The sequence below is a fragment of the Phragmites australis genome, chromosome 2, assembly GCF_958298935.1.
Source record: "Phragmites australis chromosome 2, lpPhrAust1.1, whole genome shotgun sequence".
Lineage (NCBI taxonomy): Eukaryota > Viridiplantae > Streptophyta > Magnoliopsida > Poales > Poaceae > Phragmites > Phragmites australis.
In genome coordinates, this window is record NC_084922.1 from 43,598,570 (window position 1) to 43,666,913 (window position 68,344).

At 41.6% G+C, this 68,344-nt stretch overlaps 8 protein-coding genes and 1 pseudogene across 18 annotated transcripts; 4 read left to right on the forward strand and 5 right to left on the reverse strand.

Annotated features, from left to right (window-relative positions):
- The first annotated feature begins 3,422 nt into the window (after positions 1–3,422).
- LOC133907654 (putative cyclic nucleotide-gated ion channel 8) lies at positions 3,423–5,433 on the forward strand. Its single transcript, XM_062349728.1, has 2 exons — positions 3,423–3,497; positions 5,068–5,433. The coding sequence occupies exons 1-2, from the start codon at positions 3,423–3,425 to the stop codon at positions 5,431–5,433; spliced, it is 441 nt and encodes a 146-aa protein (XP_062205712.1).
- A 6,759-nt stretch (positions 5,434–12,192) lies between these two features.
- Positions 12,193–17,177, forward strand: LOC133909071 (DYRK-family kinase pom1-like). 2 transcript variants are annotated; one of them, XM_062351346.1, is made up of 8 exons: positions 12,193–12,684; positions 13,011–13,619; positions 14,315–14,615; positions 14,711–14,990; positions 15,273–15,380; positions 15,572–15,850; positions 16,130–16,273; positions 16,600–17,177. In XM_062351346.1, exons 1-8 carry the CDS (start codon positions 12,417–12,419, stop codon positions 16,771–16,773), a joined length of 2,163 nt encoding a protein of 720 aa, XP_062207330.1. In that variant the 5' UTR covers positions 12,193–12,416; the 3' UTR covers positions 16,774–17,177. The 2 variants fall into 2 exon arrangements, with proteins under 2 accessions (XP_062207330.1, XP_062207332.1); XM_062351348.1 differs by having other exon boundaries at positions 12,197–12,684; positions 14,339–14,615.
- Positions 17,178–17,490: 313 nt separating this feature from the next.
- On the reverse strand, positions 17,491–21,792 carry LOC133909072 (uncharacterized). Of its 3 annotated transcripts, none has more exons than XM_062351349.1 (7): positions 21,317–21,792; positions 20,356–20,484; positions 20,147–20,267; positions 19,975–20,056; positions 19,162–19,315; positions 18,943–19,073; positions 17,491–17,895 (listed from the first exon to the last, which is right to left on the reverse strand). In XM_062351349.1, the coding sequence occupies exons 1-7, from the start codon at positions 21,638–21,640 to the stop codon at positions 17,796–17,798; spliced, it is 1,041 nt and encodes a 346-aa protein (XP_062207333.1). In that variant the 5' UTR covers positions 21,641–21,792; the 3' UTR covers positions 17,491–17,795. The 3 variants fall into 3 exon arrangements, with proteins under 3 accessions (XP_062207333.1, XP_062207334.1, XP_062207335.1); XM_062351350.1 differs by having other exon boundaries at positions 17,491–18,074; positions 21,317–21,791; XM_062351351.1 differs by lacking the exon at positions 17,491–17,895 and adding an exon at positions 18,099–18,668 and having other exon boundaries at positions 21,317–21,791.
- A 14,006-nt stretch (positions 21,793–35,798) lies between these two features.
- On the forward strand, positions 35,799–38,419 carry LOC133909073 (uncharacterized). The gene is made up of 3 exons (XM_062351352.1): positions 35,799–36,180; positions 36,285–36,630; positions 38,201–38,419. Exons 1-3 carry the CDS (start codon positions 35,855–35,857, stop codon positions 38,264–38,266), a joined length of 738 nt encoding a protein of 245 aa, XP_062207336.1. The 5' UTR covers positions 35,799–35,854; the 3' UTR covers positions 38,267–38,419.
- A 1,749-nt stretch (positions 38,420–40,168) lies between these two features.
- LOC133909074 (uncharacterized protein At4g08330, chloroplastic-like) lies at positions 40,169–41,989 on the forward strand. 2 transcript variants are annotated; one of them, XM_062351353.1, is made up of 2 exons: positions 40,169–40,433; positions 41,031–41,989. In XM_062351353.1, exons 1-2 carry the CDS (start codon positions 40,384–40,386, stop codon positions 41,458–41,460), a joined length of 480 nt encoding a protein of 159 aa, XP_062207337.1. In that variant the 5' UTR covers positions 40,169–40,383; the 3' UTR covers positions 41,461–41,989. The 2 variants fall into 2 exon arrangements, with proteins under 2 accessions (XP_062207337.1, XP_062207338.1); XM_062351354.1 differs by lacking the exon at positions 40,169–40,433 and adding an exon at positions 40,440–40,764.
- A 141-nt stretch (positions 41,990–42,130) lies between these two features.
- Positions 42,131–46,148, reverse strand: LOC133909077 (serine carboxypeptidase-like 27). Its single transcript, XM_062351359.1, has 9 exons — positions 45,089–46,148; positions 44,895–44,990; positions 44,706–44,798; positions 44,528–44,613; positions 44,179–44,439; positions 43,302–43,429; positions 43,119–43,214; positions 42,606–42,711; positions 42,131–42,523 (listed from the first exon to the last, which is right to left on the reverse strand). The coding sequence occupies exons 1-9, from the start codon at positions 45,453–45,455 to the stop codon at positions 42,380–42,382; spliced, it is 1,377 nt and encodes a 458-aa protein (XP_062207343.1). The 5' UTR covers positions 45,456–46,148; the 3' UTR covers positions 42,131–42,379.
- A 1,140-nt stretch (positions 46,149–47,288) lies between these two features.
- On the reverse strand, positions 47,289–49,404 carry LOC133909078 (ATP-dependent Clp protease adapter protein CLPS2, chloroplastic-like; annotated as a pseudogene).
- Positions 49,405–52,677: 3,273 nt separating this feature from the next.
- On the reverse strand, positions 52,678–58,884 carry LOC133909075 (coatomer subunit delta-3). Of its 4 annotated transcripts, none has more exons than XM_062351355.1 (12): positions 58,786–58,884; positions 58,163–58,228; positions 57,942–57,981; positions 57,357–57,580; positions 56,783–57,025; positions 55,601–55,733; positions 54,985–55,292; positions 54,256–54,442; positions 54,031–54,184; positions 53,776–53,838; positions 53,593–53,689; positions 52,678–52,997 (listed from the first exon to the last, which is right to left on the reverse strand). In XM_062351355.1, the coding sequence occupies exons 2-12, from the start codon at positions 58,163–58,165 to the stop codon at positions 52,908–52,910; spliced, it is 1,542 nt and encodes a 513-aa protein (XP_062207339.1). In that variant the 5' UTR covers positions 58,166–58,228; positions 58,786–58,884; the 3' UTR covers positions 52,678–52,907. The 4 variants fall into 4 exon arrangements, with proteins under 4 accessions (XP_062207339.1, XP_062207342.1, XP_062207340.1 ...); XM_062351358.1 differs by lacking the exon at positions 58,786–58,884 and adding an exon at positions 58,674–58,773; XM_062351356.1 differs by lacking the exon at positions 58,786–58,884 and adding an exon at positions 58,591–58,637.
- Positions 58,885–63,072: 4,188 nt separating this feature from the next.
- Positions 63,073–67,166, reverse strand: LOC133909080 (protein IQ-DOMAIN 3-like). Of its 4 annotated transcripts, none has more exons than XM_062351363.1 (7): positions 66,914–67,166; positions 66,710–66,798; positions 65,743–65,851; positions 65,271–65,651; positions 64,558–64,779; positions 64,204–64,323; positions 63,073–64,035 (listed from the first exon to the last, which is right to left on the reverse strand). In XM_062351363.1, exons 3-7 carry the CDS (start codon positions 65,818–65,820, stop codon positions 63,343–63,345), a joined length of 1,494 nt encoding a protein of 497 aa, XP_062207347.1. In that variant the 5' UTR covers positions 65,821–65,851; positions 66,710–66,798; positions 66,914–67,166; the 3' UTR covers positions 63,073–63,342. The 4 variants fall into 4 exon arrangements, with proteins under 4 accessions (XP_062207347.1, XP_062207348.1, XP_062207345.1 ...); XM_062351364.1 differs by having other exon boundaries at positions 66,894–67,166; XM_062351361.1 differs by having other exon boundaries at positions 65,743–65,842; positions 66,914–67,165.
- Between the last annotated feature and the right edge of the window lie 1,178 nt (positions 67,167–68,344).

Genomic DNA, 68,344 nt, shown 5'->3' on the forward strand with positions numbered 1-68,344 from the left:
ATACTGCCGTGATGCATGCATCCGGGGAGATAAGCTAGAGTTGACACTGAGCTAGGCTGGATTTGTTTTTTTATAAAAAAGTGTTCCAATAGTTATTTCTTCAATCTGGTAGTACGAGATAAGGCCTCGAAATACATTTATTCGTTGGTCTTTTTTCCTTGGAGAGAATTTGTTCGTTGGAGACAGACAGAGATGTGATCATCCAACTCAACGCCTCCTCTGAAAATATTCTTTATTTTTATTTTTTGGAGAAAGGGAAATTTTGTTACCCCAATTTCTGAAAGACCAGCATAGTCCATCCTTCGAGAAGTTTCCTAGCTTAAATCTTTAATTAACCTGGCTTCAATATATTATTTTTTACAATTAAAGAAAACACAATGGACGGATGACCGCCGATCACCTCGAGTCAAGCTAGGCCTTCACTGTCATCGTCCTTCAGCCTCCTCCTTCCAGAGGAAGGGGATCACCCCTCTTCCACTCTTTCAAATCTACTATTATTAGTGTAGTTGCTAGTGTTCTTTTCTACACCATAGGTCTCAGGGATTCTAGGTGGTGTCATTGGCGATGACTTGAAGTTGGATTTTGTCTCCTCCTAGCGATTCTATGGTGGAGTGGTTTTCTTCTTCGTGCCCACCTATGGATCACCGGTGAGGTACGCTTCCTTCGACCTGATGAAATCGAGTTGATGGATTACATCCCTTTTTGGGTTTGCCTTCCGCGGTGACGGATCTTGGTCTAGGGGCGGCGGATCGACCTTTCAGGCTTCCTGTCTTGGTTCAAACTGAAATTTTGGCATCGGATCTACCCTCCTTTTTCTTCAGCAAAGTAGCGGTCGATGGTCGTTCATCGACACAGTGGGTTCAAGGTGCCGACTCTTGCAACTTTCTATTTATTGGCATCTCTTTGTCGGATTAGGAAGAAGTTCTCATCTTCATCTATGATATTCTTCATTGCCAAGCTTCGGTACGACGGTCGATGGGCAATCCAATCAATCGAAGACAAAGACAATGCTTAGGAAAATCTATTGCGGGGTTCAATGTATTTTGGATGTTTTTTTAAGAATATGAACCTACCTTCAGTAATAATTCGAGATAAAAAGTCATATTTGACCTTTCCCATCTTGTGACCCTTTTTTTTTTAAATCAGTTCATTTTACTTATTTGAACTGTCAGGTTTGTCCAGATAATTTTTTGAACTTTTAAACCGTCCATTTTATTCACTCGAACTATCAGTACCATCCATTTACCCCTCGAAGTGATTTTTCTCGGTAGTTTTGATGACGGGGTGGCAGTTTCGCCACATGGCAGTCCTAGTCAGCGTGTTGACATCAGTGTTGCGCAGTAATTCAATTTTTCTATAGAAAAATAATTCATGAAAATAGATTATTCCGAAAAATAGGTTTAATGTTTAGAAAAAATATCCACAAAATATAAAATGATTTAGATAAATGTTTTCATAAGTTTTTAGCTCTATTTTTATTTCTATAAATAATATTTAATGTTTATATAGTGTAAAAATTATTCCAAAAATGTTAGAATAAATGTTTTAATTTGGAAAATAGTTTTAGAAAATATAGATTAATTCTGAAAAAGTTTAAAAATATTTTCTTTCATAAAATAAATGCTTTTATTATGTTTTTTAATATAAAATTAGTTTTAATTCTATAAAAATCAGGATTCCAGAAAAATAGTTTTCGTCATTTTTAGATGTAGTTTTTTGTCGTTTCTAGCCATTTGAAATTAGTTTAGCCGTGCTTTTTGAACACATTTTGGGCACATTTTGGCATATTTGACACATTTGGCCATATTTTAGCCACATTTGGGGCACATTTGGTCATATTTTGACATATTTTAGCCATATTTAGGTCACATTTGGGTACATTTTGGGCAAATTTGGACACATTTTAAACATATTTTGAGCACATTTTTTTATACATTTTTGGCATATTTTGGGCACATTTGGCCATATTTTGGACATATTTAGCACATTTGGGTATATTTGCACATATTTGACCATATTTTGTCCAAATGTGCTCAAAATGTGCCCAAAATATACCCAAATATGCCAAAATATATCCAAATATGCTCAAATATGTCCAAAATAGGGTCAAATGTGCCCAAATGTGACCACATGTGCCAAAAATGTATCAAAGATGTGCTCAAAATGTGTTTAAAATGGGTCCAAATGTGTCCAATATGTACCCAAATGTGACAAAAAAGTGTCAAAATGTGGCCAAATTTGCCCCAAATGTGCTTAAAATATGCTCAAATTTGCCCAAAATGTGTTAAAAAGTATAGCTAAACTAATTTTAAACGGCTAGAAACGATGCGAATACTACGGCTGAAAATGACGAAAACTATTTTTTTGGAATTAAACATAATTTTTCTAGAATTAAAACTAATTTTATATAAAAAATATATCAAAAGCATTTATTTTATCAAATAAAATATTTTAAACCGTATCAAAATTAATCTATATTTTCTAAAACTATTTTCCAAATTAAAACATTTATTTTAACATTTTTGGAATAATTTTTATATTAGAAAAATATTAAATATTATTTACAGAAATAAAACTAGAGCTAAAAACATATTAAAACATTTATCTAAATCATTTTATATTTTTTGGATTTTTTCTAAACATAAAACCTATTTTTTGGAATAATCTATTTTGATGAATCATTTTTCAAAAAAAAGAATTATTGCGTAACGCTGATGTCAGCATGTTAACTAGGACTGTCACTTGCGAAACCGCCATCATGTCATCGAAACCACCGAGAAAAACCACTTCGGAGGTAAGATGGACGGTATTGATAGTTCGGATGAGTAAAATGTACAGTTTAAAAGTTCAGAGGGTTATCCGCAAAAACGTGATAGTTCGAGGGAGTAAAATAGACTTTTTTTTTTTGAAAAAAGTGTATTGGACCCCTTAACAATCATATTTGTCCAAATAATGCTAAACAAAATCTTAACTCAATTTACTGTCCCAACAATTCAATATCAGACATTTTACCCTTGACCTATTTTATATAGTTGTTTTGCTAATGTGTACATTTTTTCTATAATCAGAAGTGGTCTTGTCACCTATGCAGGCCACATGTGCAGGCCACGTCATCCTGTCTTCTTCCTCTCTGCGACGTGCGAACAGCAACCCAGTCCATCTCCATCCTTTCTTCTTTCTCTCACCCCAATTTGGTCTCTCTCTGTAGTCTGTACCAAGGCTACAACAGACCACTCAAAAAAATGTGCGGCGGCGGTGGCCGGGTGGGCGTGCTCGGCGTGGAGACTGCGGAGTAGCAACCTCCGGCGGCAGCGTCCTGACAATCTGTCGGCAGGCGGTGGATCCTGGCAGCGGGCGGCAAATCCCAGCGGCGGCCCCGTAGCGGTGAAGAGGGTGGCGTGGAGTTGGCGAAGAGGATTCCGATGGGTTGCAATGCCACGGACGCCTCGCAACCAGGATTTACAAAACCTGTTGGGCACGAAAATCGAGACTCAACGGTAGTAAAAAAAATCGTGGTTATCGAGAACTCACTTAAAATTTGCTCGAAATTTACTTGATCAAACTTGAAATTCAATAAAAATTCGAACTGAATCGATCAAACAGTAACCACTCGGTTTGCATCGGTTACCGAGCGGTTTCACTGATTTAGTAAAGTTAATTACAATGTTGTTTCTTAACATATTCACTTTATGCTATTGAACTTTTCGCATTATTGTTAATCGATCGGTTTTAGTGATTTATTGGGCGGTTTTTTTGAATTTCAGTGGAGTTGAAAAAAAATAAAAAAGCTCAACCTTGTAAAATCAATAACTAATTCATCTAATATTCAAATCAAATGAAACAAATTTTATTGGTTTTCTTATAAAATGATCTACATAATAAAAGTATTTATACTCATAAAAAATTGAATATTTTCTGTGAGAAAATGTATTTACTAAACCAAGTTAAATACATATTTTACTCTTTGCTAATTCAAAAAATCATGAAACCAATTTTATTGGTCTTCTTACATGATCTATGTCTTTTAAAAATACATGAATTCATGAATTAATTATTTTAATATGTATGATTGTGTAAATGTGGTGCGACTAGATTAATTCATAACCCATCACATCTCCAAAATTAGTGAAATCACTTTTATTAGTTTAATTATACTATGCTTTATGTAGGAAAAATAATGGTAAATATCAAAAAGTTAATTACAATGTTGTTTCTTAACATTTTCACTTTATGTTTATGAACTTTGTAAAAAATATGAAGAAATTAATAAAACTCTAAATAAAATGAAACAAATTTTAAAGATCCTCTTAAAATACGCTCTATATAAGAAAAATATGTGTTTATATGTTAAGCTTTTCTTTAACATGAATTAATAAATGAGCTGCATGCTTCATTTTTTTTCCTTTTTTTTAAACTTCCTCACTATAGAATATGATGAAACGATATTATTTTTGAATTTTTTTCACATAAGATCTTAGAATTGTCTCTAGTTTTTTTAGATTTTTTTAATTTTTTAATTCAAATTTGAAAACCGTTTGCATTCTGAAACTGGAGCGTAGTAATAAGGTCGGTAACCGCAACTTTTGAGCAAAAACCGTCGCATTTTAAACCCTGCTCGCAATTACAAAACTAACTATATATGCTGGCCCATCACTGATAGTTCATTAGGAACCGGTAGTGATAGTGTTTTACTATCATTCCATATGGTTTGTGAAAAAAATCAGCTAATATGGAACAGTAACAACGGGAATCACTGCCGCCTGATAAATTGAGCCGGCAGTGATGCCCTTCGCTGCCGGTTTATAGTACCAACCGGTAATGAAGGGGTGACCGGACCCGAATTTCTATTCTAATCGACTTTTGCTCGTAAAAGCTCACTTCCAGCCCCCTTCTCTCTCTTACCTCTCATGTCCGGCTACCTTATCCTCCCCACCGGCCACATCCAGCTCTCTCTCTCTCTCTCTCTCTCTCTCTCTCTCTCTCTCTCTCTCTCTCTCTCTCTCTCTCTCTCTCTCTCTCTCTCTCTCTCCCTTATCCTCTCCAACCGGCCTCACAATCCAATCCAAGGAGTCCACCGACCTTGACGCTATCTGCAAGCACCTCAAGCTCAGCCTCTACATGAAGTTCACCTACATCGTCCGCGAGGGGGACCCCATTGATGCGATGCTTCTCATCATCCGGGGTCACCTCGAGAGCTTTGCCACCGACGACGGCCACATGGGGTTCTACAACTGGGGCCTGCTCAAGGAAAGGGACTTTTGCGGTGAGGAACTGCTTACGTGGGCGCTCGACCCTAAGGCTGGCGCCAACTTCCCGCTCTCCACGCGCACCGTTTGGGCCATCTCCGAGGTCGAGGCCTTCGCGCTGCGTGTCGAGGAGCTCAAGTTCGTCGCTGGCCAGTTCCGGTGGCTGCACAGCAAGCAGGTGCAGTAGACGGTAGTGGGCGACCGAGCAGTTATGATTGTTTTTCTTGATTTTGGTGAATGTTTGTGATTACCAAATATGTGTGAGTGATAATGTTTGTGATTGTTATATGAATTTGTGACTTTCAGTGATTTTTATAAATATTCTGTGAATTTATGAATATTCTGTGATTGTTTGTGAGCAATACAGTGAGGTTTGGTGACGGCGACCATAAGCACGACGGCGAGCATAGAGAGATCTGGCGATGGCACGGTGAATAGATTTATTTTCTTTTCTTAAAAAAAAAACTTCACTGTCGGTCCGAAAGCACCAACAATAATAACGTTCTAGTCTATTCCGTAGTAGTGCATTTGGCAGCTATTAAATCGGCGACGATCTAGAGGATCCTGATGAGCAGAAGCATGCGGCGGGCGATGAGAGGAATCGACGGGGTGGAGAGCCGACGAGTGACGCGGCTTCGTCTGCTACTGCTTCTGCTCGAGACAAAGAGCTCGGCTGATGGGTGGGCGAGCTCGGCTGCGGATGCTGTGGGGACCGGCGACGGGTGGGCAAGCCTGGCCTGGGAGCAGCGGCGGCCGGTGGGTGGGCGAGCTGCCCTGGGTACCCTGGCGTCCACGCTGCTCTCCCGTTTACCCTACGGACAGGGTCAATCCCACATGCTACTTCATCGGGACGATGGCGATATTTACCTCGATCCATCAGGAGTTCAGGACTGCCTCGATTCGGTGGACGCGGGGCAGACCCTGGGAGAGAAAGGAGTAAGGAAGAAGTTCCGGAAATGCTTCACGTACGACCGGTCCTTCCGACAGGCGTACGACCCATGCACACCCGCGCGGGTATTGTAGCGATGCCTGGTCGTACGTATAGCATTGCCCATGCCGTAATTAATTTGCTGACTCACTTCCATGTGAGCAAAACATATGGTACTAAATAATTGATGGTATTAATTTACGAGATTAATCGGGCAAACGTGGTTGTTGAGAGAGTAAAATGGATTGGTTTTCTTTTTCTTTTTTGAGGCTACCGTCTGATGGCCCTTTATTTTGAGGCCTTCGCTATCGACAAACGTGATTGTTGAGGAGAGTAAAATGAATCTTGCTTCCTCTGATTATCATACTTGCGCTCATTTCTTATCTTTTGCTGCCCTTTCTAAATACGCTTACGCGTAACCTTCCTTCTTTTGTCGGCTTCTATCTCATAAAAGTATCTTTAAAAGGCACGGTGCTTAGTGTGAAGGAGAAACACATCTGCTTTGGACTGCTCAGTATCTAGTCACTGCAAGAAGTCATATAATGGTGGCGGTCACTGCAAAGAAGAACAAAATATTAAATAGTAAATATTAGTTGTTTCGGAAGTAGTTTAGTTAGAAGTTATTATTTGGTGATGGGAGCCAATATTTGTGCTCTGGGTGGATCATGTTCGTAGTTGTGGCACATGAAGAACCTCTTTCTGTAGGTGTAGAAGAACTCAGAGTACTTTATCACTCTATAAAGGTCTCCACATCAGCACATGGGTACTTGGATCCTATCAGGTGTAGTATCGAGCATGTATTTCTTGGGGAATGGATCAGACGCTATTTTTGACCAAATTATGGAGGTTGATGCTGCTGGTTTGATTGTACATATGGGTAGAAGATCATCTATTTATACAACGTATTTATAATGGTGCATAGACTAAGTCTACAAAAATTGGCCTTGAAAAACAGTTGATTTTGCAGTAAGGTGTGATCACATCAACTGAAAAGGCTAATTTTGAAAAACCTAATCTGAAAAGGCTACTTCTGAAAAGATTACATCTGAAAAAGTTAGTTCTGAAAAGTCTAATTCTGAAAAATATTACTCAGAAAAGACTACTGATGAGAAGGCTCTATCAGAAAATGATTTGACTGGAAATGGAGTTCATGTTTACTAATTTGAAAAGTTATAGTAGAAGACATTAATTTGTGATTTCACGGTTTGATGTGTGCGTGTAACACAAATTTGATGATAATATTACGTCGTGGTAAAAGAACTGGTACAATGTATCTATAAAAGACTTATATATATAGAAACTTAAGCCACAACATCAATGGAGGGTAGGGGCAAGATGAGACGAGAAAGAAGGGGGCGGAGAGGCCGGCGGTGAGATAAGAGGGTTCGTTTGATCTAACTGTGTACGAGAGCCTCTGTACAACTTCCTTTTTGCAGAATATGAGTGATTTTTGTTCTCCAAGTTATCTACATCTATGTCTAAATCCTATATCTAATACCTAAAAAATATCTAAATACTATATCTAATTACTAAAATATTATACAAACATGATCTAGCTGTTAAACTATATCTAATCCCAATTCTAAACTTAGATCTGCATTTTAACCTACGTCTAGTGGCTATCATACCGGATTTATAAAAAATTCCTAAATCTAACATTTAAACTATGTTAAAACCTATCACTTGTGACTATCCTATCGAGTTTATAAAAAACTAGAGAAAAAAATATCTGTTTACTCCGACAGTGCTTCATCGTAAATTTTTCACTCTCCTCCCCTCTCCTCCTCTCCCTTTCCTCCCTCTCTCGGCTGAGTTTGAAGCAAATGGGGACGTTGACGTCTGCACGACCGCGCCACAGAATTATATACCAAAAAATCTCACCCACTGAACAGAAGAAACCTTTTAGATAGGCATGTAGATGTCGCAGCGTCGAAGAACTTGCCCGTTCGACGAGCGAGATCAAATTCTCACCCGTTAAATGAGTTAGACCTTAGGAACTGTCGGACCCCGTAAGATCTCACCTGATAAATGAGATATGCTAGTCCATCTCTGCTATTTTTCAAACGAGTGTACAGTCTTACAAATATTAAAAAAAAATTCTAAACAAGTCTAGCAGTTGGGCCAGTCAGAACATCTGAACATAGCAAGCCCATCAAATTATTTGCACAAACAACACGACATTTCCAATAAAGAACCCCGACACTTGCATGCATCGGGACAGAAACAACACCGAACCTTCAGTTCAATCTTCTAGACACTGAAACTCATCTGGCAGCCACTAATCTCGCCGAAAGGGATTCATCTGCTGCTAAAAATGATCGCACGAATTACTGTGTTCTCTCCGTGAGAGTGCTCAAGATTGTTAATCGTTACTATGATCTCTTCAGAAAGACCAGCACTGCCTACTGTTATTTGCAGCAGGAAGTCTGTAATGGATTTGCCGCTCGAGGGTCGTCGTCAGTGGACGTCAGTCACCAAAATGTTCTAGACCCGCTAGTGCTTATTTGTAATTCACGTGAGAGGGATGCGATCTCTTTTCCTAACATTTTGACCTAGATAATTTTCGGAAATCTGACCTCAATACAAGTTGAGTATCCATCCCGTTTGGGACAGGACCAGTCTGCTCTGCATCGCCCCACATTTGTCTTGAAGCCCAAAGTAATGTTCTCTTCAGGAGAAAATGACCCAGTGACTTTTGTAGATTTACTCATCAAAAACCAAAGAGAGAAACAACAAAACACAGCAAAAGTATATCATAAATAAAACAACTAAACAAAGTAAAAAGGAGAGCCTATAAACATCAAGGGCGAAATGTAAAAGCCAGCGTTTTCGGTGTAACTCACGGGCATTTCATTTTCTTTGCCCTCTCAAAGTAAACCGGCTCTAAAGAGATCGAGCCGTGCAAGCAAAGGTGGACTACAACGTCGCACGCGACAATTTGACGCCGTCCATGATTTCCCTCCAAACCTCACCGAATCAATTGAAGCCTGGTTCGTGCTGCGACCCCGTGAGGGAGGGCGTTGTTTCGGCGTTACATCTCGCGGATCTCTACGCCGTTCTCTGAACGCGACCGTCGACATCCGGAGTTGCAGTTCGAGCGCAATGCAGTCTTGAGCTGCAGTTGAACTGAAACGATTATGTGTTGACGAAGTTACCGTTTCTTCTCTCTGTTTCAGAACTTGTAAGAGCTACCAGTGTCCACGCCTTGCTCTCTGTCAGTTATTTTGGTTCGGCTTCTAGTTTAAAAAAACAGAAGCAAATAGGCCTTAGTGAGCTGACGTTTGAGTCCTCCCTTTCCCCAACAAAATGCAGGATGCCATATGCATAGCAGGCTATGACGACTACACTACGTGGTCCAATTGCAAAGAGATCGATGGATCCACGATGTAGCTTGGATTGGTTCACATTTTGATGCACTCGAGAATAGATTCTCGTTTGTCTCCAAAAGGTACTTGGATCACAAAAAGCAGAACGCAGTGATCAAGCAAAGTGCCTGGCCACATTACTACACTAAGTACGTATTCACATAGAGCTTTCTAGCAAAGCTATTAATACGTCCTCATTTCATCACTTTTCGCTTTTACTACCACGAGTACTTGCGACCTGAAAATGTGATGAATTAGCTCTAAATCACGTAGAATAACGAATTAGATTGATAATCCTACTCATCAGCCATCGTTCGTCACCAACCACTGGACCAAAAGTAGAGTGGGTTTTCTTCAGTTGGTCAGTGCAGTGCCGGCATACTCATATTCTTCTGGCGCGAAAAATTCGTTCCTTGGTTGAGATCATTATTGTAGGAGTTGTTTCTCTTAAGCATTCATGTGAGGTGAGCGGACATGAGCTAGCTATTATCTAATTATTATTCTGATCAAAGCTAATAAAGGGACTTCTTTTCCACAACTACCGTGACCACGGGTCCTCACTTTCTGATGTCCTGTCTGAGAGGAAGGTGCGCCTAACACCTTCCAGATGGTTAACTGACGACCATCCTGGATCTTTGCTGAGTGGCATGTTTTGTAGTCTTCTTAATGTGTTTTTTGTGCCCCCTGACTGTCTGCAGCTCTTTCTTTTACTGTACCTTATTTCTAAGAAGTGTTCCCAAACTTCACCAGTAGCCCAAACCTCTGAAATTGTTTATCACCAAGAACTTCTGGAGTTCAGACATCAAGCGTCATTAGTCACTACACTTGCTGCTCCTGCTCCACTTGCACAGCCAGTCATTGCTTCACTATCCAGCAATGAGAATGTATGGTATGTACGGCCGTCATTAGGCGGACGTGTCGGCATCAATTAACCAAGCTGGTTTCTTAAAAATTCCATGGCAATTCCTAGGAAATTAAAACCACCTCGCCAGTACGGAGTAGTTGCTACTGTGTACATACAATTATACCTCCATCAATGACACCATGCATGTACTAATCAATTCCAGCTGCTACTTAATGACAACACCAACTGTTTGTCCGTTAACTGAAAAGCAAAGGAGAGCAGGCCTGTAGAGTAAGTACTACACTAAAGTTCGCTTTACGTTTAAGAACTGTGGCACGGCAAAGAGAACTAGCTGCCTGCTTAATCAAAGACTACCTCGAATGATGATGGGTTTGTTTAACCTGCACGATACTTTCTCAAGCCTGGCCACATGCTACGGTACAATAGCTAGTCAAATACAAAAACTGGATCGAAGTACTGAAGCTTTTTTTTTGTGTGGATTTGTAGCGACTGTCTGCACTCCCCATTTAGTCCTGGCCACTGCAAGTATGATCAGAAATCATCATTGCTACTGTTATTATTCGATCCCTACCAATACCAAGGAAGTACCAGCAGCACAGGTACGCAAGCAACAGATCAGTGGAAGAAAGCGAGGAGCAGGCAACGCGCTAAAGCCGGCAAGACCGCAACATCCCCGTGGCCCGCAGGCCGCCTCGGCGCGTCTGGAATCTGGATCCGGCGCGATTGACGTGCCGGCCGGTCGGCCCGCGCACCGAACCCGGCGGATCACGGAAAAGTGGCGTGACATCAGGGGCGCGCTGCAGAGACCGTGACACGGGGCCCACAGGCTGGGCAGCGGTGAGTAGAGGTGCGGTGGAATGGAAAATAATAAAACGAGATCTTCTCATTCATTGGATTGGACCTAACTAGTCTGATTGGCGTGCGTACGTCACGCCCATTTTTATTTTGCTGTGTAGAGCACCATAAAAGAAGACTAAAAAATTAATTTCATAAATTTTGTACATTTCAATATTTATTTATAAAATTATTAATGTTAAACACATTAAATTAATTATAGATAAAACAATAGTACTTTTATGCATGTATATAGTTTTAACATGTAGGTGAAAGTAATACTAACTAAAAAAATTTGTTTCATATTTTTTTGAGTTTTTGATATTTTTCTTTGCATTTTAGATTTTTTCAGCTGATTTATTAATGTAACTAATATTCATTTCGATATTTTTCTATTTTTTGAAAAAAATTACTATGTATGTATATATACATATATATGTGTACATATACCTATATACATACATACGTATAGATATACATGTATACATATATATACATGTATATACGTATATATATGTATGTACCTGAGGCCTACTGCTACAGTAGCAGGTCCCGAGAGGGCACCCTTCCTTCCCCGTTAGGATATAAATATTGATTCATAATACTATTACATATATAATTTTTACATTTTTAAACTAATTATTTTAGAAAATATTAGCGGTTAAAGTTTTAAATGCTGATCAGATATTGGTTAAAACGACAGGTATTTATAATTAAAGGAAGTATGACAAATAACATAAGTGCTATAAAAAATATGGATGAGTCTAAAAAATCATAGATTGAAAAATAAAAAAGAAAATAAATACCTTGTGTCACAATATAAATTAGGTCTAGATCTTTAAATGTATGGGATTAGGTCTTATAGATTATCTTCCGGTGAAATTGGGATCGAACTGAAGACATGATGACTTCAAAATATTATTAGTCGTTTGATCTTAAATGGACGGAAGATTAGAGGAGCAACCTTTTGTGATCCCGTGCGCCCTCTCTCTTTCCTCTGACTTCTTGGCCTCCTCCTCGTCCGTCTCGCCCGCTCCTCTCACTCGAAGACTCTCGCTCGCTTCGCTTCGCTTCCAAGTCCCTTCCAATGGCGACGCAACCGCTTACCTCACGGCGGGCGACACGCGTTTGAGCGAGCACCCGACCGCGGCCCTGCCTCGCACCAGCGCTCGCGGCGTATGGCAGCGCCGGGACTGGACGAGGCCATGGCGTTCCTCACTGACCGCGGCTTTTCGGGCGCCGCCTCCGCCCTCCGCGACGACGTCCTCGCCCGCACCGCCGCCGGGGACGCCGGCTGCGCCGGCGCATTAGATCCCCAGCTCCCGCCGCTCCGGATGCCAGGCTCCGACTGCGGCGGCGGCGGCCTGCCGGCGCCCGCGAGCCCCTGCTCCAGCTCCGGTTCGGCGTCCTCCTCCGCCTTCGTCAGCATGCGCTCCACATCGTCAGGTACCCACGGCACAAGGCATTTTTCTCGCTAGTCTTAAACCTTTCTCTTCTCGGTTTCCGTGGGAAACGGTTGTCTCGCGCAATCTCGATCTGGTCGCCGATATTTCCGCGGCTGTGGTTGGCTTCGGGCCTAGTCCAGAGTTTGTTTCAGCGAAGATGATTTTGATAAGGCAAATTGACCTTTTCGATCTAGTAGAGGAGTGGTTAAACCCCTCCCCTGCGACAAATTCCCGTCTCTGCGCCTGGTTCAGTGTTTAAACCTCCGAATTTATCGACATTTTATCAGTTTTGATCCAAATTTTTATCCCTTTTGTTTCGGAGATTAGGGCTGCTGAATCCATATGGGATATGGTCGCCGCGGCAGTCGCAGTCGGACGCGTCGTCATCGGAGATGGAGTTCGGTACAGCACGCCAGTACGACACCACCGACCTCTTCTTCCAAGAGGGCTGGCTCTACGACGATCACCTCTTCCCTAGCAAACTGGACGACCAGGGTGACGAGGACAAGGAGGAAGACAAGTTTGTACTCGGTGCTCACGGTGGCTCAGAGCGGGCAGAGATGGGCAAGCTTGGCGCCGGTCACTACCACCGTCATGAACACGTCGGCAATGACAGCTGTGAAGGGTGCGCCGAGGTTTACACCTGCTCATCGCCGCTCTGTGGTTGCTGTGGTGGCGGACTGAAGAATGAGGACGAGCTCGTGGTGGTGAGGAGTTCTAGCTCCACTGTGTATGGGAGGTACCAGATCATGGATGACCAGACAGAGATACTAGATGACTGTGCCCAGGATGGGTTTCAGTTGAAGCGGAGTGGGGATGTTGTGCTTGAGTGCGATTTGCCGAGGGTTCCTGGGCAAGGAGATGACCATTTGGAGCTGTGTGTTGTGGAGAAGGAGCTTCAAATGCTCACTTCGTTTGATACTGATGCTGTTGCGAGTAAGTACTTCTGAAGTCTTGCACTAGAGTTCATTTTTCCCTATTAGTTCTCCATTTCTTAGGGGGTTCCAACCTAATTTTGGTACCGGTACAGTTTAAAGTGTGTCCACTTTAACCCACTTTATGGGCGAAGATGATGTGAATTTATTTATTGAAGTTAATGTAGGTGGAAAGGGGGAGTAAATAACAACATTGAAGAGGTTAGATACTGCTGAGATTTTCGGGTTGTCTTGTGAAAGTGAAGTCTTTGTTGCAATTTTGTTAATATGCTGTTTAATACACGGAGGAAAAGGTGTTATACTAGAGACGAGCAGCCTTTTTATGTGACATTGCAGATCCTCAGTATTTGTACTGTTATGTAATTATGCTTCACATGGATTTTCTCTGGAATTTGAAAGAAACAGGGTTTGCCCTATACTTGTAACTGATGTTGTTCATTGGAACCTAACTTTGGTTAGACAGTAGGTATATAGGAGTATGGCTTCAAAAATACACATTTCAAATGGGCCAGACTTTTTTTTTTTGGTAATATAGCAAGGTTTAACCTATTTTTTGGGATCAATCATGTTAACATACTGTTTGTCCATTAGCTATATGTGCGTGTGTGTATTTTAGTGCCAATTATCCATTTATCCTGAATAAAGGTTTACTTTTGCTTGTGTGCTGGTCAGTTAAATTCTTGATGTATTTCATAGATCATGGTGTACATTATGTCGCAGACAATGGTGAGCTCAGTGATGGCATCGGCAAAAATCTGGAAAGTAGTAGTGTCAAAGAATATCTGAAAGAAGGCAATAGGATACAGCCTTTCCTTGACAGTGGCGACCCTGATGATGCCTATGAGTTTGGAGATGTTGGGTCATTCAATGCAGATGTGCAACATTCTACTGCTCTTAAAGCTGAGGAAGATCCAGAGACAAATATTGATCTTGCTCTCTCTAATTTTCAACGAGAATATGAGGTATTTGAATTGAGAATTATCCACCGCAAGAACAGGTTCACAATCAGATCTTTTTTATTTGATTTTTCGTTCCTAAATGGTAACACTGGTAAATGAATTCTTGTGCTCATATAGTAGGCATCCACTGCAGGACTGGCTTTGAAGAAAACAAAGATTTTCCCATTGTCTTGCATTCAGTTATTGCTGGAAGGTATTATGTCACTGAATATCTAGGTTCAGCTGCATTCAGCAAGGTCGTGCAAGCACATGATCTTCAGACAGGGATGGATGTTTGCCTAAAAATAATTAAAAATGATAAGGATTTCTTTGATCAGAGCTTGGATGAGATAAAACTCCTGAAGTTCGTGAACAAATATGATCCACTAGATGAGCACCATGTGTTGCGCCTCTATGACTACTTCTATCATCAGGTATATATCATCACTTAAGAGATACACTTGGTTAACATAATCCGTCTGACTTAACACCAAACTGTATGCTGAGAACCTAAGAAGGCATCTCAAGGGATATGCTCCAGGTGACTAGGTCTCTAGCATTATTGCAATATCTCGAAAGGATCTACAATAGCAATTTGCCATTTTACTTTGACTAGTGTACTTGAATTTCTTGCATGCATGTTTGGTGGCAGATTTTGGTGGAATTTCTTGATTCTCATATCTTGCAAAATCCTGACAGCAAACAAATATTGACAGGAACACCTTTTTATTGTCACTGAATTATTGCGAGCAAATCTATATGAGTTTCAGAAATATAATCAGGAGTCTGGTGGTGAGGTGTATTATACATTGCCTAGGTTACAGGTATGTTTATTGTCCTTCACTGAGATGTTCTTCATGATTGTTACTCATAGAGTGATCATGCCCATACATGTTAAACATTTGCATTTTACACTGTAGTCAGCTCCTCACTCAAAATCATTTGTTTCAGTATGGTTAAGTTTCATTCTCAAGTTACAAAGTCCTGGCAACTTGAAAGTTTCCCTTTCTTGTAGGCAATAGCTCGACAATGTTTAGAGGCTTTGGTTTACTTGCACCGTTTGAGGATCATTCATTGTGACCTGAAGCCAGAGAATATTCTTATCAAGAGCTACAGCAGATGTGAAATTAAAGTCATCGATCTGGGAAGTAGTTGCTTCTTGACCGACAACTTATGCCTCTATGTCCAATCACGCTCTTATCGAGCTCCTGAGGTCATACTGGGTCTGCCATATGATCAGAGGATTGATGTTTGGTCTCTTGGTTGCATTCTAGCTGAACTGTACACTGGTGAAGTATGTTTTGTTTACTTGATGAAAAATATAATATCATTTTTTAACAGACTGACGTATACAGAGTTAAGCTCATAGTGGTCGGCATGTTTAGAATCTTCTTTCTTGTCTGAATGGTATACTAACATATAGCTCCAACCTTAGAGAAATTGATCTTCTGAATTTCGGCACATGAATAAATTTGAATCTTGTACATGTTGTGAGCTGGGGAGTTGTGGAGTTGGGTGTTCGAGCGCTCTTTTCCATGGATAACTAATGATTGCTGTCTCTTACATATAACAGGTACTATTTCCTAACGAACCAGTGTCCATGATGCTTGCTCAAATGATCGGGATAATCGGCCCCATCGACATGGAAATGCTAGAACTGGGACAGGAGACACATACGTATTTCACTGATGACTATGACCTTTTTACCAAGAATGAGGTAAACTTCCTTTTCTATTTGCTCACCTGGAGAATCCAAGGCTATACGAGTATCCAGAACCATGAATCTAAATCCCATTAATTGCTTCCGAGATTCCTCCTTTTGCCTTCGCAATTTTAGTTGCACCTTTAACCAGCATAACCAAATATTAAATGTGCCGGATAATTATATTTATTGGGCATATTACTTGCTTAATACGCTGACCTGAAAGAACTTGCTTTAACTTTTGATTTGGGTTTCATTATGTGCTTATCCATCATTATTGGTTGTAGCACAGTAAACGCTAACGCTCCCCTTTGTTGCCTTATTTGTATAACTGTATCCAGGAGACAGGTCAGTTAGAGTATTTGATCCCAGAGAAGTCCTCCTTGCGACGCCACTTACAATGTGCTGATTCCAAATTTGTTGATTTTCTATCTTATCTGCTGCAAATAAATCCCAGGAAAAGACCAACAGCTGATGAAGCACTACAGCATCCATGGCTTTCTTTTGCATACTGATGAGAAGCCAATCAGTATTTCTTCTGTTTTGCGACAGCTTTCTTCACATATGAGATGAGGTTTTGTTTCTCCTAATTTGGAGCCTTATAAAGTTCTTTAAAAGAAGATTGGTTTTCTGGGAGTTTCTCTTAACATGGAACATTACATTTTCCTCGAGTTGTAGAGGAATGCCCCTTAGTGGTTGCAGATGCCCCATTGTACGTGTTAGTTTTTTTGGTGTCTTCAGGGCTATTCTTGGTGTGTAACCCCTGCACTGTGAGTTAAGATTCATGAGTGATGAGTTATTGTAAATATCTGAAAATTTCCCATGTATCTGTACAGTTGAAACCCACTCTTGTACTCGATACGGTTCATTAGTAATAACATAAGAAATAATGTCGGAAGTTTCGCCAGTGTTAGCTCTATCTTCGCTGTGTCAATGCTCGTTCTGTGCTTGGATTAGTCTTTTTCAGTGGACGTGAACAATTTGTTGACAAAAAATGTCCTCTGATAGATGCTAGTCAAGTTATGGCGGGTTCTCAGTGAAAGGATAAGAACATGTCTAGTGGTAGCGGCAGTGCTCAATATCTTAAGATTTCAGGGGGAATCAAATCAACTGTCCCAAATTGCAATTTGTTCAATGTTCAGTACCTTTAAGCTTGTTAAACTCGGGAGTTCTTTAAACTGGAAGCACCACCATTAAAAAAATGAAGCTGAAAAACACAGATAACTTGGAACTGCATGTACTGTGACTGAACTTATCATTGCTGATCGTCCATGAATTTTCTTCAAACTGGATTTTTCATGTAGCAATTGAACATTGCTTGTGTATTGTTGAATTCCTGCGTCCTGAACGCAAATACAGTACTAACCAGTAGTGTAACCAAGCAAAAACATCCAGCTCGCGCAACCGTCGGCCGTCCGATCCCCGCCATGCTCTCACCGGACGAGTTGCCTTCCCTGACAATACTTCCCCACCAACAGCAAAAATCTCCTATCCATTTCCTCCCTGCCGCGCGGCGCCACTCGCCCACTCCAGATGATCAGCCTCTTTGGTGCTCAGGACTTCTAGGCGCTGGAAGCGCTGGCTGGGAAGCTAAGCCATGACCCAAAGCATTGACAAGAGGGAACTTCATCTTGTGGCTGCCGGCGTTTACGAGAGAGCATACAAGTTAGATAAGGCATCCCAAGTTATTAGCCAGATAAGAAGCTCTAACGGCCTTGATGTTCAGAAAACCAGATGAGCTCCATATCCCAATCCCGTTGATGTCTAGAACATCAGTTACTACCCGAAGTTCCAATACTTCTCATGTCCGGAGAATCTGACGACAATATGTCAGATAAAGTTACAGTTCAAAAAGACCAGATAAAAGAATAAAGGTCACTGACAAAAAGTAAATGTAATTGGTGTGCATAGGCGACTGTTTGGCGGAGCTTCCAGAACAGCTCCCCAAGTGGAATCAGAGGGAACTCTGCTAAACAGCAGTTTTCAGTTTTAGCTTCTAAAGTGAAATCTATGGAAGTGATTCACTAAAATAAACTAGATGCTATGAACTGAAAAAATAGCTTTCCATGATTCATTTCTCATACAGAATCATTTTTTCCATAGAATTTATCTTAGATAATCACTTTCAGCAACAGAATCACTTTTCTCAAATAATCACTCCCTCCAGAAAATTTGGATCAAGAGAGCTCTACCAAACGGGCCCTAGCTTCTCCCAGTGGAATTTATTTTTGAAGGAATCATATAAGGCTCCAACATGCCTACTGCCTTTTGGGCTTACGACTAATGTTATGGTCAGATTGAAAAATACATTAGTTTTGGCGGAATGGTACCATAATGCCCTTGGCATTTCTTCTGATGGTGTAAAACCTTGACATCGTTCATCCATGAACTGTTCACTTGATTATCTTAACTGCCAGCAATCAAATTTTAAGCAAAAGCTGATATACAACAATTAATTGATATAAAAATGCTCCACTACACAAATACAAATATGATGTTATGCTAGATTACAATTTTCTTATCTTCAGATGTAGCAACTCCATATGAACAATGACTCGATTTTATCAGGAACCCTAAATGAATATAGATAATAATGTACAGGTGCTCTGCCCTAAGGGACTTATGGCATGGTAGGCAATTGAGCCTCAATCAAAACAATTCCATAGGGCCGCAGCAAAACTTACACTGCCTGATTAGTTTGGGGGATCCCATGCTTTTGGAACCATTCTGGCATATGAAACCTTTCGTGCAATACAGGTCTGACATCTTTCTGGAGCGAAAGATGCTTCAGAAGTGGAAGTATAACTGCCATGAGCTGAAATGTTTGAACAAGACAAAATCAGTATGACAGTAGAAACTAGAAGTCCAGATCCAATGAGCAATTGGTGATCATTATCAGTTACCTGATCATCAGAATGTTGTCCAGCTGAAAATGGAACACAAGGTATTCCATTCAAAGGCTGCAAAATGAAACTGAATGGATTGTTGTCAACAATGACAATTCTGCAGAAATCTTTTGATAGGCAAGAAAGATCTTTCACATGTTCTCTATATTCCCTGCAATCATGCAACCCATTGATGTCAGACATTGATGGCTCAGGTTATCGACAAACAAGTATTATATGCAATCTATCAGTCAATCAGGTACAGAAAAACATCAATAAATGAGCATATTATGTTGAATAACTCAGTATATCAACACAAACATGCATGCTAAAGCAAAGCATCCATGGTTTGTTACTAAAGATATTCCAAGAAGCACCTTACCAGAAACAAAGAGAAAAAAACACAGGCAATGAACACAGTACAATGCAAGTGCACATCGCATATAATGTCAAAAGTTTGGAGTGCAGGTTCTCTGATAAATGCTTGGTAAAGAAGATGAAATGAATGCTAAAATCACTTCAAAAACAACAGATAGTTTAATCATTTCAATGATGATTCCAACAGAGCATGGATGCTTAACTATGAAAGACGGTGTTGAGCCAAATTATAAACAACCCATGCATTCCATGTGCATAAACTGATCACCATAGATTGCTGTGTACAAGCATTGGCTATGATCTGTTTTTTGCACCTAGAAAGGTGCGGGTTTACTAACTAATTTTGCACACACCCTAATAAGCAAGGTAACAGATCCCAGCACACCAAGATGCAGTAACAACAACACGGTGGTACACATCATCTGTATCCATAGGAAAGTTAATGTGACTTACGTGGTAACAGTCGATGGGCGATAGAGACGGAGTCTGAATCTATTGTGAACATCTATTCTGTCAACTAATGGTCTAGCATAACCTGAGAAGAAACATGGGCAGGTTAGATGAGGACACGAGCTGAAACAGATCGGACTCGTATGGTGAAGAAAAATAACAGCAGTCAGCATACCTTCTAAACCTGCTGTAAAGAGGATAAGATCTGCAAATTCGCTTGTTTTCTGCAAGAACTCATGCAAACCAGGACGCTCGAAAACAGTCACATGATTCACCTTCTGTTTTCCCTCAACATCCTTTTAAATTTACACAAGCAAAAGTTCCTTAATCAGTTGTAATTCAAATGAGTAAACAAATGAAGTAGCAAAAGCAGAAGTTTGTTACCTTATCAGACGATATGCACTCCATGTCAAAGCAATGCAATCCTGCTTCAACAGCTTGAGTGCGTACAATAGCAGGAAGACTAGATGATTCATATGCAGAAACTAAAGTCTCATCCAAGTCAAGTACTACCTGAACAGATAGGCCAATTTTTTTTAGAAATGTTGAATGCATAACTATAGGAGATTTTATTTCAAAGGTGACCAGGTAGTAATGCTTATCATTGATACAACTATTGTTTCAGTTTTGGCTCCATTTTTGTGTAACTTTAAGCTCGTCAGTAACAGATTGAAGTTCTTCACGAATCCAATCTAAACATGCTTAGCAGAAATCCCATTACGATCATATGTTTCAGTGTAACACTGTTCCAGTTTATCTATAATCAGACAATAAATTATCGCATAATTCAGTTCCAATCAAGATGCCTAAAAAAGAGCACAGGTTCAAATATTTACTCATCTACACATAACAACAGTGAACCAGTTTTCCAAAACTATTTTCCACAGCTTCACTAGATGATCACAGAGAATATATTGCCCCTAGTTCTGAGAGGAGATAAATGCAACCGTGCTAATAATACAAGAAGCAATCACTTGTTTTGGAATTGCAGCACAAAGAATTGCCCATGCTCGTCACCAGATGACAAGTTCTTTCTACCACCCAATCACCAAAGAAGCCTTGCTCCACAGAACACATACTAACTCAGCTACAAACAACACATCAGTTGAACTGCCTGGATTAAGCGGCCAAAACGCCCAATTAACCTCAAATCAATGACTCCACCTAATCCCAATCACCAACAAAGACCGAAGCATCCTACAATTAGATCAACAGACACTTCCCACCGTCCCACGTCCACTGTACTATCCAAATGAAACCCATATACTAACGAAAGGTTCCATTTTTTCCCCACCCAGGACACAAATAGCTCAAAGGAACCCAATCAAAACCGAATCTTTCGTACCGTGAGGCGGCCCAGGGGCTCAGGTGGAGGCGCCGGGGCAGGGGCTGTGTCAGCTGGGATCTCGGACCGGAGCGGCATGAAGGCAACCTCCGGCGACGGCTCGGAGGCCGCCGGCGCGGAGAGGAGGGGGTAGCGGAAGCCGACGAAGGACAGGAGCTGTGCGCAGGAGGGCGTGCCGCGGAGGATCTGAAGCAGGACCTGGATGAGGAAGCCGATCCACCCAACCACCGCCCGCCACGCCTGCGACGCCGCCTTCCCCCGCTGCTGCTGCTGCGCCGCCGCCGCCGCCGCCGCGGTCGGCGCGTACACCTCCGCCGCCGCCATGGACGCCGGCGACGGGCTGTCGCTCCACGTGGGGTGGACGTCGGGGAGGAGGGAGACGAGGCGGAGGCGGAGGCGGAGGCGACAGGAGGAGGAGGGAGTTGGTGGTGGGTCTTGGCCGCGTCCGTGTACGTGGTCTGGTGTTTTTTGCGCGGGTGAGCTTAGCGGAAGAGGGGGATTGGTGATTGGTTGTAGATTCAGTCGGCCACACTTGTCAGGGAGAGTACAGCTCACCCGCGAGCTGCCGCGAGTGGTAATTATCGTACGTGCACACGTAGTTTGCAGTTTTCCCCAGATTTATTTTACGGATTTCGCCATTTCTAGTTTTGGCTTGGTGCTCCCTGTATGATCTATGGTTGTACAGTGATGTTGACCGATTATTAGTACAACTAAAAACATACGTTGGGGAATTCAATTAACTTTGTTTGATTTCGGTAATATCTTTTGTCATCTACTACGTTTCATTTCAAACCATCTAGATTAACATTTTCTTTGCTAGACTAATTGCACACAATACAAATTTCTAGTCAATCCTAGGCTGGACAGCCCTAACAATACAGAGTACTTACCTGAAAAATAAGCTCATAACAGCTTCTATATTGCTAAGAAAGTATTGATTTAGATAGCACAAAAAGTTGGAGAAATGATTACTACAATCAGGTACAAAAATTTAGTTGGCAGAAATATTCCTTTCTCCCTCTGCCAAATATGCCATGCTCTGAACCAAAGGCATTGCTTTCTCAATATTTCTTTCTTGGTGATTACACCTAATACCTTTTGAACCCCTTTGTGGTCTAAGAATAATGAAAACAAGCGTAGGTCATGCTACATACCTTAATATTCTTTTGGTAAAGGTCACTCATGTACCTAACCAAAGCCGGCTAGAGTAATAGCCACATAACCTTATCCAGCTGGGCTCAAGTAATAGCCACCACGTGTTATTGAAAAGGAAAATTGCAGAAATGGCCCTCTACAAGGACAAAATATTTGCTAGAAGTCCTAGTCAAATTATTACTAGCCCTTTTCAGATGACTCGTGCTATTAGATTATTCTTGCCCTGAGATTTTCAGTCATGTTACTACTCATACGTGTTCATGCAGCAAAATGGTTGGGGCAAGATTCTTCTTTAAAAAAAAGGAAAAATGCAAAACCCCTAAAAATCACTTGGATTTTGACTTTCTCTTTAAAAATTATTTTGTTAAAACAAAACCCTAAATGTTTGATTTTGTTGAAAAACACCCCCAAAAATTCAAAAAAAAATTCTAAAAAAACTAGAGACAATTCTAAGAACTTTTGTGATTTTTTTTTCAAAAATAATATTTTTTCATCATATTTCATGGAGAGTAAGTTTGAAAAAAAAAGAAAATCGTGCAGCTCATTTATTAATTTGAGTTAAATACATAGTTAATTATTTACTAATCCAAAAATCATGAAAAAATAAATTTTAGTCTTCTTACATGATCCTCTATCTTCTAAAAATACATGAAATCTTGAAATAGTTATTGTAACGTGCAGGATTGAGTAAATATGTTGCAGATAGATTAATTCATAACTAATCATAACACCCCAAAATTAGTGAAATCACTTTTATTAGTTTACTTAAACAATTATTTTTGTAGGAAAAATAATGGTAGACATGACAAAGTTAAAATAACATGAGTTAATAAATGAGCTGCATATTTTTCTTTTTTTTCTAAACTTTTCTCCATAAAATATGATGCAAAGGATATTATTGTTAAAAAAATTCACAGAAGGCCTTATAATTGTCTCTAGTTTTTAAGAATTTTTTGTTTTTGGTTTTTTTTTTTGAATTTTTGGAGGTCTTTTGCAATAAAATCAAATTTTTAGGGGGTTTTTTTTTTGCAACAAAACAATTTTTATGGGAAAAGTCAAAATCCAAATGACTTTTGGGGGTTTTTTTTGCATTTTTTCCTTTAAAAAACTAAGTGAAAACATCCCCTCTTAAGAGAGGGTTCTCACATGACATATAAGCATCTTGTTCTAGCTCAGTTTTCAACAGGATTCTTTTAAGAAAAATGTTTGAACTTAAAAAGCTAGTTTTGAGATATTCTTGCTATTTTTTAAAATTTCAATCATGATACTCATCCGCATACGTGTTCATGGACGATGGAAAAATATCGACGCGGGATTCTTTTTAAGCAAATGTCTGAACTTATAGCTGGTTTCTTTAATTATGAGTTTATTGATTATGGTCCCTCAACTCATTATATTTTGTCCTATTCTTCATCTACACATATTTGTTAGTTTCTTCGTTTGGGATGTTCAAGATTTTAACTCTTTTCAGATTCCCGCCCAGCATGATACAATTACATGTTACATGTTGGTATATGAAGTGTTGACTAGGGATCTATCGGCACTCCTCATACTGATATTTTACGTGGCAATGGTTTCGAGGACCTGTCGACACTCGGAGTACCAACAGGTCACAGGCCTGATGAAACGGGGTGCTATAGAGGTTTTGGTGGACCGAGGAGACCTGTCAGCACTCAGGTGCCATGTCATGGCGGAGTGCCAGCATGCCTATAATTTCTATACGATCGCTGATCGGTTCGTCTTCTTCCCTGAGTACTCAGCGTTCGCAAGAGAGAGAGCAGCAGCGAGCTGAGGAGAGAGGGAGCGGCGGCGCGCAGAGGGAGGAAGCGGCAGCGCCGTACGACTACATTCGTTGGAATTTTTTTCTTTTTATTTAGATTAGAATAGGAATAGTAGTAGATAGAGTATAATAAAATTATGTTGGAGACATAGTTGTGTAGAATAATAGATAGAAAATTTAGAGTACGATTTGTGCGGTATATTTAGAATTAGATATTTAGAGCGTTTAGAAATTTTAGTGTAGGATTTGTGCGGTATATTCAGAATAGGATATTTAAAGTGTTTAGAAATTTTATACTAGGATTGTCGCGGTATAGATAGAAAATTTAGAGTAGGATTTTTGCAATATAGATAGAACGTTTAGAGTCGAATGTTAAGAATATTTAGAGTAGAATTTGTAGATAGAATATGTAGGAATTTTGTAGTAGAATGTTTAGAATTTTGTTGCACATGTAGAATAGGAATTAGTGTAGGCTTAATATTTAGGAAATTTTGGTATATGTGGAATATGAGTTTTGATTAGATTTGAGGCATATTTAGAGTAGAAATATTTGATACATTTAAGATAGGCAAGATTCGGTGCAATGAAAATTAGGTTTATTTATTTAAAGAGTTGGTAGAAAATTGGTAGTGTTTGATAAAACATTTTTGAGGCATATTATTTGTTAGGTTTGACTTATTATTAATTTATAGGTTTGGTTAGATTTGATAGTTTTATGTAGCATTGATTCTAGAATGCGACGTTAATGTTTATCGACATATTATTAATTCATAGGTTTGGTTAGATTAGGAAATGTATATACAAAATTTAGGATTAGAGAAATTTAGATACAAACATATGAATAGAGGCATAGACTTATAATATAGGAAATGTGGAATATGTAAAGTAGAGAAGTTGCAATGGAGTATGTTAAAAAATTTGAAATTAGTGGATAATTTTTAGAGTAGGAATAATTTGTATATGATATAGTAGAATATAAAGGGAATATATTATTTAGAATGTATTGTGTAATAGTACTTTATTTCGATTTAGTAGAAATTAGGATTACATTATTTAGGGGAATTTAGAAAATTAGAGGAGAATGTTTGTAGTAGGTATTAGATGTTGGTGAAAATTATAGGTATAGAACTTAGAGACTATATAGGAACATGCAGTATGTTTAAAATTGGATTTGTCAGATGGAATATTTAGGTAGCTGGATATGAGATTTTTTCACATTTTATAGTGTTTAGTATAATTTGTATGGTAATTAGAGTAAATTTAGCTAATGAAATATTGGTATTGTATGTTCAATTAGGGATGCCGAGTGTAGTGGGGTTTAGGGTATTTTATAGCCCTGGATATATCATGCATTATGATAGTAAGGTGGATTTAAGTAACTTTCAGTATGTGGACAAAGAATTGAATAGTCTGGGAGAGATGTAGAGGACCCAAGTGTTAGGTTGATTGTATAATCTATTGCAACTTAGTCTGACATATTAGCGGTTGACAATGAAAGTTCTAATTCCTAAACGTTGCAAAACCGGTTGGCAATGGAAGCTTTGGGAGCTTACATGTTCGAAGTAATGACAACAATTTGTGTCACTAGGGTCAAGACGGAGTTTTTCGCACTGTATCTATGTAGAAGCGAGCGATCTTGGTTCAACAAAAGTTGACCCTAGCACCGTTGAAGCTGTTGGTGGAAATGTTGTTGATAAGGAGGTGCATAAGAGTGTGGTTTCGAAGGTTTTACTATGGACTAGTGCACCGATTGAAGTACAAATGGCAAGAGAAGAACGTAACGATTGGGAAGATAATCAGGTCATGATGCTTGCTGATCAAGGGGAGCGGGGTGAGGCACTTGTGGATCAGATGAAGGTAGACGACGATAAGTTCCGCACCTTTGTGGACTCGGGTGCTGGAATTCCAGAGGAATGGTCAAATTTTGCATTTGAAAAGTTGACAGTGAACAATGGACATGAGTTGTCATGGCAATATGATTCCATAGTGGTGATCAAAGGCTAGATATTTCATAACAAGATCCATATGCATCATGCAATGAAGAGATGATGTTTCTCAGAGAAGAGAGAGTTCAAGGTGGTTATTTCCAATCCTCAGATATACGACATAAAATGTTTAGCTGAAGGTTGCACGTGGCAAGTCCATGGCTTCTTAGCGAGGTGTGAGACTGTATAGGTAGCGTCTATTGTTGAGCCTCATACTTACAACTTGAGCCGACCTCTGCGCGCGCACAGGAACATGACCACTGATTTTGTTGCAAAGGAGATGTACCTAGAGATTGTGAAGAAGAGTAGTATGCCCTTGTTTGGAATTATGCATACTATTGACAATAGATTTGGGTACGATATTTCGTATGATATGGCATGGAGAGTGAAACAGAAGGTGTTAGAGAAGATGTTTGGCACATATAAATACCCATACCGCAACCTACCTTTATTGCTAGAGGTTATTCAGGGGAGGAACCTAGGAACCTGCATTGATACTCATGATTTTGTCAATCGGGATGGAGATCGAGTTCTTCAACCGGCATTTTGGTTGTTTGGCTCTATGATCGAGGTATTCCGCTATTGTAGGCTAGTGATGTGCATGGACGGGACATTCCTCACATGCAAATACAAGGGGCAGATACTCACAGCTATCGGGGTAGATGGTGAGAACCAGGTTGTACCTTTAGCTTTTGCATTCTTCGAACGTGAGCCTATGAATAGTTAGTTGTGATTCTTGCAGTTGGTTAAGACATGTGTTGTTGGTAACAGGTCGAACATGTGTCCTTCACGATCGACATGCAGGCTTGTTGAACACTATCAACACATTATAGAGTGGTGCGGGTGGGGTCTTACCGTGGCCAGATTTGCATAGCCATTGGTTCATACACCACCTTGGAGCAAACTTCTACAAATAATTCAGGAGCAAGAGGTTGATGTGTCTTTTTAAGAAGCTATGCAAACAGAACCAAAGGAGGAAGTTTGATGCTCTGTGGGAAGAGCTGGTTAGACTAATTGGTAGGCACATGAATGAAGTTTTAAAGAAGCCAGTTGTACTAAGGGAGGACGAGCCCGGGGGCTTAGAGCCTTTAGCACTTTGAGCCGCAGAGTGTGACCAGAATGAGGAAAGGTGAAAGGAGGGTTAAGTGTTTCTCCGACTGGATTAGATAGGAACCATTAGAGAAATTGGCACTAATTGTGGACACAGATAGTTCACGTCATGGAACTACAACAACTAACCTCGTCGAGGTTTACAATTGGGTAATGAAGGGGAATAGGTTGCTGCCATTGGTCGCAATTGTGAAGGGAGTCACTCATGGAACGCAACGGTATCTCTGAGAGGGTTATAGTAAGGCCACGCTACATATGGGCAACCCGCAAAGGATGTACATGAAGAAGATAGTGTCTTACATGGAAGATAAGAGCGGGAAGAGCCAGTCCCATAGAGTTTATGTTGTTGGTAACTGTCAGCACGTGTTTGAGGTGATGTTGTATGACAAGGGCGGACTAGGTATCGGAAAGCGGGAAATTACAATGGAATGAAGGTTCTGGCCAGCGGACAACAAGTACGAGTGCATTTGCAATAAGCCATCATTGATGCATTTACTTTGCTCTCATGTGCTAGCTTATTGCGCGAAGGGCAACATAGAGTCAAAGTATTTCGTGTCATCGTATTACCGCAAAGAAGCCGAGAAAGTACTTAGGCCGGCGAGTTACTTGTGTGGTGGGCGGTAAAGGACTTTACGAAGGTGCCTGAAAATGGTCTATCTTAGATTCCAGATCCAAACAGCAAGGTTGACATAAAGGGGCGACGCAAGACTCGGCGTATCAGGAACAATATGGACGATGTTGATGGAGCATGAGCCTACAAGGAGTGCCTGATATGCAGAGGTCTACACTCGAGGGTGCAGTGCGAGCAGTATCTGGTAGACACTGGTGTCAGACGAGCAGGTTAGGTGTGCCCCGGTTCGCAAGCTGAAGAAGAAGAAAAACTCTTCGAACAAGACTCGTATTTGAAGCATGGCGTGATTGTTTGCATGTTGTACTAATAATTGGGTGGTGTCCTAAGTTTGTAATATTCATCATACAAGTTTTCACTCTTGCTCCTGAATTGGGTGGTGTCCTAAGTCAACTCTTGTAATATTGGTACATTGTTGTATTATGTAGTATTTGGACCAGTTGTGTTATGTAATATTTGAACTATTTGATTGTTTGTTGTAATATTACAAATTGTTGTAACTATTCATAATTTGTTGTACATAATTTATTGTAGTATATGATTTTTCTATCAAGTGCTACATTTATTGTAGTATTTTGTTTCATTTATGCATTACTCTTTAATTTATATTTCATTCGAGTTCAATTTTTATTTTGCATATTCTGCGTTACATTACTGTGTGCTTGTTATATTCATTATGTTATGCAGTATAATCTTTTTGCTTATAGGTATAGAGCTCATCGACCCAGTGAACGATGCGATGCATCGAACACACTTGGAGGGTACCGAGTTGTACCCCACCTTGCATTTACGTACTCCGGACCACTTATGGAGGTCTAGCCAGCGTTGGATCTCGAGGTAATAAGTTAGTTCATTATATATTTGTTGTTGTAAATCACCCCATATTTTAATCTCATTCTTTATTTTTCGTAGGTTGAGAGCATCGGGTCTCCTTCTGGTGGCGTGTCTCCTCGACTTGACTAGGGACCGAGCCATCAAGATTCCTCTTGATTGGGCACTTCTGATTGCACTTGTCGACTGCTGAAAGCTAGAGACGCACATTTTTCACCTACCTGTAGGTGAGATGACTGTCACGCTGCAGGATGTCTCCATACTACTGGGTTTGCCCATAGCAGGGAATGCAGTGTACGGGCGTGACATGCACATCAGGTGGAGGGACAAGCTCCTTGTTAGGTTCAACAGAATCATCCTTGAGGGTCAACAGAATGAGCATGTGGGCTTCAACTCGAAGCATAGTCCGTCAAATCCCTGGGTTGAGCAGTTCCATATGGACCACTTCACACCTGAGTCAGACAGCACCTAGAGGCGTACCTATTGTGGCTGTTCGGGAGGGTCCTCTTCACCAGCATGCACCAGGACACCGTCGACAAGCAGTTTGTCTTCTTCACATAGCAAATTGCAGACGACCCCCTGGAGCAGGTTCCTCAATACAGTTGAGGCTCCATAGTCCTAGTGTAGACGTACCGAACATTGTGCTAGGCCTGCTACCGGAGCAATGTCTCCACATCGATCACAGGTTATCCGTTGCTCCTTAACATGTGGTCGTACTAGTGCTTTGACATAGGCCACCTGCAGGTGAGGTCGTACAACGAGTATGACGATTCTTTCTACTTCCCCGACAAGTTCGGCTTGCACGACGCAGTGGACTGTCCTATAATGTTTTCACTCTGGTGCAAGCGCAACGTAAGCAATACAAGTGAACACATTTGTTTAAGTATCGTTATTTCATTACTCTTATATGCTTCACACTTTATTTTTTTCATGTAGACGACGTGGGCGATGGCGACGACACACACTTTGTACCCTTAGTTCTTTACCGCATTCGACTAGCTGTAGACGGACAGAATGAGCTAGACACCTTACGACCACGAGGCGATCACGACACGCGTGCTTCTTGGCCTCTTTGACTTATGCCATAGGGACCAGACTCTCTGGCTTACGAGGTGGTGGCTAGTTGTCGACTTCACGGTCGAGTCCTACTACCCATACAAAGTCTACATGCAGTTCAGGTATTACCAGCACTTCCCCCTGCAGCACTGACCAACGAACATCACTCACTTGTAAGTATTCCTTATTACATGTGCTTTACTAATTATGTTTTCAGTTCCATAATAGTAACTTGGTCTTGCAGGATAACGAGGAAGGGTCAAGGCATCGCGTACGATGCAACCTGGACGATTAAGATGCAGCCGTGGGCGGACCCAACTGCAGACCTCCACGTCCCCAGTGGCCCTTACGACCCTACGATGGAGGCCGCGTACTTGCGCTGGTTCCACACGGTGACACGGGTTAGGTGCATCCCAGTACCTCCGGAGGCACCATAGCACAAGCTGGAGATCACCGACACTTTGTCTAATGAGCCGCGGTGGCCTACCTCTCCATAGTACGTGAGGCTTGTTATATTCTACTGACTTGTATTCTTATATTACATGTGTTCTCTCGTGCATTGTAGTCGGACACGTGTAGGAATGTCGGCACGGAGCTACTAGACTTCATGGACCACTGGTCCCACCTCGGGTTGACTCAGCCGAGCTGATGGTCGATCTACGTCTGCTCGCATGTCGTTGCCTCGACGGGTTTCGACACGCTACGTGCCAGAGGTTACCAGATGTCGTCGAGCCTACCACAAAAATGAGGTCTCCAGCACGCACTCAGGCTACGACCCCACGCTTTTACACGGAACTAACTTCGTCGTCTTAGCCACCACCGGTGTGGTACATGCTGACTCCTGGTTTCAGCTCGAGTGGTAAGTTACAGGTCTGCCACTATCAATTTTATCACTCGAGATTGCACCTTACAATTTAATTATAATATGATGCACACTATTTGACATGGTTGTACCATGCAACAGTTTTAGGCTCCTTCGACGCTACGTCTGGCTCGACACACTTCCTATCGGACGACTGGTTTGTCATCACACCCGACGAGGAGGGCCTGTCACAGACAGTGAGGCACCTCTACCAATGCAGCCGTTGTAGCTCGACCCTACCATCCCTGCAGACACTGCACGTCCTCGGCACCCTCTGTGTGATTCCCTGACGTACTCCATTGACCATGTGCGTCACAGAGCAGCATGCTGGTGTAGGCCTACGTGCGTGGCCATGGCGACACCCCTTGACTATGTCATTAGACAGTACTTGAACATGTTTATATTATTTCTATTATGTGGTTGTCATGTTGCATATGATGTTTATATCGCTACTATGTTATCAGCCATATTTTTATTATCTGTATTCTCGTTCCATCCCAAAGCGTAGCATGATGCAATCATATCCGCTTTTAGACTGTATCAGTGTGTCGTCCTGTCAGACAATAAATCGTTCACTTGCTTTCCAAATAAAAACTCTTCGTATTACGAACCCTACTACTATTACACGTGCAATCAGAATACAACATTACAAGACGAGGTGCAATCTATTCAATTACAAATAATATGATACAAGAAAATATAACATAAGACTAAAGCAACACATCAGGATACATTGTTTCTAGTCATACTGACTCAGAATGAACTGCGAAGACTCTACTGACTTCCAGAATCCCCCTTAACCATAGTGCACTGGTGGTGGTGGTGGTGAAGGAGGAGGAGGAGAGAACTTTTGGTGACACGGGTAGGGGCACTAAGGATCGAGGCATATGGTAGTATCATCAATGTGGATGATCAGCTTGTCCTCCTCTAGAGGGATTGGAATAGCATCAACCTCACGCTGCAGGTCGAAGATACGGTCTTGCAAGTGATGGATGTATTCCTGGATGTTCTGTTCAATGGGTGGATCGACCCATCTCGAATAGTGGCAGCTATCATCGTTGTCTGAATCCTGCAAGAAATAGAAATTAAAGACTACAATATCCTATAATATGATACTAAACTTGTTGGCACTCTCACCCTTCCAAGAGGACATCGAAAGAATCGACAGCCTCCGTTAATGCTACTATCATACATCTGCAAAACGCAGTAGTATCCATAGGAGCACTTATGTCACTCCTCTTTTGGGTGGTCGTAAGTCTGCAGATGATGGGGTGGCCGAAAATCACTCTTCCACTGCAAAGGAAAGTTCTCAAGTGGTTCCTCAAACGCACTAGGACCGAAAGAACCTAGTCATATCACCAGTGCCCTCCCTACGCTAGTAGATTCTCTAATTCTCTCTCCCCTACCTCTAACAAGCATTTTTTCATTGTGCCTACGGTTGTAACTATGCGAACCCTTTTATAGATGCACTATTGCGAATTAATTAAGCTAACATTATTGTTAAGCCTTACAAACAACGCTTATCGTAACGTTTAACTGTAATCCAACGATTTGAGATATAGCCTTTTTAGAGCTAGCTTTTCATAAGTAGCATTTTCAAAAGTAGCTTTTCAAACGTAGCCTTTTCAGACGTAGCATTTTAAGACATAACCTTTTCAGAAGTAACCTTTTCAGACATAGCCTTTTCAGAAGTAGGCTTTTCAGATGTAGCGTTTTCAGAAGTAGACTTTTTAGATGTAATCGTTTCAGATGTAGCCTTTTTTAGACTTAGGTTTTCAAGCAAAATCTCCATGGACTCAGTCCATGAACAAACACTGATTTTCTATATAAATAGTAATCCAAGAGACACCTTGTCCAAACAAACCAAACTCTTCTCCTCTTACTAAAATGGTATCTGATCCTCGCCTGAAGAAGTCAATATCGGATCTTTTGCCTATTGGGGTCGAAGTTCGGATGTGCTGATATGGAGGCTTATGTAGGGCTAGGAAGTCCAATAACTTTATCGGACACCTACTATAGGAAGTTCTTTATGTGCTCCAATTACGAGTATGACCCACCGGAGGATAGTATCCGTGGTGGCTACCGTGATCAAGTACTCACATATTGTAGAACTAAAATAGAACTATATGTCGTTTACCACTTATGAATTTTTTATTCTCTGTTAGTCTCCTCCACCACTATATGACTTCATACAATGGATCGATACTGGGCAGAGTGAAGCGAATGTGTTCCTCCTGCACACCCAACACTGGGCAACATGGAGATGATTTCATGAAATAGAAGCCGATGAGAGAAGAGAGGCGAGCCCCGAACGTCTACAGGAGGAAGAGCAGAAGAGGAGAGAGGAGTAGAACCGTCTCAAAGAGGAGGCGCGTGAGGCAGATAGGGAGTGGAAGCATGAGATGGTACGTCGGGCTCGTGAAGCTGGACCTGAGGCAGCGAGGAAGAGAAAATATCCGCGCTGCACTCAATAGAGTGTTAGTAGTAATCGGCTAGTTTTAATTCTCTAAGACATGTTAGGTTTAGAATCAGTACATGTCTATGTTACTTTTAGAATTGTACAGTGCATGTCAATGTTATCGTTACTTTATGTACGTATCTTATTTAAATTCACTAAGATATGTTAGGTTTATCGTTATTACATGCCGATGATGGAATGAAAAATATACCAAACATGCTACTATCCTTGTTAGAGTCACTGTATGTTCGGTGGTGCTTCGCATAGTATAACATTTCAATCTTATAAGCGATATTATTTAGTGTCGAAATACATATAGATGTATACTGAATTTTGCTCTGGTTCTGCCTCATTAAATACTCGATTCTTCCCAAATTAAAAAATCATTAATAAAAAAAAAAACATGCCGCCGGTCACACGTCGTTTGCCGATAGGCCTATCGACATTCCAAGTGGCTACAGGTCAGTTAGTTATCATCTATCTCGACACCCATTTTGATGTCTGTCCGGGGGCCTGTCGGGAGTGCCGACAGGTCTTTTCGGCATCACATGTATGCCGACAAGCCTCCGAACCTATTGACACGTAGTATGTTGGCATACGGAGTGCCAGTAGATCTCTAGTCTTACAATTTTATGTATTTAACTATTATTTTTATAATTTTCTAATAAAATAATATTATTAAAAAAATCCCCTCCTTGCATACGTTCTCGAACCACTCGTAGCTAGCAACCAGCACTGCTGGATCAGTCCAAAAGGAAATATCTTCAGGATTTGGCCTCAGCTGTTCATTGGTGGGACACGAATAAACGGATATCTCTGTCCTCGGATTACAAAGAATGATAGAAGAACTGTGTCCTCGGATTGACTACACGAGCACCTAGTGGTCCGTGTTAAAAGCACACTACCTGGAGTATCAGTTTTCAACTGTTACATAAAGCAGATAAACTTTTCAATCTTTGAGCTCAAAAAATTAAAACTTTTCAATCATATTCGTACCAAAAGAAGTATACTGCTGACAATGAGGTGCTTGATAGTTCAGAATAGAACCTTTGCTTGGATTATGTGTTGTCAGTTGGAGCTGGTGCTCCAATTCTAGCCACGCTGAAAGCGTGAGTCATGCTCGAATTGTTTGGGTTTCCACCGTTGCGTCGCGGATTGGGTCACACGGCTTCGCAAGGGTAAACTAGAATCAGACTACCCGGCGCTTGTAGATTCTTTGCTGACAATAGCAAGTTAGTAGCTGACCCTTGCGCGCAAACGGCCAGTACAGTGAGCGAGGTCACAGGCATGGAAAGAATGTGGCGATCGATTGATGGGTAGAAACCTTTTCTGGACCATCGCTCCGTCAGGAATCAGGATTGCCCACTCAAACCCAGTGTTGCGTCAGATTATAGGACAAAAGGGGGTAAAGAGCGAAGGAGAATTTCAAATCTTTAACAGCTTTAAGCCTCTGCACAATGTGTTCATCTGAAAGGACGAGTTACCGAGGAATCGTTTCTTGTCTGCGATTGGGAGGCTCCATAGTAACATCTCGTGATTGGCAGGTACCCTATTGGCTATTGGTACTCCCTTCAGTTGTGTATGTGTATCAGAGAATTGGACTTAGTTCTGTTTAGCACTGCTAAAATTTATAGATTTTTGCTAAAAACGGTTTTTCTGAAAACTGTTTATGAATTTTTGTTATTAGATTTTTAGGTTCTTAGCAATAAAAAATCAGAAAACTCACTCTCACCCAGATTATCAACTTTTAATTCATTTTATTAGAAGCTAATTTTTTAAAAACTAGCAATAAATCAACCTATTTATTTTAACTTTTGGTTTCTAAGAAGCAGAAGCTAATAATAAACTGAAACAAACAGAAACTTAGTTAAAAATAGCCAAGCTGTCAAATCAAAATTTAACATTTCAACTAAACTTTACATATCCATCAAAGATGCACAGTAATTAGCAAATCTTAGTTAGTCAAATCATGGTGTGTTTTGTGGGAGGGATATCTCTAAATGTGAGATGGACATCTAGTTTTTCAATGTGTTTGGTTGGAGGGCAAGTTGGATGAAAAAATCATCTAGAGAAAATATTTTTCTTAGATGTTAGATGAGCTCATCCACCAAGAAAATACTGGATGGAGTCATTCATGTTCTGATTGAGTTTTTATTCTTATTGATGTGGTATATTCTGGGTTGATAAAGTAAATGTATTTTTTTTTAACTAAACACGATCTCACATTATTAGATTTTGATAAAAAAAAACTATATATATATATATGATGATGATGATGATGAGTGAGTCCCCCAAAATTTTAGATAATTCCATCTAAATTCTATCCGTCCAAAATAATTAAATCTCATATCTATATTACTAAATAAAAAATCAAATCATCTCATATATATAGATGACCTCATATAATTTTGTTCTCACAGCCAAACATACCCTCGCTATTCTTCGTCAGTGGGCGAATGCGATGTTTCCAAGCCCGGACGCGTACAGAGGATGCGTGGACAGGAGGGGCGTTCGGAGCACAACACACGCGCGCCGTGCAGCGATGCCACAGAAATGACACGACAACAGGCCCTGGTGCAACGTGTCCAAGGCTTCACCGCTTCAGCCACAAAAGAACCGTTTCGAGGCGTGCGATGCAGCCGAGCGGACGTGCACCCGAGCGTAGGCGAAGAGATGCAGGCGCTGGGCCTGGGCCGCGCGTGCAGCCTCGGCCATTTCTGCCGCCGCATCGCCTCTACCTCTTCTGCTCCACCCCGTCCGCTCAACGGTAGAAGGCTAAAAGGCGGCAGGGCCGTGTGCGCCAACGCCGGCGCCACCCAGTCGGCGCAGATGGAAGGCACGCAGCAGGTGGAGGAGCAGGCGAGGGTGGTGAAGCTGCGGGCGGTGGAGGCCACACCCGAGTCCTTCGCGCCGTTCGGCCAGGTAGTCGCCGCCTCCCCCGACGGCGACCAGTTCGGCCCCCACGACGCCCAGCTCGACCTCAGCCGCGGCATCCCTAGGTAAAGCTACGATCTTTCCGCACTAAATGCACCTGAAACCATTCAAATCGTGTCATCCGGACTGGACCAAAGGTTCGAGCTTTTTCTCTCCTCTTCCGTCGCAGGTTCTACATCATGAGATTGGAGGACCGGCCGCTCAAGTTCTCGACCATCACTCACCACGCCAGCGTGACCCAGTGCCTCGGCTCCATCGGCGGCCAAGACTGGTACCTCGGGGTGGCCAAGTCGTCGATAGTGGATGGGGCGCCCGAGCAGAGTGGTCAGGATGGGAGGAAGCCCGTTCGGTCCCACGCCGGGCACTACTACCTGCCTCCCGATCCGGCTGAGGTCTGCATCTTCCGGGTTTCTGGCCCCAAGTTTCTCAAGCTGCACAAGGGGACATGGCATGCCGGGCCGCTCTTCAAGGCGGATGCCGTGGATTTCTATAACCTGGAGCTGAGTGACACCAACGTGAGTGTCAAGTTACTGAGATTTATGTGTCCTACGAGTTAACTTGCTAAAATAAGTTAACATGCTAAAAATCTATCACGATTCACGACCTAGGAAAACATATGATTTCCAGTTTTATAACTTGCTGATTACTGACACTACAAAACTACGGACATCAAATTAATAAGAAGCCAGACGTAACCATTGTTTTCCAGTATCACCAACGCAATAATGAACAAGTAGCAATGGTGATACTGGAAAACAGCCTGGCTTCTTATTAATTTGATTTCCACTGCCTGGGTTAATGGGTTGATCCATGCTCATTCAATGCGCAATGAGTGAAAATAGTCACAACAATAAAGAAATATTTTCTTGTAAAATAGATCCTATGTACTTTAGAAAATATTGAGGTTTCTGTCTTTGTTTTAGATATTTCCTCAAGCAGTTCCAGTACCTGATATTTACAGTTTTTGTGCTCATGTTCTCACAGTAGTCTTACATGTCTTGTGACCATTTTAGGTAGCTCAGCAGGCATTCTATGATGACTTTGCATTTTTGTATAGCATTCCACTGATATCATACGCATTTTCAGACTTCAGTTTGTCTGCGTTAGATCACCTGTGCTATCTCATTTTTATATGCTAGTGAGCATAGATTTTGACAGTCTGATTAAGAAATCACTTAAACAACAATTAGCCCTGTTCTCCTGCTAGTGAACAGACTGGGTTCTGTTTTATATCTCACTTATCTGCATGTTACATAATCATGTCATCAACAGTAGAGCCTTCACTCAGTTCGTAGAGGCATAGAATGTTTAGATGATCATATTATCTAAGTGGGTTAATATCAGCTTGAGTCTGCCAGTCCTGGGACTCTAGTGTTTCTAGAGTCTGCCTAAAGAGCACCGAAGAGCTTTCGACTCCTTATTCATTTTGGTCATTTGGGCCATTTGAAAGGAACGAAATGCATGAATCTTTGAGAACTCCGACACCACAATCCTGGCCTTGCTGGCCGTCATTCGGGCAGAGGTGGAGCTCTGGATAGCAGCGGGAGCGAGGCGGTTGAGATAGTAATGGGTACTTTAGACCTTGTCTTCTTTTCCGAATCACCTCACTCAATTGAGGTGTTTTGTCGTGTATGAACTTTGTGCCCCTTCGCACTTCTTCTATAAAATTTGACACGTAGAGCTTTTGCGTGTTCGCAAAATAGTGTTGACAAACGATGGAGTCCAATTTTCTGATGGCAAGAACTGATGGTCAAATGATCTAAAGCGAATTATTGTCTGATGGAGTTGGTAGCCAATCACAGGTCCTGAATTGCTACTTCTTGTAATGTGCGAAATAACTCGGATATTCTTTTAGACTAAAATAACTCCAATAACTTGGGGTTTATCGGCATCTCTTTAGGATGTGAAATTCGTTGATTTACTGTTCTATTGCCACCTTCAGACTTAAAATAGAGACAAATTTTAGTTGCTTTATCTGGCTCTCTGGGTCTAGATTTATGTTTGCACAAATGAAGCTCAGATTACTGCATTTGCTTCATTTTGCAGCACTTCAATTTCAATTTTCTTCTCTTATGCTTTTTGCAGGTTGTTGATCACACTTCACACTGTTTCAAGAAACATGATGGGATAACTTTTGTTGTTGAGGATTGAAACACATTTCGCAATCCACGCGCAGTGTTGTCTACCTGAAACGAGTTTACCAGACAACTAGGTGATCTTGTTTTGTATCCCTTTTAATGAACAACCAATACGTAAGCCTTATGTACAAGTCACATCTGAGCTGCTTGTTCGTATTCTTGGAAATGATTGTCCAGTCATGTTCCCAGCACAAAAAATGGGGTGCTCTATCTTCACTGTGACATGTGATGCCGATTTTTTTTTGGGGGGGGGGGGGGGGGGCGACGCACACGCGAAATCTGACCACATAAATAAATTAAAAGTATGATTGTGGCCTATCTATTTGGCCTCCTAATGACGGGTCATCCTTGCTGGTTTTTTGGAAGAACTTTTGGGATAGGTAGGTTTGTGAGCCGTCCCGAGCGACGTTAATTTGTGCAGAAATGACTCATCCACCATTAGTCTAAAAAATGGAGCAAGACATTTGTGTCAACAAACGTGAGAACCAAATTCAGCGGATATTCGTGATTAGTCAACAACCAGCGTGCGTAGTCCTGCTCTAAATGGAACTAAAGCTTCAGCATTTGGCAAATCAAAATGAGTACTCCAAAATGCCAAAAGGGCGTGATGCCAAAACGAGAACTACGCAGTGCACCAATGCCCCAAACTTTCTGGAGCTGAATCATGGAAGGGCGCCAAGAATATGTGGTCACAGTTCATCACTGGTCGATGAGGCTTGAACATGACTGACAATCAGGCATCTGGATACTGAAGGATAACGATATAGGCACATAGATCAACATGGACCTTTTAATGTTATTATAATTCATGAGTCCATATGTAGCAGTACTTACACCTAGGTTACCAGAATGTTCCATACGTGTCTTAATTCAGGACACGAAAAAAGCAAGTAACTGACGGCGGCCCTTCCTCCAGGCTACAACACTCAGTGGAGAAGTGGAGAAGAAGACTAAGGCCCTTTTAGATATGTTTTTTTTAGCTTTTTTTTTTAAAAAAACTATAAATTATTTAAAGGGTTGTTTTTTTTCTTGTTTTTTATGACTTTTGGCTGGACGAGGAAGCGCATGTGGTTAAAATAAATTAGAAGCTGAAAAGTAAGCTGAGAGAAATTTTTCTGATTTTTATGCGCTGAGAAGCTAAAAGTTTATAATAAAAACCGATGATTTGTCACTCCAGTCGCTTAAACAGTAGGAAATACATAGTTAAACACACTCTAGGGTGGCAAATTGTCAATTTTCTCGCCCAAACAACACCGGTCACCAAACCACACAGTCGAAACAATGTCACTCACTCTTGTTAACACATGACGATCCTGATAAGCTTGCCCTGCGCCGATAATTGATCGCGCCTGCGCCGATTTGGCCCTTGTGGTTGCGTACTTGAGTCTGGATGCTTTTCGCCGATTCAACCTTGAGCCCTTGACGATCTGGGGCGCGGCCGTGCCGTGCCGTGCCGCCGAAGCTCCAACCCTGGCCATACCTCGGCGGCCAGGCCGGTCGTCTGCAGATGATGCGCGCGGCCATGCGTGCCCTTCGATTCTTTCCGTTGCACTTTGCCACGTTGCCACGTCTCCATATGTAGCAGGCTAGCGGCGGCCCTGCTCGACATCCACATACATCTATCCGTCGCGCTTTGGTCAGAGCAGAAACCAACGCCCATGCTAAACCCATTACGCGCTGCCCGTAACTGATTGGCAGCTGCTTCATTAATCTACTGTGTACTGATTAACTAGTTGATTGATCAACTAGTAGTATATTCCCTCGAGTGTCGTATTGGGTCGCACAGTTTCCAACTTTAGCAACAAATTATTTTTTATATATTGAGTTTGAATACTTCAAAATAATATGAATAAAATTGTTCTAAAAATATTTTTATAATAATATAAGGACACTTCTCGGACTGGACGGCACGCGTAAAAGCAATGACGAAGGAAAAGCGCACGGCAGGAGAGGCCCCGCCGGACGCCAATCCTCAATGTCCGTTGGCTCAACTCGACCAAACAACCGCCTTTTTAGTCGTTCCTCTCCACCCCCGCTCCCCACTCTCCCCACGTCTCCTCTCCCCTCCGCTCTCTCTCTCTCTCTCTCTCTCTCTCTAATCGACAGAAAAGTGGATGCTCCATCGTCGTCATGGAGAGGTCTCTCGACAGCTACTCCTCCATCAAGGACGTCACCTACAGGTTCGATGCTTCGACAGCTCGATTTCTCTTGCCGGTTCTGAACTTCTTCTGGTGCCTGGATCAATAAACTGAAAAGTCCGGTTCGAAGTATTTCACTGCGCTTTTTCCTGCCATCCTTTCGCGTCGTGTATCGTCTTGCGATTTACTTTGGGTGGAATCCGATTCTCATGCTCAGTTGATTGCGAATTGCTCCCCGAATCCCAGTCGTGGTCACTGCCGACTTGCCAAGAACACGTGGAAGTGTGATCAGAGGCCACCTCAATTCCAATCGAACAAAGCCAATTCCAGGCTCAACGTACTAAAGATTAGGGTCAATGAGAAATACGACCCGGTATTAATCAAGTTTTCTATTCTATGCTGCGGTCATTTTTCATCGCTATAGGTTGCACTGCACAAAGCCACGTACCTGTGCACATGAGTTGCATCAAAACATTAGTTTTCAGGAAGACACATGCACCACGTATTCGCCAATTTCTTTGCAGAAGTGACACCTATTCAGGCCCCAGTGTTGTCGTTCTCTGCACTGCATATCTGCATCTGCCGTGTGATTTTTCCTGACTGATTCGCAACCCGTCACTCGCTCACTGTCACTGGCAGCTGCGGGTACTGCGGCTACGCGCTGAACCTGAGCTCCTCGGCGCGGAACACGGCGAGCATCGGGTCCAAGTACCGCAAGCAGATCAAGAAGGGCGTCGTCTCATTCCTCGCGGTCGACGAGAGCCGGTTCACGCTCACCGACGAGGTGAGCTGCATGCCCTACTTCCATTCCAGGCGCTCCTGGGGCCTCTTCAGGAAGCGGTCGCGGCTGCTCTGCCGGAAGTGCGGCGGCCGCATCGGCAACGCCTACGAAGAGGAGGACAGGGATTCCAGCCTGTGCGACGGCGACGGCTCCTCGGACGGCATGCGCGCGAGCTCGGGTTCGGGCGGCAGCTGCAGCAACGCGTGGAGCCAGAAGAACTACGTGATCAAGATCAGCGCGCTGCAGCCGTCGTCAGATGATTCCGCTGTTGTGCCCTTCACACTATGATGATGATGTCGAGTTGCTGCAGTGTGTTCTTGCAGACTGGTTCAACTTGGTGCAATATGGAATGTGAATTTTGAGTGCTGGACAAATTACAGAATGGGAAGAGATTGGCTTAGCTGAGAAATTTTCAGACCATCCGCATGCTGCTTGTGTCATCTTGCTATATGCAGTGCTCTTCCTTGCTCTGTAGATTGGTGAAGTGTACATTGGTATGGTTATAGAATTTTGCTTACTATTAGAAAATGATTAAGTTTTGTGTATGTCAGTTGGTCCATAGCGTTTGTATTATGCCATAGCAGTCATAACGGTTGCAATTTTTAGTAGTCTTGCTTCACTTGAATGTATCAACTGCTTAAATTTAGTTTTTTTTAAAATTTCTTTTCCTTTCTGAAGAAAGCATGAATAGGTACGGTGATATAAGTAACAGAGTATTTCAATTTCACTGTAGGCATCCAAATGATAGAATCAGATTTGTTGCCCAGAAACAAACATGTAAATTTATTTATTTATAGAGACACTTTATTATGCAGCAGCTCACAAATTTACTCAGTCAGGGGCGCTGGGCCAGGTGAGTTCATGTAAGTAGTGCATCAGTTAGATGATCACCGTAAGAGCATGAAACACCATCTTCTAATGCAAAAAAAAAAAAAAAAAATGATATACAACTAGCAAAGAAGGCAGTTATCTTCTTAAGCAAATTCTAAGACTCAAGGATGCTGCTGCTAAAAATCAATATCATATACAGAGGAGCTCTTTAGCTTCAACAGTACAAATGTCAGGTATCCCTATTTGCTAAAAGGCATACATACATTCAATCGAGATAATTGAATAACATGTTGTAACAATCAAATCAAGTAAAAAAGAATTTGAAAAACATTAACTATGATCGTGATAGTTTACGCTATAATTCTGCTTCAAGTGGCTATTGTGTTGGCATTGGTGTATTCTGCAAGAAGTGTCTGAACATTATCAAAGCTTGTCGAGGCCGGTGTAGCGGCACTTCATGCCCTGCACCTGTTATGGTTACGAGAGTTAGTCCTTTATAAACTTGACTCCAACCTCCAACCTGCAACATCAAATAAGAGGAATAATCAATATCAAGTTGAATGGTTCTGTCTGCTCCAGAATTTACTAAATTGTAAACCAACCTTTCCATGGTTATACCAAGGGTACCAATTGACCAGTGTTGGAAGCTTGAGGGCATCTATCGAGTATCTTGTTGCAGTTATAGGAACTACAGCATCTGTATCCCCACTGTGAAAAGGTGAAAAAAAGAAAAAAATGGTTAAGTCAATCACTTAATGAAATCTATGTCGATAAAATGCAGTGGATTGTTTTTGCAGCAACGAGAACTTATGTCAGAGAGTACTTCAGACTTGGATAGTAAGTAATTTTCGTCCTCTGATTTCCTTTTAGCAGGCAGTAGTCAAAATTTTGGAGAAAATATCAATTTGTAGCAATAATCCAATAACAGAAGAAAAAAATATTTTACAACCTTCAACTATTGACAAAAAGAAAAAACAGCCCCTGAATTTTCAAAGAATAAAGATATCTTCCATGTTGAATTGACCAAAATATGTACCGGATGTGCACAAGTAAACCCAGTAAATCGCTGTGCCATGAAAAATAATATAGGAGAAGCTGAAACTGCTGATATTCACCTGAAAACCCATATCCTGATACCAGCTGCGATCAATTCTTGGTAGATTGGAAGCATAGATTTGGGGGAGTCTGCCCAATAGGATCCAACAATATCGCTGTAACAAATAGGACAAACCAGTTCAGATGTCTAAAAAGGGAACATAAATTGTAAGGTATGTTTTGCCAACTAGAATCATTCAAACCTGCATGTTTTCCAAGGGTAGCGAATTCCAGTAGTGTTAGCATGTAATGCCATCTGTACTTCTGGCCGATTGTAGTAAATATTTGCATATCTCTCAGTGCAAGGATCATAGGCTCTGGACAACCAGGGCTGTGGATGGCAACATGTTATAAGACATGGAAAATAAATGACCCAAAGAACATCTTCTTTCATACAAATATACAGTGAATCAAGTCTAGGGAATAATATTAGATAAATGAGAATTAGAAAACGGAACAAACATAACATCATGCACAGTAGCAGTTTGCAGAAATATTTACATTTATTTTATAGGTATCTATCCAATGGAAAATGGCCAACACACTAGTATCCCTATTCAACAAGTATTGAATGGTTTGGTAAATGTACTGTGTGCAGAAACACAAACTAGCACCTAAGTAAATCAGGAACCCCAAATTGTATATTGCCTTGATAGCAAACTATTTACTTCGTCCAATTACCTTATTAAGCTATTGACTGTTGCAAAAAAAGTGTTTTGCTTGTGTTGGACCTGTAGCTGTTTTGCATACTCTTTGCTTAACCACCACAGCACAAAAATAACACTCAACCAATTGGGTTGAGAGTAAATAAATTCAGTCAATCGTCCTTGTTAATTTGATATTTAAATGGAGTTATTACATCATTATAAAGTAATTGTTTCTCCATGTATGCCTATCTGATATTTTAGCAGCATCTGGTGATTGATATTGCATTGCTCTCTGATGAGTGTAAATAATATCTTAACAGAAAATAGGATAATCAACTTTCAGTGATTAATAAATGGAAGTCTGGAACTACATCTGTGAAACAATATCGCAACAAGATCACTAAGGAAAAGCTCAGAAAAGAAAAACACTTACATAGCGTCCTCCCAAACCAAGTTTGAGAGAGGCTGTGTCATTGCATGGCTTTGTATACAGACTATAAGGATCAATATTGCCTTCTTCAGCACTGGCTAGATTCAGGTTCTTGAGACAGTCAAGAGAAGGGTGCTCTGAGGAATCAAGCATGCATGTTGCCTTCAAGTTGTGATAGGTTTTGTCAGAGATCAAACCATGAGTCCACCAATACTCGAAGGTACCAAGATAGTCATGGTAGTCATCGGTCACCGCATTCCCCGCCTTAATTTTCAGAAATCACAAAAAATTCAGAAACCAGCACACGCATATTGAAACTAGCACGAGCAAAGCATGGAGTTGAAAGATTTACCATGAATCCTTTGAAATTAATCGTAGGATTCTGAACGCCCTTGTTCTTTTCATATATGAGCTGCGCTAATTGGGGAATATAATGCCCTGCAAATATCGGAGGCCATGCAATTTAACTCTTTCACAATAAAAATATCCAGCCAGAACAGAATTCAGAACTTCTCATACACAAAATTTACCTGCATAACTTTCTCCAGCAATGTAGAACTCCCTGTATTTGTATTGTGGGAATCTCTCCAGCCAGTTCACCAGAAAAGCATAGGCATCCAGTGCTACAAGATAAAGGCAAGTCACAAAGAAGGTACCTGAATCCTTATCAGCCAAAGGTAAGTGGACAGCTCGCACATGAATGGCAACAAATCAGGTACCTGTCTTTGCATCTCCTGCGGTGTACAGATCCAGCGATGAGTTCGAGTAGGAGAACCCCACGCCAGCCGGTGACTCCAAGAAGAGCAAATTGGCCGCTGCAATCACCAGCAAGCACACCCGAAACAAATCAGTCAACTCCCAACACTATCATTGCAGCGTCCCTTGCTGTCTAATTGAGCTCAAGAACACCCACCCTTGTTCCAAGAATTGGGGTTCAGGTACAGCGTCTCGCCGTCGGGCCTGATGCGGAACGGGCCGACCTCCTCGGACGCGCCGTAACCGACCGACGAGCACCCGGGCCCGCCGTTGAGCCAGAGGACAAGCGGCGCGATGGGCCCGGCCGCCGGCACCGCCTCCACAAGCCAGTAGAAGAGCGCGCGACCCCGCGCCGGGTTGACGGTGACGTAGCCGGAGTATTGCGAGAACCCCACGTTGGGCGGCTGGCCCGGGAGCTCCCTGATCCGGTCGCTCTCCTGGTCTGCCAGGGCCACGGCCGCCAGCCCCACCGCTGACACTAGCAGAAGCAGCACCAGAGCAGCGACCTCATGAGCCATTGGCATCGGGGAACAGCTCAAATGGCTGAGCAGCGCCGAGCTGCCAATGCAGCTCCCCTCAAGATCTTTAAGACACTGAAGTGAAGTAGTGGAGCTGAGCTTGCAAAGCAGACCTTGCACTTGCCCAGTACGCAACAGCACTCCTGCCACCGCTGCTGCTGCTGTTGCTGACCAGAGAGATTGCTTGCCTAGTTGCCTTGATTTCAGTGGGGATTTTCGGTCCACAGGCCACCCTCCGCCACTCTCATTGACCAAAGACAGCTCAGGAGCACGGAGGGGTAGCCTTGGAAGCGTCAAAGAAATGGCGCCGCGGAGGCAGCTGAGGCTGAGCTGACCTCATCCGCTCGCTCGCTAGCTCTGACCAGCGCGCGCCCGGCAAAGGCGGTGGGTGCGGGAAAGTACAAGCAGAATGTGCCGAGATTTCCTCCCCCGCTTCGATGATCGATCGCGCGTCGTACCGGCCAGAATGCGCCTCCTCGGTATCGCGAGACTAGGCGGGGCTCACCGTTCACGGCTACAGCGCAACACAGCAAGTGGGGTGTCGGGAGTAGTATAGTGGCGGCGGCCGTGGTGCGTGTGAGGACCGCGGGGGAGGGCGGCGGAAGCGGCTGAGATGGGGCACATGGGGTGGGTTGGAGGGAAACCAAGAGTTGGTAGCTAGTGGCTGGACTGCGGGAGGTAGCCCGTAGTCGCCTGGCCTCAGCCGCGCCGGGAAATGATAATAATTCGCGAGCGCATCGCATCTGGGGCAGCGGCGTCCGTCGTCATGTCGTGGTGCGCGTGACATGGAAAGGGGCAAGCAAACCAAACCAAACGCGGGCTGCTGAAGAACATGAGACATGGTGAGCTGTTTGGTTTGTTTGTGGTGACGCTCGATAGCGAAGGAAAGGTAAATGCGTCGCATGTCTTTGCGCTGGTTTATCTTGATTGGTTTTTTTTTATCTCATATACTCATCTATTTACTAATTTTCTTATCTATTTTATAATTTTTTATTTATCTTTTTAACATAAATTTTTACGTAAATGATCGCTTCAATAAGGGGATAGAGCTCTGATGATTAGCTGGAGAAGCACTGTAAACCAAGCAACTAAGCAATGAGTTGGAGACCGATGATGATGACGAGGAACAGCGGTCTCCTTACCCAAAAGAATAACACTGTCAATAAAAAAAAGAATAACACTGACTGCCGCATCATTGCATCCAAAAAGCAAAGTTTTTTGGGGAGCACCACGCTGGATATTTCAGTTTTTAACTCATCTCGTTCACTTTTTGAACTGCTGTCTGTCTTACATTAGGAATGCAGTCTACACCGCCCACGAACTCAATGTACTGCCAAGTGGGCTCGTGGGGTGTGCGCTATGCAAGTTTGGCCCATGCTAGCGTATCGATCAGTAGCGGACCACCATTCGTAGAATAGGTATTTTTTAAAATTGTTTAATAGAAAATGTCACAAAATTTACAATAGCACAACTAAAGTACACAAATTATTTACAGCAACGGCATCGTAACTAATTTAGAAAAATTATAAAATAATTAAGAAAACTACCATTCAACTCGATATTTTTATGATTTGGAAATGCTAGATGATATTATTATCCTTGACTTGCACAATAAAAAGTGACGCTATATAAACACGTTATATAGAAACTTAGAGAACTTAGTAAAACTTAGCGAAACTTGACTGATCTTTTTAAGCTATCTGATTTCAATACACTGCATTGAAATTTCATCAGAAAGGTAAGCTATCTAATAGAATGGGCATTCAGATGAACAGAATAAAATTACAAACATTAGAGTAGAAAATTTAAGAGTGTGCTGACGCAAAATCATCTCACCTTTCGTTTCGGCTCTGGAGTTTGTCCTAACGCCTAGCTAGCTGCTTGTGACGTGCGCCCTCGCCGCCCTACCCATCTATCCCGCCTAGAGCAGTGAAGCCCTGGACAGCAGGACGGGTTATGGTTGGTCGGCTAGACACCTGGTCCTATTACCGACCGCCTACCTATAAACCCTAGCTGCAAGCATGAGCTCACAGTGGTATGGTCTGGTGCATGGAGGTGAGTCACGAAACAACGAGAATATGACTTGAGGAGTTGAAGTCACAACCTGCCTGCGTAGTGAAGCCTGGACCGTTAAGGTGGACTCAAAACTGAATTTGACCTATCTCAGTTTATACACATATATATACCTTATATATACTTGATTTTTTTGCAAAAATAATGAGTATTCAGCTTAATACCCATGAATCATGGCATGGTCCACCCATGGTATCGATGCACCAAATATTAGCACGACATCCACCAAGGTTCAGGGTCCCAATTCAAACACTGTAGGCAGATACACAAGGGGAAATTGCAAATATCCTCCTATAAGCCACTTGGAGTTGCAAATAACCCTACAAGTTTTATAGTTTCATTTATCACCTCACAAGTCTAATCTTGTTGCAAAATCCCTCTCAGGTGCTCACATGAGACAATGTTAACATATTAGTTAATATAGTAGATAGGAGATGTTTGCAAAGGATTTAACTACGTGTTAAGGTTCATTGAATTTCTGGTTTGGTTTAATTTGTGGAGAAAATTGCAATGACATTTGATTGAGTTCTCTATTTGATTCAATGAACCTTATAGTGCGCTGTTAATCTCTTCCCTATCTCCACTTTTTCATGATGTCAGCCTACGAGGAGCACTTCACGTCACATCAAGATAAATATGTTAATATAGCATCAAGTTAGAACCCTTAGAAGGATTTTGCAACAAGATTAGACTTATAGGATGATAAATGTAACTATTTTACTTGTATGAGGGTGTTTGCAACTTCAAGTTACTTGTAGGGGACAATTGCAATTTCCTAATTCACAAAGAACACAGCACTAGGACTGTCTGTAAGTACACATGCTCTATGCTGCAACATTAGTGACAAAAATTTGCAGAATTCCATCTCAGTTTCAGAAACGTTATGTTCTGCGACCTTGCTAGCAGCTGGTAGAGAACGCACACATCAGAGCTGACTACTGGAAGTCTGGAACTGCCTCTAAAATGAGATGTCTGACGACCTCAGTTACTGTAACAACAGAAACGACGGCACGAGGGGACAATAAGGCAATTAGCTTGCCAGGTCGGAGTCAGGCTCGATGGCAGAGCGGAGACCCTGACGAACCATCATCTGTGCGTAGAACTCGGCGTGCTCCTGCTCGTGCTCAAAGTATCACAAAAATAAGGATCGACACGTACTGCATGTGTTGCTTCCAATTGAAGTTCGAACTACGAGAGGAGCCGGATGCGAGGAGGTGCGGGTGAGTACGTACCTTAACGGCGACGATGACAACCGCAACGCCTTTCAGGCGGGACTCGTGGAAGAGCTGATGCGCTGCTTCGGCGGTTATGGAGGCACCACCTGCGGCAGGACCTTCTCCACTGCACAGGCACGGCACGGCGGACACCGGTTTGTGAGTTGGGAGCTCGACACCATCAGATATCCAGAACGGCACGGCCACGGCGGGGCTAGTTCAGATGAGATCGTAGTAGCAGATAGAGAGGAGAGGAGTATACGTACCGAGCTTCTCAGTGTGGCGCGCGTCGTCCACGAGCAGAACCTTGTAGCTGTCGCCGCTTCCGGAGCCCCTCCCATCCCTGAGCCTTCCCGGGTCACCTCCTGGTGCACGTCCACCAAATCAAGAGAGCGTTGTGAGTCCTCCTCCCAGCACTGAAATCGATCTGCGAAACGAAACGGGAGCGGCAGCGCACCTTCTTACGTGACGGGGAGCGCGTCGAGCTGGGACTGGTCGAAGGCCGGCCGCAGCAACTGCCATCGTCGCCTTCGTCCGATGCCGAGCTCCCGCGTTTACGGAGACGGTGGAGGGGAGTGGGGTGATGCTCGCCGTGCTTGGAAAGAAGAGCGCGGCGCACGCCGCTGCTCGTCCGCGGATAGTCATTGTCGTCAAAACTCAAAACTGAAAGCTAGATTAGGCCCTGGCGTTTGGAAGACTGGCAGCGATAAGGTTTCTCTCGGTGTAACGTATTATAAACTTTTTATAAAATAAATGTTTTACCTCTTATTCAATAAAGAGTAACATAGTAGAAATTCAGCTTAACTTGGAGGTTCTAATTCAAAAACTAAATTTGAAAATCTAACAAAAAGTAAATCTTATGATTGAAATTAAATATTAGGTTCTACAGCAAACCAATCCATGACTAAACCTTATAAAAAATTAGATCTTTAGAAAAAAAAACTTAAAAGAGATAATCATCGGGTGAAGAAAAACTCTAAATTGATAGATTAGAGGCAAATGAATTCAATACCCAATTGTGTGCTTTTGAACGTGAATTTTATGTCTAGCAACTAGAAGATTAACTTTAACAAGATGAAAAAATTCAGCTCAAGTACGGAAACAAAAATCACAACCGGGATTGAAAACTTGTAAAAAAAAAAAGAATCAATAGAGAAAAACTAGAAGTAGGAGAATTCAAATATATACAAAAACATAAACTTTATTACTCAAAGAGGTTAACCATATTTTAGATAAATTAAAAAAAAAATCTCTAAAAATTCACACATATTACATATGCTAAGCAATCATCATTCATCTCATCTAAAACCCTAGCATTATGCCCTGTTTGTTTCAGCTTCGGATTCTGGCTTTCAGCTTTTATAATCCGAAGCTGAAACAAACAGACAGCTTTTGGTTATAGCTTTTTAAAATCTGCTGGTTGGATTGTGAGAATCTGAGAAGCTGGTTTTCCTCAGCTTTTGATAGATTGTGAAAGTCCATTTTACTAAACTGTCCATTAAATTTTTTTAGAATCTACAGTCTAAAAGCTTTTCACAATCCAGCTTTTTCACAATCCAGCTTTTCACAATCCAGCTTTTATAAGCTGCTTTTCAGAATCTCTAGCTGAAACAAACAGGCCCTTAACCTCTCAAATATGTGGTACAATAGACTCAAGTGGTTAGTTTAAACTCACTCATATCCTTATCCCTAAATTTTTTAATTTGTTACCAAAATAACCTTCTCTTGTACTACACGTTTACCTACCATCAAGAGTATTTTGGTCCATTTCTTGCTCCGTCTATCGAACGGTCACGGCGCCTTCACGACTTAGCTTTGTCTCGACGCAAGCTTCGCAATGGTGCCACATACTCCTCAAATCTTCTCATAATTTTGAACCCAACTGTGAAACCATCTACAAGCTTCTCAAAGCATGACTTGTCACTTGCTTACACCTTAAGCAAATGCTTTGATGTTGACACATCTAATCTGTCTTGCAATTCTGATCGTCGGTAAGTCTTTCCCACTCATGATCCCTCGGGTTGTCTTGTCACTTACACCGATATATCTTTCGCTTGACTTTATCAACACACAGTATTCATTCTCCGTTTCATGTTTTGCTTAACCTCCACGTATACAGCTAGGATCAGTTTTAATTTCGCTCGGCCTCCTTGATCGTGTGGCACTAAGCACCGCTTAACTCCGATCACCCGTCGGTGACCGCTAAGTTTCATCTGTCACCTGCACAACATAAGACAAACAAACATATTTCTCCAACTCTAACTTATGTTAGTCCATAATCAAAATGCTCAAACCAAACTTAAGCGATCTAAAACTCGATAAATTAAATCAACAACCTTATTAATCACTTATTATATATAATCAAAATATATTTTAATTTGGTTTCTCGTAGTTAATAGAAGCAGGCCAGGCGTACAGATTTTGCTCAGGGAGGAGGGAGTAGTTAATAGAAGCAGGCCAGGCGTACAGATTTTGCTCAGGGAGGAGGGAGTATGGCCATGGCAGGATTTATTCAGGGTTCAACCAAGAAATACTGCCAAACGACAACGGGTCGAGCGTTTGAGAAAATTGTAGATCTGTGGCCTGCACAACAGATCCTGCCGAACTGGAATTACCATTCTTCACGCCTTGCTCTTTGTGATACAAGTACTACAAGTGTACAAAAGCCCATACAGAACAAGGCCAACAAGCCGAGGTCTGAATGCCCCCCCGTTTGCCACGACTAGAATTTTCCACGCACCACATCGGCCGGCCCACGCCTGGACACAAATTTCTGGCCAGGGACGAAGAGACTTGGTGAATTTCGGGGTCACGGAAAGTTCCAGAAACGTCACTAAGGATCCAGAACCAAACACATGGAGCTCCTTTTCGAAGGGTTGGATACTATATCAGTACAACCCCTGAGATTACGGAAAGAACCCTCAAGTTAAAGAAGATTACAACAAAGGACCAGGCTCTTGTTCCCCTCCCGTCGATTCGTCGCCCGCTGGACCCACTGGACCACCGCTGAAGCACCTGGACGCGAAGAGCTCCGACTACATGATACACTAAGCTCCGACTACGTGATACACTGGATCTGCCAAATCCAATCTAAGAGACTCCACACATTGGATTGCTGCAAGAGAAGCGAACGAACGAATGCAGCCACGATGCCATCCAACTCCCGCACGCAAAGAAGGGTCTATTTAGTAAAGTTTTAGATCCGAGATCCATGTCAAATATAGAGTTTCAAGTATAGAGTTTGATGGTTTAATAAATTAAAATAGTTTAATATTTTTTTATCCAAAATAAAAAGAAAATGATTTAACTAAATATCCTTAATTCATCAACAGTTCTGAATCTTGGATTTTTTAAGCTTGTATCTAGCTTCAAGAAATGTAAAATTCGAATCCCTGTCAAACAGACCGAAGCCTCTAAACAAACATCAGATGTCGTCTTCTTTGTCTCGGCAAATCAACACGCCGATGGATGCTACAGAGCGAGCTGGCAATCCGAATCATAGCGTCGCCATCGATTGGCACATTTGTGACCCAAATAAGGTGGCATCCAAAATAGTGAAAACCAAATCCATCCCAACCGTTCGCATCCAGATGGAGGAAGACAAACCTCCCGAGGTTCTCGCCGGAGGAGGCGCTGTAGCCAACACAATTGCTGGAGGAGATCCAGAGAGAGCAAAAATTCCTACATAACAGTTCGCCCTTGAGAAACTAACACTAACCTAGTTTTTTCCTAAGGAAACTAGGGCTACTATTTACACCCGCCGGAGGAGAGAACCGGCGGGATCCGTGCTACAACGAGCTCCCCTGCTCTGTCGCTTTCTCTCTATTGTAGCATCGGAAAGGGTCAAGAGCCTCGGCTCTTGGCACCTTGTTCAAACATATGGAGCTATCCACTCTCAAACAGCAAAATGCAGCGCCTCTTCTCAAGCAAACAGGGACAAATGAAAACAAACATAACGCCAATTGATATTTTCTATATTCCAGTAAACGTATCACTATCGCGCAACATTTTACAATAAGTAGATACAAAGATGCATTATGTATAACACATATTTCTCTATGTTCCAGCAGCCCATGGGTCACGACAGAAATTCTTATGTTCTATATACTGTAAATATGCTCAATCACTCGACCAAAACAAATCAACTTCAAGTTTCAAGGGCTACCTTCCCTCAAACTACTTGGTAATTAGCAGTGACCAATCGAATCCTCTGTGAAAATTTTGGAGGGCTACCTTCCCTCAACGGAAGAACGGCGGTAACCTGAAACAAGAATTTGCATGAAACCACAAGAATTAGTAGACATTGAAAGGGGGTAAACATAAAATTTAGCAAGTAGAGTTCACTCAGCCAAAAAAAAGGCAGTAAAATAGTTTTTTTTGGAAAAAGAAAACAATGTATAGGGCCGTGTATAAAATGTCTTGTAGTATCAATTAAGGACTAGAACTGCTACACATTTTCGGTGGTTAATTATGTAGGTTACGATGTGCTTTAGGGCGGATTGAAGCCTGGAACCGCCCTGCCAAAAAAAAAAAGCGTTGACAGAGTGCCAGCGCAGTTCTTTCGATCGATGCCAAAGTTTTGGCTTGCACAGGGAGTGTTGGCTTGCACGGTCGTTTTCACGCCAACGCGTGGGTGAAATGACGGCGGCGAATTCGTCCGCCAAATTCTAGGCGAGCCGGTGTTTTGGCGGGGCTAGTGCTGGCATCATACAAACACGCCCGTAATCATTTTCTCAAAGTGCTGCTGTGCCTTCTAAGAGATGAGAAATCAGTTCTCTCTCATTATGCTCCTACTCATAGTTTGGAAGACAGAGGCTACGCATGTACGATCCAGTAAGAAACATGATATAACCAACCTTCAAATCGCTGAAGGTGTTTGACGCAGAAAATCCAACAGAGATAGGGAAAAATGTCGATGGATCAGCTGCAGGGACAGCAAATTCCATAGAACCACTGCAAATGAAAGAAAAACAAGCGTTAGCAAAAGCATGGGGACAAAATGCATGACATAATAATAATAATACATATGCTTCAAGTACCTGCGGTTGGATTGATCAATTAGAATAATTGACCACTCCAACACTGAGTTTCTTGAGTCGTACCTGCATGCAATAAAACAAGAGAGGCAATTAATATATGCAGCTAGAGACGAGCTGAATGGGCGAACCTAGGGACCATCCGGCTGGTTAACTGGGAGAAATTACAGCTCTTGTCATTAGTCGGGTTGTAGAGGCCATTCTTAAGACACATGTTACCAGAGTATTTAAGAGCGAGACAAGGGTTCTGAAACATACTTCCATTCTCCATCTATCTGTCTAACACTTGGAGCCTCACTGAGTGCAGGCAGAGGCATAGAGATGACAACATTGTGCAAATCAAACATCTCTGATGCTTCATACTCAATGTTCACGTATGTTTCATTTCCAGAGACTGAAGGCCAGCAATTGACTGCAAGTGGCAAAAACAGGTTACAGAAGTCCAAATTTGCAAGCTAATTAAACCAAACAGTTGAAGTATACCTGCCAATGGCAGCGAGGCCTCATCCAGCTCCTGTATTCTCCACTTCACAAGAGGGGTTTCATTTTGACCACTGGGGAAAGGCCTGCTTGGATCTTTTGCCCCTACAATTTGCTGACTATTGAACAACTCTTTGTTGATATTAGGGTGTGTCTTGAAGCTAAATCCAGGTACATCTTGGTTCTCAACCTGTAAACCGCACCAGATATAGGATTTTTAATATAATCTAATTGAAGTAGTTTAATTAGGATACTGTAGCTAAACAAGCAACCTTTGGCCTTTGCAAGCAGGAGATGGCGATTTGTACACCCGTTGCTCCAATAGCAGGGATGCACAATAAGGTTAAAATGAATTTGCCTATCTCAGAGAATCTAATGGCATATGACGAAAACAATGTGAGTTCTAAAGTAAATATTTATATCATATTAGGATGAAACAAAAAGAGAGCTTCGAATATTAATTAAGAGCAAGATTTACTATCATCAATCCAATGATTTTTCAGATTAGAAGCTCAGATGTATAGAAAGCAGCGTAAATGTAGAACAATTCAGAAAAGAGACCGGTATTTAGGTCATTAGTTGCTTCGACAAATATGCCAGGAATGGATTGAGTGGTAGAAAGAGCAGTATGAGCAGGTGTGAGCAGAGGATTTTGATGCTTGACTATTTATTTAAGAAAAAGAGTGTCTAACAAGAATGTAAAAGGTCCAGAAATCAAATATAGAAAACGACCTGCAACTGGATAAAACCATTGGTGTCATTCAGAACTTGGAGAGCAAGGGTTCCTTGAATATCAAAATTATTAATCCCACCATCCCTTTTAACAGTGACGTTGAGTTTCTCTTCAATTGTCACTGTGATAGGATCACTTGGTGGGACAGATGACGGCCTTGACTGAATTGCACTTGGTTGAGTATCCTCCAAAATGAGTTCTCCTTCAGCTTTCAGAGATTCTAGGAACTGATTTGTCTTCTGTGACTTGCCCAATTTCATACCACCAGCCACTTTACTGATAGCAGTAGTAGGAGCAGAAGGACGCCCTGTACAAATGTCACAAGTGGTCAAGATAAAAAATAGCCGTTCATAATAGAGGCGTTCATTAGTGGTTAAAAAGTGGTTTTAAATGGCAGTAATAGCATGCTGATAGTGGTGGTAGTAAGTACAACGTGAAAGTTCCTTTTCAAAATCCATTTGAAAGCTGTGGACCAAAAATTCACGTGAAAGTTCCGTTCCAGATTTAAAAGTCCATGCCAACAAAATTGAAAGACATAAAATTCACTGTCATCAAGTCTCAACACTATATTAACAACATTAAAATTTCCACATAGCAATTCATTTGGGTACTAACCTTTGGGCTTTCGAGTGAATGAGTCACCAAATATATGATCATCCCCTGGACCGCCAACTCTTGTGTTCATGTCACTAACAACGTTTGGAGTCCTCAGGGGGCCAAATGCATTTTCTGTCTTGCCTCTGTCAGTCTGCATAAGTTCCAACAAGTTGCCTCATTATACTAGTTTACTACCGTTGCAAGTTAGTCAAAGGCCACTGGTTATCACACACATGCTTTTGCAGGGGTGCTCTATGTTTACTCCTCCAAGACGATATACAATTTTCCAGACAGCAAAAAATGACAGTATGTGTGCTGCAAATAAAATTGTCCGTAATCCAAATAGAAAAATATTTAATCGAGCCAAAATTTCAAAGGCAATCAAAGGGCCATGTGTCATAGATAGAGGTAAAGAATTTAGAATCCAAAAAATTGCCCATCATTTTGTACCAGTTTAGGCACACACAAAAAAAAAATCGGTAAGAAACCAGCCTAACTCTTCCCACCCATGGCCTAAAATTGGTGCCACAACTTCAACCTCAAAATAAAAATACTTTAGTCCAGAAATTTTTGGGCAGATTATATTTTCAACCTAGAACTTCCAAATATGATAAGTTGGTTCTCCATCCTTTGTTTTTTCATCGAGTTCAACATATGCTTTCATTAGTATTTTAGAAAGATAGTTTATGACATAAAAAAGAACTAACTAAAAATCCATGGACCAAAATAATTGTTTATCTCTCAAAATATTATAAAAGATTAATAATGAGGACTTAGCAAATCTGGATCACAAGCGTAAAAGTGGTGAAAGTCATAATAATTATTGCTATGCTTACAAGATTGTAAATGTAGACCAACAGAACAGGCGATTATAGATAAAAGAATGCGACAATGATGAGAGACACACGACATATCATTCAATACTTGATCAGCAACCAAAGCATTGGAATATATCTAACAGAAAACGGCGATTATCAGATTAAGCTTCCATGTCATGAAACAAGTGGAGTGATAAACCAGGAATAACTTAGATAACCCCATGGTCTGTGTGGACTTAAATATTTTAGAGTTCTCATAGCTATCATTGAAGAAATCTCAAATTAACAATACAGGGGCATACAAGCAGGTTAAGAAAAATCCCTTGATGTGCAAAATTCAAGAGAAGCATGCATTTGTGTTCGAGAAAAAGTTAGGACAGACCTTGCTTTTCTCAATTTCAGTAACTTTCCTCCTCATGAGATCCTTAGTTTCGTTTATTTTGCTTTGCATGACGAGTTTGTGCAGCTTCTCTTCATGGCTCTCCATCTCGCAGTATTGTTTAACTTGTTCAACAGTTACATTTTCTTTGTTTCCAAGGGAAATGGCTTCATCAAAAGCCAAAATGAGGTCATATGCTGCCCTACATACACCTTCCTCGTCCAAAGAAGGGGAGTATTCGGGCACCTTTGTTTGTACATGTTCAAGGAAATCACTGGACTGAATAGGTGTTTAGAATATGCAAATGCTATAAGCCTATAATTAGGTCCTATGCAAGGACGAGTGTGAATACAGTGATTCTTGTGTTGACCTTTGTTCCATAAGCAAAATAGTGGGTATGTTCGCGCATAATCTTTTTTAGTTTACAGAAAGAAAGATGTGTATTTAATATCATCCTTGTAATGAGAATAAACGATATACAGTTGGCAAAATTTTCCTTTTCTGGTGTTGACTACACATTTTTAGCAGTAAACTAGCCTTTGAGATAGAGATATAACATAAACTGAGAACAGGATACGAGTTTGGAGAGCAGCCTCAGTGTCTCCAGGTCTTCAAGAATGTTACTCTGCTTATTTGTGATGACTAGCAGATATAGAGCTTCAATAGGCTGATAAACATAGCGGACATTTTCAGCCTCAACATAAGTGTGTTGCTTTCCAGTTCCCACCAACTTTGGAAATGCTGCAAGCAGTCCCTCAATCCTTGTCCGAGGCATGTCAACAAATTGTCTTGATAGAAGTGCTGCACAGTTGAAGAAAAACAGAAATAACAGTGTATGCTCTTAAACAGTTCATAAGGCAAACAATACAGAAAGAAAAAGAAAGTTGACAGTAGATTGACATTTAAAATTAGATGCATACAAAGAAACCCTTAAATTTACTGAACAGAACTTATTGCAGAAAAGCCATTACAGCGTTGTTGTTTTGAGTTTTGACACATTTGTAGATTCATGGCTACACAGCAAGGAATGCCAAATAGTGATATATATGCTATAGCTACCAAAATTAAATAGAATGCTTAGTGTTCAAGGAAGAAGATATATCATTAAGGCATCAATAAGAATATTCAACTTTAATAACTGGGCAATTCCAAACCGGCCCACCTTTTCCAGACTTCGATATTATAGAGGCTGCAAGAACCACCTGTAACATAAACAAAAAGAACAATCAATTCTTCGGAATACCGAAACATAAAATGCAACCAAAATCATATGAATAATACATATCCCTCAATGCAATGCCCTTATTGAATGTGTAGACTCCAGAACAGAAGTGAATCAGTTTATAACATGGGAAATACAGTACAATTTTGAATCAATCATACCATTTTCAATGGTTTTGTCTCCCGTCAATCGCCAAAGGCCCAAAGCCAAGTCAAGAAACTATTGAACTGCAAGAGAGAGGCTAATTAGTTCCACAAACCAAAAGGCCATACAAGACAGTTAAACAAAGCAACTCACGAGCACTGCTGGAGCACAACATTCAGACTACATAGGGAAGTTAGTCGAGAAAAATTAATGCGATTCAAACAACACCTACTCGATCTGAATTCCACGCATAATTGTAGATGCACCCATGTGCAAACTCGTAATCTACTGATATCATCGCAATAAAGAGATCGCCGTGCAGGCTCGGGATCAGCGGCGGACTTAAACGACGGGCATTGGGGTTCAGTTCAAGCCCCAAGAATTTCAAAAAGTAAACCGACGTTAATGCACCACCAGGAAGCAAGCAAATCCGCGACAAAATTACTTGTATTTCAGGGCTGGCGGCAAAGGGGAAAAAATCGCATAATCAAACGAGCGATCCGTCCGAGCAAGCTAGGGCATCCTAACCAACGGAAGAAGGGACCAATCTCAAACTCGGGTGGATCTCCACCCCACGCCGGTCACGGGAGACGAGGACGCCTACGGGAGAAGGAGAGGTGCAGTTGCGACGGAGGGATACCTGGATCTAGATCCGGGCTTATTCTTCGGCGCGGAGCGGAGGGACGAGTGGACGAAGCTGGCGGGCGGGTATTTATCGGTGGGTGGCGAGCTGGTCGAGCCGAACCACGTTGCGGTTATGTGCTTCGTGGGTTGTTGTGAAGCCTAGTTCAAGTTTCTGGTAAATCTTTGTGCAAATAAGTATAAATATATAAATAACGTTATATATTATTTATTAATTGATTATTGAAAATTGGTATGTAAGATGTAGAGAATAAAGAGAGTGAGAGATAAAATCAAATATTTTTATTATCTTCTATCAGATGTATGTAAACTCCTATATATAATCATACAATATTATTTTAAGAATTGATGCTACGAGAGTTACATCACTAATACTATATAGGTTAAAGATTTGATGGTATAGAGGTTATAAACATCCACATAAATGAAAACTTTATAAGAAACAACAAATTTTGTCTATTCAATCTCATTCGAAGGTCGTGGTTGATCTCACCATTCCATCCGTAAAGGGATTTATTTGTAGAAAATCCGCATGTGTCAAAATAATTCCTCCACTGTTGGGATAAGTAGGATTAGTCGCAGCCTTCGGACGAGTATCCGACGGACAATATTCACTATGGGTGTGTTTGGTTATCCGAATCTGCTCCAACCTAGTTCGGTAGATGCGTATAATCTCATATAGAAACATCTTTGGTCGTCTGCATCCACTGTTTCAGTTTGGCTCGATGGAAACAAATATACGCCTTTCTGTCTGGTCTGAGATCCGACCTAATGGATACAGACTCCTGCATTCACTCATGTATATGGGTCCATTGGTAGTGTCACAAAATTATCTCTATATGAGCAATCAATCGTAATCTCAACTCTGGCATCCCCTCACGTGGCCTCAGATCTGACCAACCAAACTGAAACTTTGTCTCAGCCTGTCTAGACTTATACAACCAATTAAACACTTTTCTTTTAAAAAATATGACTCGACTCAACTAGATTATATGATGTAGCTATATAAAACCTCGTCCAGGAACCAAACACACCTTCTTTACACGTTTACACCTATTTTCTTTCACCAAAACTTCCGTAAAATTTCTTTCGTACTGGAGGCGAATGATCAAGTGATTTGTGAACTGCCTAAGTAATATCGACCCATGTACAGGGTTCAAAAATTCATCGGTAACCGATCAAAATATGCGATAACCGGCCATCTCGATCCGGCTCGGTTTCATAAACGAACGGTAACCAAATTTGAATTCAAAAAATTCAAAAAAATAAAAATAAAAATAAAATCCTAAAAAAACTAGAAACAATTCTAAGACCTTATGTGAAAAACAATTTCAAAAATAATGTCGTTTGCATCATATTCTATAGGAAAGAAGTTTAAAAAAATGAAAAAAGTTGAAGCGTGCGGCTCAGTTATTAACTCATGTTAACAAAAAACTTAACATGCAAACACATATTTTTCTTGTGTAGAACGTATCTTAAAAGGATCTTTAAAATTGATTTTATTTTATTTAGAGTTTTATTAATTTCTCTATGATTTTTACAAAGTTCACAAACGTAAAGTGAATATGTTAAGAAACAACACTTTAATTAAATTTTTCATGTCTACTATTATTTTTACTATGTAAATAATATTATAAATAAACTAATAAAAGTGGTTTACTAATTTTTTAGTGTGATGGATCAGTTATGAATTAATCTAGTCGCAACACATTTACACAATCCTATATGTTACAATAACTAATTCATGAGTTCATGTATTTTTAAAATAGATATGATCATATAATAAGACTAACAAAATTAGTTTCATGATTTTTGGATTAGTAAAGAGTAAACTATGCATTTAACTTGGTTTAACAAATACATTTTCTAACAGAAAATTTTGAACCTTTTTATGAGTATAAATACCTTTATCATATAGATCATGTTACAAGGAAACCAACAAAATTTGTTTCACTTGATTTGAAGCCCAGATGAATTAGTTATTGATTTTACAAGATTGAGATTTTTTTGGTTTTTTTGTTGAACTTCAAAAAAAATCAAGAAAACCGCTCGATAAATCGAGAAAACCGAGCGGTTACCGATAAAACTGAGCAGTTACCGATAATACGGAAAATTTGAGAAAACCGCTCGGTAACCGGTCCAATTCGACTGGTTACCTTACCGAGAGGTCAATTTCACGATTTTTTCCCAAAATTTAAATTTTATCAAACGAATTTTGTCCGAAATTTTTTGAAAATTTGAGCAGTTATCTCGGTTACCATGGTTTTTCGGTTACCGCCACATCTCGGTTACCGAGCTTCAGTCGGTAACGTGAACCTTGCTATGGGCACGTCCAAGTTTGGTATTGACTTTTACACAGACATGAGCTTTGATCTGTTTTGCCGTGGCGATGGGGCGACGATTTACTGCATGATCATCAAGCCTGATTAAGGCGCGGCAGGTGTGACTAGGTTTATTGGCGTGCTTACGCCGCATCTATTTTTTGTTACACAGAGCATAACAAAAGAAGACTAAAAAATTGGGTTCATCAATTTTGGACATCTCAATATTTATTTGTGAATTTATCAATATTTAATACATTCACTTAATTATAGGGAAAACAGTAGTATTTTCATATATGCACATAATTTTAATACGTAGACGACAGCAATACGAACCTAACAAAATTTGTTTCATACTTTTTTTTGCATTTTAGATTATTTTAGCTGATTTATCAGTATAACTAATATTACTTTCCACATTTTTTGAATTCCCCAAAACCGAAAATTATACTGTATGTACATACACATGTACATACGTACACACACATACACATAAATACATACATACATACACACACACATACACACATACATACATAGATATGTATACATATCCGTATATCTGTATGTACATATGAGCAATGCCCTCAGAGCCCACAGATTCTTGGCTAGTTAGGATATAACTAGTCTGATTGGCGCGTCTACACGCACCCGCTTTTATTTTATTGTGTAGAGCACGGCAAAAGAAGACTAAAATAAATTAGGTTCATAAATTTTGTACATTTCAATATTTATTTATGAAATTATTAATGTTAAACACATTCAATTAATTATAGAGAAAACAATAATACTTTTATGCATGCACACAGTAGTTTTAACATGTAGGTGAAAGTAATTCTAATCTAAAAAAATAGTTTCATATTTTTTTTGAGTTTTAGATATTTTTCTTTGCATTTTAGTTTTTCTAGCTGATTTATTAATGTAACTAATATTCATTTCAACATTTTTCTAGAATTTTCAAAAAAAGAAAATTACATATACATGTACATACACAGGACCCATTGCTACAGTAGCTATAGTGAGAGGGCCCAGTCACTTTAGTATATAGTAGTTGATACTAGTTTTATTGGCGCGCCTACATCGCCTCCATTTTTATTTTACTGTACAGAGCATGGCAAAAGAAGATTAAAAAAATCAGGTTCACAAATTTTATGCATTTCAATATTTATTTATGAATTTATCAATATTTAACATATTCAATTAATGATAGATAAAACAGTAGTACTTTTATGTATGCACACAGTTTTAACATGTAGATGAAAGTAATACTAAAAAAAATTGTTTCATATTTTTTTTGAGTTTTAGATATTTTCTTTGCATTTTTAGATTTTTCAGCCATTTTATGAATATAACTAATATTCATTTCAACATTTTTCTGGAATTTTTTGAAAAATAAAAATTACGTATGTACATGTATGTATATGTATATATACATATACGTATTATACATACACATATATATACATATATACGTATACATGTACGTATGCATATGTACTAGTACCATGACCCACTGCTACAGTAGACTACAGTAGCAGAGGGCATAAAAGGTCGAGGTCGCGGATTCTTGACCGCTTAGTATATAAGTATTGATTATAGATAGATTATTTCTTGGTCCTGTAGTGCATTTTTTATTTGTATCGTCTCAATTCCTAAACTTCTGGCTCCTAGAAAGTTCACTTGGCCTCCCAATCCGTTACGAATAATGGTGATTCCAATTGGTTACAACCAATGGCCATAAGTACAGACACAGGGTTCTGATAGGTGTGTAAAACATTCATTGCTGTGGTTAGCCTCTACCTTGTGCTGATTCAGAAGAAATTAGACTGATTTCTGTTCATGAACACAAGGATTACCAAGCACTTAGCACACAAGTCAGTACATTGAAGTCACAAATAGTTGTATCACCATATCTTATGGTCAATCAAAAACCAGAGTTCAGATACGGCAAAGGGTAATGGCACTTCAAAAACAGAGAAAAAGTACTGCAGTTCTGCACATGGGAAGAAGTCAAAAAATGTTCACATTACAATTGAAAGCCAAGCTTACACACTACTAGCATCAAACTCAACAATCCACAGGAAGGAAACCCTGTCTGTAAGCAGTTAGAATTGTCACAATCAACCCCGACAAATCATACATTTCACAAAGTGGTCGCCCTCAACAGGAGACAATCTAAATTAGAGAATACATGATAGAACAGAAAAACTGAACCTAACAATCGTAAGGCCTGATCAGGCAACAGGGACATCCTTCAGTGTGGTAGGATCAACCTTCGGAGGATCTGAATGGCGTCTTGCCCTTTCCTTCGGCTTATCTGTTGGCACAACACTCGATTTGTCGATAACTGGGAAGGACAGGCGCTTCTTAACTGCCGAATGGACCAGGGGTGCTCTCTCAGGAACCTCGAGCTTCTCAGTCAATAGGCTGCGAAACCGAGACTTTGCCCTAGCAGACTCTGTGGACTGCATGTAACTGGGGAGAGGTGGTGTACTTGTTAAGCTTGCATCATCCCGGACCGAGCCTCCACCTGTGCTCTGCCTCCTTGGGCGTTCAGAGCGTATGCTCGTGATGCTTCTCAAGTCATCCTCCTTGTAGAGCCAGCTACCCCTTGGACTTGCTGGCCTGGTCTTTCCTGAGGTAGAGGGGCCCTTCGATGCGGGAGTTGATGGTGATTGCCGGCTCGGTGGACGGCTCGACTTGTTTGGTGTTGCTGGTCTATGGATTGAGATGGCACGTGGTACAGTCGTTCGAACGGCACTGGTGCTGGAATTCTTTGTCAGAGCACAGTCTTTAGGATCCTTTTCTGATGCCACTTGGCTCTCCCAAGGTCTTGCTGTCATCCAGCGTTCCATCCAGCTCCAGCCCCAGTTAGGATTCCCAGGTTCCGTGAAAGTTGGCGTTATAGTTCGACCAGAATTCCTCCACTGCATGAGATTGAGAAAAAAAAAACAGAATTGGTGGAAGAATGAGAACAGAACTACATCTATTGAACAGATCAATGTAGCTACAGAAATTAAGAACAAGGAGTAGTTAACAAGAAAAAAATAGTATAGGACATCAGTGGAAAGTTGGAAACTGAAGAGGCAACTTGCCTGGTGAGAAAATGCATATGCAAGTGCTCTTTCTCGTCTTAGTGCAGCTTCCTGTTTCATCAGTAGACTGGCCTCAACCTGCTCTTTTGACTGATGGCTGTGATCCCAGTCTTCATCAATCTGATAAGCAAGTTAAATGTCAGAATTCTGTCATCAGAACTATGTTTTATTCTATTATTACAAAATTCTGATTACAGTTATCTAGTATCCAAAAAAAATCTACTTCAATGCGACTGTTATGTTTTAACTGTGGTAACTTCAACTCTTTTTTCTGAAACTAGGAATACAAGAAAGAAGAATTTTCCGAAATATCAAATGTAGCTTAGAACTATGGAATCAAAATGGTGTGCTCACCTTCATTTTCTCAAGTTCCCTCTGATGTTTCAATTGGAGCTGCCTTTGAAGTGCCTGTTTTTCCTCATCCATCTTCACCCTTCTAGAGTAGATTTGAGTTTGAACTCTTGTCATCGTTTGTGTGCAATGCAAGGTGTGAGCGGTTTGGCGCTTGACGGCATTTCCGTCTACTAGTGACTTCAACCTAACTAGCCCTCTTAGTGCTCGCAGTGCTCTCCTTGCCTAAAAGGGTAAATTTTGCAATTTTAATAAGCACTTAATATCTCATAGAAAGAAAACTAAACAGAAGATATATAGCTCGTCAAGTCCCATGAGATTCAGTGCAACTGTTCTCTGTTTCTTATATTCAGTGCCACTTTGACTAGTTTTTTGTACAAGCGACAACTTTGGAAACATCGGACAAAAATATGTTTGAAAACGACCAGCAAAGCAAAATGTTGGCGGTATTCCAAAAATAACAGCATACAAATATACAATGATGAATCAGACAGCAACTCTTTACCAACCAAATCAGATGTCTTACAAAATCTTAATCCATAGGTAACAGCTTACGTGCATGCTCTCAAGCACTAATAGAAATTCGAGACAGTGACCCACACCAATCACAACATCTGATTTATTTATTTTTTATTTTTTTTGTGAGGCTACTGCAAGGACATCAATATAGATAAGAAAAGCAACCGGCAAATGTCCTACAAGTGCAGATGCATTACCAGATAACCCCTGAAGGCAGTCTGAATCTTGATGGCAGCAAGTTCTTCCCTTGAAATAACAGGCGTTTTTGGTGTGGCCATGGTGACTGCCGTGAGGCGGACAACCTCAGCGGCAGCCTGGGCAGCGACTGCAGCAGCTTCTGCAGCAACAGCAGACGCAAGGGCAACGGAGTAGGCATGCTTGTTCTGCTCACTTTCTGTTTCAACTGGATTGACATCTTTGATCTCCTGAGAATGTGGCTGAGTAGGTTGTGTTGATGGTGGCGGCGGCAATGGAGCTACTGGAGCAGTCCCTGACACCGTTGAGGTCGAAGTATCGGAGTGCTTCGACTTGCCAAATGGCCATATCCTCCTGGATTTTGACTTGTCCGCCTTCTCAGCCTTCATGGTAGCCAAAAGTCATAAATATTGAAATGCTAAAAATTTTATGACAGTGGATTATTTTTCCTTGGGAAGTGGAATTTTGGCGTACCTTTGCTTCCTTCCCGTCTGGATCAGAGGAGCTGAAGACTTTCTTCACAGCACTAAACCACTTTCCTTTCTTACCCATTTTTGGGGTTCTATTGATGTGTCTTCAGTGTCTCAGATGCAAGTACAAGAACAGATCAAAGGTTCAGAAAACGTACAAGAATGACTCTATCGAAAAGGTGATAATCAAATATTGACCAGCATAATCTAAGCTTTGCCACATAAACCAAAACTTTGACATCATCGAGCACACAGAAAAAAAAAGATCAGTAATAATCTATTTAGAGATCAAAATCTGTACTTAGTGTTCTTGTACTCCCCCACAGTCCATGCATCCACGAGTAAAAATCAAGAAAAAGTCATTTTACCACCGCATAAGTACATAACCAAAAGATGGGCAATTCTACCACAAATCGACAACAAAATCAGCTCCAAGCTGCTCAGATATGGAGCACGCGAAAAAAATGCAGACTGCACCACGAAAGAGTAGCAAAACAGCACGCCAAAGCCTTGGATCGAATCTAGCAGAGAAACATAAGGAATTGAGCTCCCAGATATCGAAATAGAGGATGAACACAATATATCAGCCACCATGAGGGCACAATTCTTCGCCATAACTTGCATCTTCCTTACAAAAAGAAGAAGAAGAAGAATGACTTGTACACTAACCAAGCTTCTCGTGCTATCCTTCTGCGCTCGATCAGCCGTTTAGCGGGTGGGAAATCACCATAGGATAAAACACAAACCTAACGACTGTATTTTACCCCCGAAAACCCCTCGCGCCTGTTATCTGCCTGCCCACCCCCGCAGAATCAACCCAGCCAAACCCCAAACAAAAGCTCAGGCGAACGCAACCAAGTAGAATCAAACACCAGGGCGCAAAACCCCAAAAGATCCGATTTCTACTACGAGAAAGGCAAGCTTTGGCCTCAAAGCAAGTAAGCAACCACCGAAAGCTCTCGGCCCCTCACCTTCCTCACCCCACTGAAGGCGCCAATGACGAATGACCTAACTCCGGTCGCCCTCGGAAGCCACCGCCCACCGCGCGTACGTCTTCTACCTTCACGGGTGAGATCAAACTCAAGACCAACGCATCCAGGACGAAGAAAAAAACGGAGTTGAATAGAAAAGGCAAGGAAGGGCAAGCAGCCCAACCTTTTTCCCACTTTCCTCACCAGTCCAAAGGCCCCTTTTATCTGCCTGCCCACCCCCGCACGACGGCGACTCGGCCCGCCCTCCCTGTTCACCACCACCCGGGTGCGTGCGCCCCACTTCCAGCCACGGACCACGGCGGCGGGGCAGCCAGGCAGCCGGAAGTGGGGTGGAGAGCGGGGCCCGCCGAGGGAGCGTCCGGCCGGCGACGAGCCGTTCCCTTCCGCTCCCAATCGGAACTCCACCCCCTCGTGACGGTCACACCTGACACCCCCGGTGCCAGGCGACAGCGCTGTCCCTGTCGCCTCTTATGGCAGCGGGGCGGGCCCCGCCGAGGGGGAGATGACAGCTGGGCCCCGCGCGCCCCGGACCAGTCGCGGCGGAAGACGTTACGTAGCCAGTTGCGACGACTGGTAGTCCGACGTTGGCTTGATTCAGCTCCGCGCTCGCAGCTGGCCGGCTCGTGGCCCACACGTCATGGACGGACGCGGGATATGCTGCGGCACCATGTAGGTGGGCAACCGATAGAAGCAAGTACGGGCGCGCTACAAACAGCCATGGTCCCAGAGGCGGCAGGAGCACCCAAGCAGGCATCGCCCACATGAAATGGAGCCCAACTGCACCGTTTCAACTTGCTTCTGTTAAATGAGGCATTTACACCTCGGTTATACTAAGACAATCCAAGATTGGAAAAGCTTGGAAAGGCTTTGCTCGGCAGTTTTTTACAGCTTTGTCAGTAGGAGGAGTACGGCCTAAACTGCCGCCTTCGTAGTATACTGCCAATACTGGTAGCTTTTGCAGTCCTGCCTGCCATTCTTTTCGCCCGTGTTTCGACGGGGAGGGGATGAGAACAAAGCCGACGGAACCGGTGGTGATGGCACGTCACATGATTGGAATAGCGCAGCGCACCGAGAGGCCGCGAGATGAGATCCGTTACGTGTACTATTTTTTTATTATGTGCGGTGTCCTGGATGCTGGATCTTGCCAGTTTGGTGGGGCAGCGAGGCGAACGGCCATCGCTTTTGGCCTCGGTTGCTGGTGCGCTCGCACGTGCCGATTGCCAGATTGGACAGTTGTCCAGCCTCCTTCACTACCCCACGGCCGGGGACGCCTTTTCGTCGTTGTACGGAAGCGACGGGTCGCGGTAGCTTTTGTTTGATTACCGCCGGACGGGGGCGCGGATGCCTTGTCACCGCACTGGGGCGATGGACCAAGAGCGTAAATTTTATAGTATATTTTTATAAAAGATTTTTACAAGATTTTGATTCTATTATATATTATATAATTTAATAGTTATATTGAAAAGTAGAGAAATAATACATATCATTATAGAGAACGAGGTCTTTTATAGGATCATAATGTATAAGCGCAGAGCGGCCAGCCATGCAGAATTCAGGTTCCGTAGTGCAAGGAAATCCTGATCAAGTCAAGTAGACCGTGATTAGTTGCGTGTA

Excerpts from the sequence above, each read along its gene's own strand:
- LOC133907654 (XM_062349728.1), top strand. The coding sequence starts at position 3,423 with ATGGGTTGCAATGCCACGGACGCCTCGCAACCAGGATTTACAAAACCT. Across the intron at positions 3,498-5,067 it reads ACGAAAATCGAGACTCAACG|GAGTCCACCGACCTTGACGC; the intron begins GTAGTAAAAAAA and ends ATCCAATCCAAG.
- LOC133909071 (XM_062351346.1), top strand. The coding sequence starts at position 12,417 with ATGGCAGCGCCGGGACTGGACGAGGCCATGGCGTTCCTCACTGACCGC. Across the intron at positions 14,616-14,710 it reads ATTATCCACCGCAAGAACAG|GACTGGCTTTGAAGAAAACA; the intron begins GTTCACAATCAG and ends CATCCACTGCAG. Across the intron at positions 16,274-16,599 it reads ACCTTTTTACCAAGAATGAG|GAGACAGGTCAGTTAGAGTA; the intron begins GTAAACTTCCTT and ends AACTGTATCCAG.
- LOC133909072 (XM_062351349.1), bottom strand. The coding sequence starts at position 21,640 with ATGGCGGCGGCGGAGGTGTACGCGCCGACCGCGGCGGCGGCGGCGGCG. Across the intron at positions 20,057-20,146 it reads CTTTACAGCAGGTTTAGAAG|GTTATGCTAGACCATTAGTT; the intron begins GTATGCTGACTG and ends GTTTCTTCTCAG. Across the intron at positions 17,896-18,942 it reads CCCCAAACTAATCAGGCAGT|CCACAAGATGAAGTTCCCTC; the intron begins GTAAGTTTTGCT and ends AAACGCCGGCAG.
- LOC133909073 (XM_062351352.1), top strand. The coding sequence starts at position 35,855 with ATGCAGGCGCTGGGCCTGGGCCGCGCGTGCAGCCTCGGCCATTTCTGC. Across the intron at positions 36,181-36,284 it reads CTCAGCCGCGGCATCCCTAG|GTTCTACATCATGAGATTGG; the intron begins GTAAAGCTACGA and ends CTTCCGTCGCAG. Across the intron at positions 36,631-38,200 it reads TGGAGCTGAGTGACACCAAC|GTTGTTGATCACACTTCACA; the intron begins GTGAGTGTCAAG and ends TGCTTTTTGCAG.
- LOC133909074 (XM_062351353.1), top strand. The coding sequence starts at position 40,384 with ATGGAGAGGTCTCTCGACAGCTACTCCTCCATCAAGGACGTCACCTAC. Across the intron at positions 40,434-41,030 it reads ATCAAGGACGTCACCTACAG|CTGCGGGTACTGCGGCTACG; the intron begins GTTCGATGCTTC and ends TGTCACTGGCAG.
- LOC133909077 (XM_062351359.1), bottom strand. The coding sequence starts at position 45,455 with ATGCCAATGGCTCATGAGGTCGCTGCTCTGGTGCTGCTTCTGCTAGTG. Across the intron at positions 44,440-44,527 it reads TTAATTTCAAAGGATTCATG|GCGGGGAATGCGGTGACCGA; the intron begins GTAAATCTTTCA and ends CTGAAAATTAAG. Across the intron at positions 42,524-42,605 it reads CTTGGTATAACCATGGAAAG|GTTGGAGGTTGGAGTCAAGT; the intron begins GTTGGTTTACAA and ends TTGATGTTGCAG.
- LOC133909075 (XM_062351355.1), bottom strand. Across the intron at positions 57,026-57,356 it reads TGAGGCTGCTCTCCAAACTC|GTGCCCGAATACTCCCCTTC; the intron begins GTATCCTGTTCT and ends GTACAAACAAAG. Across the intron at positions 52,998-53,592 it reads ACACCTTCAGCGATTTGAAG|GTTACCGCCGTTCTTCCGTT; the intron begins GTTGGTTATATC and ends TTCTTGTTTCAG.
- LOC133909080 (XM_062351363.1), bottom strand. The coding sequence starts at position 65,820 with ATGGGTAAGAAAGGAAAGTGGTTTAGTGCTGTGAAGAAAGTCTTCAGC. Across the intron at positions 65,652-65,742 it reads CAGACGGGAAGGAAGCAAAG|GCTGAGAAGGCGGACAAGTC; the intron begins GTACGCCAAAAT and ends GCTACCATGAAG. Across the intron at positions 64,036-64,203 it reads CATATGCATTTTCTCACCAG|TGGAGGAATTCTGGTCGAAC; the intron begins GCAAGTTGCCTC and ends AATCTCATGCAG.